At 35.7% G+C, this 60,948-nt stretch overlaps 3 protein-coding genes and 1 pseudogene across 4 annotated transcripts; 2 read left to right on the plus strand and 2 right to left on the minus strand.

Annotated features, from left to right (window-relative positions):
- Positions 1-1,841: 1,841 nt before the first annotated feature.
- Positions 1,842-6,366, plus strand: LOC120151003. 2 transcript variants are annotated; one of them, XM_039163564.1, is made up of 6 exons: positions 1,842-2,902; positions 2,936-3,732; positions 3,837-3,999; positions 4,634-4,797; positions 5,155-5,413; positions 5,921-6,366. In XM_039163564.1, the coding sequence occupies exons 1-6, from the start codon at positions 2,216-2,218 to the stop codon at positions 6,026-6,028; spliced, it is 2,178 nt and encodes a 725-aa protein (XP_039019495.1). In that variant the 5' UTR covers positions 1,842-2,215; the 3' UTR covers positions 6,029-6,366. The 2 variants fall into 2 exon arrangements, with proteins under 2 accessions (XP_039019495.1, XP_039019494.1); XM_039163563.1 differs by having other exon boundaries at positions 1,842-3,732.
- Positions 6,367-7,971: 1,605 nt separating this feature from the next.
- Positions 7,972-13,523, plus strand: LOC120150983 (annotated as a pseudogene).
- A 3,238-nt stretch (positions 13,524-16,761) lies between these two features.
- On the minus strand, positions 16,762-50,141 carry LOC120150899. Its single transcript, XM_039163501.1, has 16 exons — positions 50,059-50,141; positions 49,562-49,945; positions 49,287-49,331; positions 48,976-49,005; positions 48,775-48,864; positions 48,579-48,608; positions 48,378-48,446; positions 48,096-48,125; positions 47,920-47,988; positions 47,144-47,484; positions 27,606-27,762; positions 23,184-23,236; positions 22,778-22,851; positions 22,345-22,470; positions 17,099-17,124; positions 16,762-16,986 (listed from the first exon to the last, which is right to left on the minus strand). The coding sequence occupies exons 2-16, from the start codon at positions 49,622-49,624 to the stop codon at positions 16,762-16,764; spliced, it is 1,428 nt and encodes a 475-aa protein (XP_039019432.1). The 5' UTR covers positions 49,625-49,945; positions 50,059-50,141.
- Positions 50,142-51,626: 1,485 nt separating this feature from the next.
- Positions 51,627-55,779, minus strand: LOC120150819. The gene is made up of 9 exons (XM_039163436.1): positions 55,654-55,779; positions 54,967-55,316; positions 54,469-54,852; positions 54,331-54,375; positions 54,003-54,032; positions 53,637-53,729; positions 53,437-53,466; positions 53,236-53,304; positions 51,627-52,257 (listed from the first exon to the last, which is right to left on the minus strand). The coding sequence occupies exons 2-9, from the start codon at positions 55,303-55,305 to the stop codon at positions 51,790-51,792; spliced, it is 1,458 nt and encodes a 485-aa protein (XP_039019367.1). The 5' UTR covers positions 55,306-55,316; positions 55,654-55,779; the 3' UTR covers positions 51,627-51,789.
- Between the last annotated feature and the right edge of the window lie 5,169 nt (positions 55,780-60,948).

A 60,948-nucleotide genomic window follows, 5' to 3' on the forward strand; every position in this document is an offset into this window, starting at 1 on the left:
GGACTTTTCTTTGGGGATTTCTTCTTTTTCTTCTTCAGTGTTATATGAATTATAGAATGGATGTTCAACATGTTCATTTATAGTCGTAACTTCCTCCTCATTATCATCAACAACATCTTCCTCGGCAACGACTGTTTCATCATCAAAATTCGGGTATTGACCAATATCAAAATCATTACATGCAGGGTCTGTTTCTTCTTCTGAAAAATCATCAAAATCCGAGTATTGACCAAGATCAAAGTCCGGGTATTGACCAAGATCAAATTTCGAATACTGACTAGTACTCACAATTTTTTCTGTTGGCTCATCATCGTCTAACTGGTCAATACGAAAACCGGAATTTGGTACTGAAAGTTGATTGGGATTAGGGAAAGGTTGTGGGTTTTGAGATTGTGTTTGGTATTGGAAATGTGGTGAAACAATATTTGCTTGGTGATGAAATTGTGGTGGAACTATTAAATTTTGAGCACCATAAACTGGGGTTGAAAAACTTAGTTGATTACTACCCGCTACTGACCCAACTTCACTACTTCTAGGTTCAACAACATACAATATAACATCATCACTTGAAACACTAATGTAAGCAATGAATCGTTCAACATCTTCATTGTCGGTTAACAAATAAACTTTACCATTTCTCTGATAAGATAACCTAAATCCACTTAGGGGCTCTAAATTCAATTTATTTGCAACACGTAACATTAGAGTTTCATAAGTTAACTTTTTTAATGACAATTTTAGTTGAAGATTCATGGGTAAAGGCATATATTGTAAAACACCATGAACATTCTCCCATGACCCTCTAAAACACAAATCTATCCAAACATTATCAACATTAGATGATTTCATTATTGTAAATTAATTTACTAAACAAACGAGCTGCGAAACTAAAACCTGTTGTCGGATGGGGAAGGATGTCGTTGGATATAGGAACGGATGTCGCCGGAGAGAGTGATAGATGGAGATGGAATGAGTTGCGATTTAGGGATTTAGGTTATGAGTTGTTGCTGCTGCGTAGTTACATACCCAAAACATTTGTGTTGCGAATATAAAACCTGTTGCAAATTCAGAAATCGAGTTGCGAATTTGAAATTCAGTATTGCGATAGTCAGAATCTCGTTGCGATTTACAGATTCGCATTGCGATTTACGTAATCGCATTGCGATTTACGTATTCGCATTGCGATTTACGTAATCACATTACGATTTACGTATTCGCATTGCGAATTAGGAAAATCGCAACGCGAATTTGGGAAATCGCAATGCGATAGTCAGAATCGCGTTGCGAATCTGGAAACTAATTTGCGATACCGGAGATCGCGTTGCGAATTATCGATCGCATTGCGATTTAGTTTGTCATTTTGGCAAATCCAAAAAAAGTTGGTTAAAATCGTATATTATAAGGCATTTTTGGTCAGTGAGGTTATTTTCTCTTATATTAATTAAATCTTTTTACTAATTAGACTGTCTAAAAGAATTTAACTATATTATAGGGGTCAAAACAGGTATTAGACCTAAAATAAAAGAGTGAAAAATTTCACAATTAGACAGTCTAGAGCGTGTTCTTCACGTGTATGAGTTAGAGTGTAGGATAAATAATTTATTGCCTATTTAGGTAGTATTGAAAAGGTAAACAGAAGATGCTTGAGAAGAAACTTTGAAAGGAAGAATCAGTCTTTATCACTCTGCTGGCTCTGCTTTTCGTTTCTTTATAAATTTTGTAAAAATTAAAATTTCATTTTTTTACAATTATTTATTTATTATATATTTAATATTTTATTTATTCGTTAGGGTGTGTGAGCAAAATATAAATAGCGTTTGTTCTTCTCAAAGCCCAGCTTTAATGGCGTGTGAGAGCGTATGTATTTGTTTTTATATACAGTTTTTAAAGTAACCGTATTTGATGTGACGATCCCTTCAATCTTTGCATGCTTCACCAACTCTTCACTAAATGAAAACCCAAAATGAAATTCTTTTGATTTCAATGGAAATGTGATTTGAAAAAAAAAAGATTGTTCTTTGTGTTTGGTTCCCATCTTCACTCAAAGAAAACCAACCCTTTTTCTCTTTTCAAAATCCGAGCAAAACCCAGATGATAAACTTTGGTAAATGGTGATCTCTTGTGGGTATTTATTGTTGTTTATTTCTCTGATGTGGGTGTTTTGATTGTTTCTTCTTGGTAGTTGTGTTGTTCTTTTTGTTTTGTTGTTTGTGTGATGTTAGAAGCAAGCGCTGAGATTGGTCAGAAGAAGAACATGAAGGATGATGAGGAGCTTGGTAAGTTGTTAGATGAGATCCCTCATGCAACATCACACCACCACCACCATCATCATGTGCATCAACAGCATCATAACAGTCATGTGAACGGGCCATCATCATTCCGTGTTATGTGTTTTAGGCATGATGATGACATATCAGGCCATTATTATAAGCATAATACATGTACTTCCCCTGTAAGCGGTTTCTCTTTACAGTCAGATGGTTCTTCCTCTAGTCTGTTCTCTAACAATGGGCAGTCTTTATCTGACAATGGATCACAAACCCCACCTCCATTAGAAGACCTTAAACCACACTTGTCTAATGGACTGTTCCTTGATCCATCTGATAGGAGAAAAGCCAGTAGTAGCGACAGCTTGATTGGTGAAATGGGTCGTTTTAGAAACCTTAGTGAAATGTATATCAGTAATGATCAAGAGAATGTTGGTTCTAGTTTTAAAGATTTCTTCCATGAATCCCATGGGATTCTAGTGAATGATCATATCGATGTCGAGAATTATGGGGCTTGTGATAAACTGAGGAGGGGTTTCTCTGATGTTGCTGGAATTCAGTCATCCTCTGTTCCAGTGAGTGTTCCATTGAGTTTTCATGGTGAGATGAATATGTCATTTTCTGGATTGTCTCAGCACGAATATAGGATGAGTAATTTATTAGGGTCTCAAGATGGTTTAATTTCTCAGCTGGGAATGAATTGTTGGAATGGTGCAACAATGAGATCTCCTTGGCAGAAGAAGGAACCGATGTTTACTTATAACATGGGAGGAGTTTCTGTATCGAGTTTAAGCAGTTCTTTGAGTAAGCTTTCGGTGAATGATGCTTTAATCTACGGACAGTTGAATTGCCCGATTAGGAACGAAGGACGAGGTGAGTTGAATTTCCATGGTTCTCCAAGGTTGATTCAATCAACCCCTCAAAACGTGTTGCCCCTATCCAATGGAATGGCTAGATCACATTCAACTGTTAAAATGCCACATGGATGTCATACTGTTGAGGATAGTTACATTATTCAAGGAGAAGGTTTAAATTATGTGATAAATAAGGGGTCTGGTTATGCAAGGGCTCAAAACAAGGGTTCCCTGCAGGAGATTGGTGCGAGTAAGCGTCAAATTGGAGTAGCTTGTGGAATTGCTAAGAATGCCAAGTTATGTAGTCCATTCTCTTTGCCACCAAAGTATAACTCTTTGGCTGAAGCTCGTGGACACATTTACTTATTAGCGATAGATCAACATGGCTGCAGGTTCTTACAAAGGCTATTCGATGAGGGTACTCGACAGGATGTGCAAATGATATTTAAGGAGATCATTGATCATGTAGTTGAACTTATGATGAACCCTTTTGGGAATTACCTCATCCAGAAGTTATTGGAAGTGTGTAATGAAGAACAAAGAATGCAGATTCTGTTAATAGTTACTGAAAAACCGGGGCAGCTTGTCAAAATATCTCTGAACACTCATGGGTATGTATATTTATATATATATATGTCAAATGCATTGCATTTTATAACTTCATATCCATTGGTTCTAACATTGTCTTTTTTTTTTCTTTCTCCCTTCCTTTCAGCACTCGCGTAGTTCAAAAATTGATCGAGACTCTCAGCACCAGGCAACAAATTTCACTAGTTATATCAGCCCTTGAGCCTGGGTTTCTATCTCTCATCAAGGACCTGAATGGAAATCACGTTGTCCAGCGTTGCTTGCAATGTCTTAGCAGTGAAGATAACAATGTAAGCTTTGTGTTTTCGTTCTTGTTCTCTAGTGTTATATCTTGTATAGTTTGTGTGATAATGTTTTCATTTCAGAGGGTTTACATGAGTAAATGTAATTCATGGTAGAATTCCACCATATCGAGCTTCGTAATTGCAAGTTCTATGAGTTGTTCATGGTGGTGGGCATTTTAAAATCTTTTAGATTGCAAGTTCTCCTGTTATAATTGAAAATCTGTATGCAGCATTGGATGTTGCTTTCTAATGTTAACAATCTTGTTGTCTGAAGTTTGAACACGATCAGTCTTTGTTAATATCATAGTATGTTTTTCTTTTTTCCGGAAAGGGTTAGATGTCTTAAGTTCAAGTGACTAGAAAAACTAATAAAGCCCTATAGTGTAACCTCGGTGCTAGCAAAACAATGGAGTGTTATTAGGGTGAAATATTGTTTATATACTATGCATTGTCTGTTATATATTTCTTGCAGATAATGCAGATGGTGGCAAACCGCCTGATTTATTAGGGTGGCATATTGTTTAACTTGATGGTTTGTTTAAATATCAAATCAAGATAATGATGCACGCATGCTTGTTCCTGTGTCATTACTTTCCTCCGTAGATATCTGACTATTTCTTTTTTTCAATCATTTTGATAGTTTATTTTTGATGCTGCTGCAACGTATTGCGTCGATATTGCAACTCATCAACACGGTTGCTGTGTTCTACAACGCTGCATTAGCCATTCAACTGGGGAATATAAAAAAAAGTTGGTGGAAGAAATATCAGCCAACGGGCTTCTACTTGCACAAGATGCATATGGGTAAGTATTGATACGATATTATTCGATAATTATTTTAGATGCTTGTTTTTTACTATTAATACCAAGCACAACTTGATTAGCTATCGATTGGACTCTTCAGTGACAATGCTCCTTAGAGATAATTGTATGGAATTGTGAACTGAAACCATTATATTTCCAGAAATTGTTGAAATGAGTGCCGAGTTCTTGCTTTGATCTTTTGTGAGATACTTTATTGCCATGAGTCATGAGACTGGTTGGTTCCTTGTAAATGGGGACTGATGACTGCTGAAATGTAATTCATCATAGATGCTTTATCTGTTTGTCCCTTTTTTCCCGCAATCTTTTCACCGCTGCTTTTTGTTCTTCATTTGGCAGAAATTATGTTGTTCAGTTTATCTTGGAGTTAAAAATCCCGTCTGCCACGTCAACTTTGACTTCTCAATTTGAAGGGAACTATGTGCATCTCTCGTCACAGAAATTCAGTAGTCATGTGGTTGAAAAGTGTCTTGTCGTATTGAATGACGAAGGCTGTTCAAGAATCATTCGTGAATTGCTCTCTACAGCTCACTTCAAACGGCTGCTACAAGATCCACATGCAAACTATGTTGTGCAAACTGCTGTCCGCGTGTCTGAGGTATGAGAATCAATTACTTTTTCTATCATTTACGAATCCCCAATCCCTCATTCAACACCCTACTTCGTCTTTGCTGCTCGAGAACTGCATTTATTTTTCATCATAATCTTAAATTAATGCCTTTCATCTCGGATGCATGAGTTAACCAAGAGAAGTACACTTGTTTTCCGATATAGAGTATCATGTAGGTTTACTGCATATAGGTGATAGCAGTTTCATTTTTCCCTGAAGTCTACATGTCCAACACATATTCAGACATGGGTATGGAGCTTTGAGCTTCCAAACGCATGAAAATACATAGAAAGATTGAGCATATTTACGTTGGACGCATATCTATATCCGACACTCATCCCGAGTCTTAGTATCATGGATTGTTATGAACTGCAAATGATCTTACTTTAGGATCAAATAAAAATAGGGTTTATATTCATATTTCCGAAAATATATCCTTCTTGTTTGCTTATTTGGTCTCTTCATTGACGTCATGATTCATTTTCACCTTGCCAGGGACCACTGCACAACTCACTCGTCGATGCAATCGAGTCCTGTAAGGCCATATCGCGCAACAGCCCATATTCGAAGAGAATTTTCTCTCAGAAGCTTCTGAAAAAGTGAATGTACATTCTCTCCGTCTCTGAAAGCACTGTTGTTTTGTCTCTAAATTTCTTTTATCTATTATAACTCGATTTAACCATAAAAACGGCTCGTGCCGATACCCCGAGAAAGAGTTTTTTATCTTCTCAGAGTGTACATGGAAGTGCTCTTTCCATGCAGACTCCGAGGAGTATAAACTTAGGACATGTATTATTTTGTTGTCTTGTTGATCTATCTATGAATTGGATATTATATCATCTTTATTTGCTTTCACAACTCTCACTGCATGAAGTTGTGCAGTGTATAGAATGTTTAGGGTCCTTGATTCCTGCTGTACAGTACAATCTGAACACCATTTTAATAATACTCCTTAAACTATGATTTTTATATCATTTTGGTTGTTGAACTTTAAAAATTTACAAAGTGATCATTAATTTTATTGAGTTATTATAAAATGATCATCGGACATTACATGTGATATTTATTGGTAAATATCTTATTTGGTCTTTTAATTGTAATTAAAATATTTTTTAAAAATAAAGAGGATTAAAATTTTAGAATTTTCTAGAAACATATGAAAATTCATGTTATATATATTTTTTAAAAATTATAATTTTATGATTTTTTCAGAAAATAATAAAATGGTTTAAAAAGATAAATTCAAATAATATGCGTAGATAATGCTTCAAGTCTTCCTTAGTATTAATTTGTGAGAAGGATAAAAAATTTAGAATTTTCTAGAAACATATGAAAATTCATGTTATATATATTTTTATGATTTTTTTGAAAAATAATAAAATGGTTTAAAATGATTAATTCATATAATATGTGTAGATAATGCTTCATGTCTTCCTTAGTATTAATTTGTGAGAATGTAAAAAATAAGCTTATCGTTGGTACAAATGATCATCATGTTTCGTATATTTTAGAATTTTTAATTCTTGACATTTCAATTTTTGGTCAAAATATCATTTGTTGAATGAATAAAGTTAATTTATTAACGATCAACATATGTTATTAATGTGATATTTTTACATGTGTTTAATTGATTACATAACATGTAATACATCATCATTTTAGATTACGTGTCACATATTATGTAATCATTTTTAAGTGATGATGTAATACATACTACATTATCATTTTGAGTGATATGATATATATCACATCATTAAATTGAATGATGTGATATATATTATGTTATATCATCAATTGGGACGATGTAATATATATTATGTCATCATTTTAAGTAATGTACCATATAACATATAATTATTTTGGTAAATTGATATATATCACGTCATCAATTAAACACATATAAAAATATCATATCAACAACATGTTAAACTCTTGTTTTGTTTTTTTGATAAATTTCATATGAGTAGAAGATAATATCTATTCAAAGGTTCTTAACTATTTGATAATGGACACTCATACTCTTATATATACCATACTCGAATTTGAGACTTCAATAAATAATAATAATCCCTAATCTTAATACTCTTAGTTAAATATATTCAGAAAATTAATCCTTGTTTGATCATTTTAAAATTTATTTTTAAAATGCAATTTTTAACTACTCAACGTCACAATAAAGAAACGAAGAATTTTCGAACCACCAAGTAACGGCCAAACCACGTGAGCGCCACGTTTGAAAATTCCACGACCAATGTGGTCCCGGGACACGTGTCGACCTTCTGAAAGCCAAAACGGACGTGGACCAATAACGTCAAAGAAACTGATCGGACCTCATAACCCCACACCCATCCACGAATTCTGATATGTGATATCTACCCGTTTTACTACGGCCGTTTTTTTATCTCCTCGCCACGTGTCGTCCACTTAATCAACATCCCTTTTTAGTTTTTTTAACCTTTCGAAAATATAATTAAATAATAAAATATTTTTTAATTCCCATTCAGGAAAAAAAGGAGGAAAAAAATCGAGTGCTCTGTCTGTTATTCTCTATAACTTTGTCTGTGGATTTTGAAGCCTTCGTATTAGTGAAATTGTGCGCTTTATTGGAAGCAAATCAGTGTTTTCTTTTTCTTATTTGAATTGGAGTATTTGATTTTCTGGTGAAAATTTTCAATTTCAGGTGAGTTTTTCTTTTCCGTTTCATTTTTTGCCGATACTTTTTTTTCGGTTGATTTCCTTGGATTTTTTTTTTATTGTGTGTTTATATATAATTTTGTTTGGTTGCTGAGAAACTGCAGAACATGAAACGGAGTTTTAGATTTTTTTCTATATAAATTGAGATAAGAGAGAAACAAATGTCTGAAAGTCAATCTAAATCTGAAACAAATTCGCTCTTACAATATAATTGTTTTGTTGTTAATATATTTTTTTGAATTTACTGCTACGAAAGTTGTGGGTGCATTTGGTGCTTTGATGCTGAAAAGTAATTACTTTTTTGTTTGTTGTCGATTGAGAGCTTTTCGATTTTAAACTTGATTATTTTCCACAAATTTGGAAGTTAACTTTTGATGAATGATTCTTCTAATTTGTTGTGGTTATTATGTTTGTGTTTCAGTAAGCTAAAGCGGGCATAAATCATCTTCCATAAACATAACATCGGATCAAAATATTTGATTTGTGTTTACTGGTGGTTAAGGATCTTAGAGAAATGTCTGACTTGTGCATGTATGAGGTAAGTTTCTTAATATACCTTTTTAGTTTATTCATTTACTTTTGTTTTCTAGTAGAAAAGTGTTTTAATTCCAATAAAGTTTGTCTGATGCAATTGTTTCAGCTTATTGATTCAGCTTGAGATTTGATTTTACTTTCAGTTGTTCACTAGGTTTAACATTTCAACAGAACTTATTCGTTGTATAGTGTGATATACTGCCTCTTTTGTTATGATATTAGTGGAGGTATTTATTGAAAATTAGAGGGTGTAATGAATTTGTTATGAAAAGAAGAATCTTAAGTACTTCAGTTTGAAGCTTTTTAATTCCTGTATTTCCGGGTTTGCTGTGGCCTGTTTGACTTTGTTGATAATTAGGTTTGTAGGGTTTAGTTTGTTAATTATCTTTTGGGGTCTGACAAGGTCTAAGTCATACATAATGGTTGTTGAATTTTGCTCTTCTCATCAGAGATTGGAAAAGTCTGATTTGTTTAATGGATTTGACTCCCAAATTCATTTTTTTAGTTGAAATCGTTAATGATGGCTCCAATCCAAGATTGTTAGCAGGAGCTAGTATCTTTTTTTCTTTCAAATAAAAAATCGGAAGACTAATATCATTGCACTAAATAACTATTCCTTTGGTGGTCTTCTTCTTGGTGGGTTGTCCTAAATAAGATTTTATTCACTTTAAGGAATTGCTATGCTAACATAATAATTTTTTTGATATTGCCAATTTTTTGTGCTAGAAAGCGATTATCTAGTGCAATGGTAGAAGTCTTGTAGTTGAAATGTGCAAGAGCATGGGCTCACGAACAAGATGACTACTTATCAGAATTACTTGGGGTTTATGCTGATGCAATCATCATTGGATGGCTTTTCTTTTGAAGTATTGCTCTTCAGATTTGCCCTGGACCTCCTTAGTTGCCCTAATGCTTTTGGTTGCATTAATTTTAGGAATTGTGTTGTTCTAGCTAAGGGATGGAAAACTTATCATCCTTTTATTTTATATTTGAAGTACTTCAGTTTGAAGCTTTTTAGTTCCTGTATTTTCAGGTTTGCTGCAGCCTGTTTGACTTTGTTGATAATTAGGGTCCTAGCGTTCAATTTGTTCAATATCTTTTATGTCTGCAAGGTCTAAGTCATACTTAATGGTTGTTGAATTTCGCTCTTCTCATCAGACATTGGACAATCTAATCTGCATCAGAGGATTTCACTGCCAAATTCATTTTTTTATCTTTTAGTTTAAAACATTTTTGAAGGATTCAATCCAAGCTTGTTATCAGGAGACTAGTATATATTTTTTAAATATTTATAAGGAGACTAATATCATTGCGCCAAATAACTATTCCTTTGAGATATTCTTCTTGATGAGATGTTCTAATAAGATTTTATACACTTTGAGTTGTTATGCTAACTTGAAATTTTTTAATATTTCCAATTTTTGGTGCTAGAAAGTGATTATCTAGTGCAATGATAAAAATTTTGTAGTTGAAATGTGCAAGAGTATGGGCTTAAGAACTGATGGCTTTTCTTTTGAAGTGTTGCTCTTCAGATTTGCCTTGGACCTCCTTAGTTGCCTTCATTTTTTTGGTTGGATTTCTTTTTTTAAGAATTGTGTTGTTCTCGCTAAGGGATGGAAAATCTATCATCTGTCTAGTTTATTTAAAACTTCCATTATTACTAAACTTGTATAATTGTTGTTACAGCTCGAAGATAATGTTTGGGATGATTTTGGAGATACTGGTGATCATATAGTGCCGCGTACCGCTGATGAATACAGGGCTCAGTTGAAAATTCAAGGTGATAGTGAAAAAAAATCACGACTTGAAGTGATTGGAGTCACCAGTGCTGATTATACAAATAAATATGGTATTTTGGGGGAGAAGGAGAAATGCTTACATACTTTAACCAAGAACAGAATGTTAGAAAAGGATCCATGGTCCGACATTCGTCACATTCCTGATAGCATGTTTCCCACTTCAGGTGATAATGACCCACACAAAGAAGTAAGAACCATGGCATCTGATGAACCCAGGATGTCCGGCCATGGTCTTGAAACTGGAAAGATAGATTCAATTGGAAGCGACTTCTGTTCTGATGATCCTATCTTGGTTGACAAGTGTGCCACAGAAGACAATAATTATTACCGTTTTCCACTAAATCACATAACTGCAGCAGATGATGATCTCAGATTTTTTAATAATAACCACGAGAACAACAAAGCAAATGGTGATCTTTTATATTATGGCTTGGGAAATTTTGAGGATGTTGACAGGATGTTCAGGTAGTTCTTGAAATCCCTCCATTAATTATTCATGCTATTTTTATCATGTAGAATCTGACTAGTAGCTTCAGTAGGACCTCCCGTTTTGAGTACAACTTGAGTATCTACATTCATAGAACCAAAACCACCACATATATGGACACACACCCCATATGGATGCATGAATGCGTGTAAGTTTACAGAGTAGTATTAATTTGAGTAAGCATTTGTGTTGTGATTCAACATACATGTACATGCACCCCACAAGGAAAAGCAATACGTGGAGTAACTCAAACTTCCATAGTTTCTTGCAGAATTTGTGATTCAACATTTGAGTTGGGGAGTTTCGGTAATGAAGATTATTTGCCCTGGTTTTCACCTTCCGAACTGGCTGAAGGATCTCAAGATGCATTGAAGGCTGATGCTAAACTGAATAGTCTACAAGAGAAATGTTCAATTTCCAGGCCAGCAAGTGCAGGTCCATCAACATTTGACTCCAAAAAAAGTATATTTCTAAATGACTAAACAACTTCTGTTAATATGAGCGGTGATAATGCTGGTCTTACTCACATGTCTTCCTTACATGTAGCCAATAAAGAATCTGAAAGTAAGGATGACTCGACGCCCAGTGAGCAGGTTAGAAAAATCTTTCTTGTTTCGACATGATCTCTCTCTCTCTCTTAATTTCATATTTTATTTAGGAATATTTAGTTATTTGGTTTTCATCACCTAGAACTTATCATCCTTCAAAAGTCTTCTAGGCACTTTTATCTTTCCAACATGAACTTAATGCTACAATAAATTAAGGCCAAGATTAGCAATAAATTTAATGCTACAATAAATTTCACATTTCTTTCTTTCTTAATTTAATGCTACACAATATGTATTGTGGTACTTTGAAGGAGAATGCTGCCTTCTATTTCTATCAACATTGGTTACTTTGTTTTTATAGTGCTTGTTCATAATTGATTTAGATAATAATCAATATGATCCACTCTTAATCTGGTTCAGAATGGAAGATTCTTTTTTATAACCTCTTCTCAATGTATTGTTGCCATGTTGAATTTTCATTATGTTGTCTCTTCATTGCCGAATTACAGATCAGTCCACAAGAAAAGCATTCAAAGCAGCATAGAGCATCAGGAGAAAGAAAAGACCAATATCTGGAAAATGGTGGTTCGCTTACTCAGTATGGTAACATCAAGCAGTTTGCAGCCAATTCATCCTGTCAACTGTTTTCCTCGTCAGACCTACAACGGAACAAACAAAACATTGGACCTGATTCTGTGAATGACATACAGATAGATATTCCTCATATGCATCTCAGCTACAGAAATTCTTCTGATCAAGTTTCAATCTGTCCAACTCTGTCTGGTGCAAAATCTGAAATAATGGTCATCCTTCTTCGAAAAACGAATCATCTTATGCATCAAATCTGGTACGGTCTATGGAGTGTTCTCGTGGTCCTTCATTTGAAGCTCTTGCCATTATAACCATTGAGAAGAGGGGAAAGCCAACTACTACAAATGCCAAACTTGCAAAAACGGAAAGTAAGATGGCAATTTGTGAAATCGAAGAAGTTAGTGTCGGAAATCCGGCGGAAAGAGAATCTTCAAATGCAAGGGAAAGCTCTTGTGCAATTTCTCCTTTGGATGAAGTCTCACAAGAAGCAACTAGTTTTCGACAGCTTCAACAAGTCATGGAAAAGGTATAGTAGATGCAAAGGTTTTCTTATGTGCAAGTTGCACGTGTTTTTGTTACTTGATCTGTAAACATGGTATTGATCCAGTCAAAATATTTGAAATTTCAGTTGGATATCAGGACAAAACTGTGCATACGGGATAGCCTGTATCGTTTGGCTACGAGTGGCAAACAAAGGCACAATTGCTCAAAAATGAAAGGTGGCATCGGTGATGAAAAAGATGCAAGTGGTTCATTGGTGGCCGATGAAACAAACAAGTATGTTTTAGTTACTTGAATCGTGGATTTCCTGGAATTTCTCAATATCACTACTTAAACTAAACATAAGATAGTTAATGGTGGTGTATAGAATGGAGTTTTAGGGTCCAATTGTTAAGTCATCTTCGTTCTGAGTTAATCTAATCTTTCAGATAATTCATAATTCTAAATTTTGGTTTATCCAGGTGCACTGGGTTTATGGATATGGAAACTGACACAAACCCTATAGATAGATCCATCGCACACCTACTATTTCACAGGCCTTCAGATCCATCTCAAAGGCTGGTTATCGGTTCCGTGTCGTTGAAGTCCCATGGCATGGTAAGCATTCCTTTATCGCCCGCCGTTTTTCATTTTACGAACTCGAAGAAAGTTCATGTTTCGTAATGGATTGAAATGACAGATTCATGGCTCTGTTACAAATCCACCTCCAATGATATCTGAAAAACATGTTGGCAACTATGGAACCGATGCCGTCAGTTCAGATAACAAACCATTGACGAACTGTGACAGCAGGTGACCGGGAACTTATTAACATCATTGTAAAATTTAATCTATTTATATATGATCATGTACAATGGTGATCGCTGTGAGTCCGGCCTTGACATAAGATTCAACTATAGAATCCACCACATTTTTCTTAATGTTTTTAAAGAATTTTAATGATTTTTTGCAACGATTTAATGATTTTTAAAATTTTTAAAATGGTTGAATATAATTATAATTTTAAAAAATAAATTGTTTTTTTAAAGAATTTCTATATTTTTCTTATGGTTTCTTAATTTTTATAATATTTAAAATTTCTACTTATTTTTACATGTGACTCTCTCTCATTTATTCATGTTAATTTCTTTTTAATGAAAAATGATGAGTGGAATGAAAGTAAAGAGACCAAAAACATAAATGAGAATTTCATTATAGTATAAAAATCAAATAAATAGTAAATTTTTTATTTACAATTTTCCCCTCCTTAGTATATATTTTGTTGTAAAAAAATTACAATTCAAGAAATTCTACAATTCAAAACTGTGAAGCACGAGTGTAAAATAGTAAATAAAATCCTGAAAACATGTAGAATTTGATTAGCGACATCAATGATTGTAACCTCAATCCCAATGAACAAGCAAGTTGAATTACCCATTGAATCAATCCGCAGTTTAAATATTCAAACCAAACTTCTATTTAAACATGGTAAATAATAAATTCGAATTAATTTTACTCGATTATTTTATAGAAATTAAACGACATGAGTAATTAAAAAGACTATTGTTATCTCAAATTTGAACACAACATTTATAGGTTGATTTTGCTCTTTGAACACTCTGATTCCTGTCTCTTGTTGTTGGTAATGGCTTTTGGTGATCTTATTTATATTCACTATTTTAGGTTGTTAAAGAAGTAAAAATCGTTGAAAACTTTAAATTCACATTTATAACTTCTAATGACATACAAATGTCACTTTTTATAGAAAATAAAAGTAATATTTGTGGTCTATTTTTTTAATCAAAATAATATAAATATATTTAACTTCAACAACTCAATATAACCTCTTTTAACTTTTTATTAAATAGAAAATCTTTAATTTTGGCACTCCAACCCAAAGCTTTTGGCTTTATACTGGATGGTGATGATATTTGGAATCCGAAAATTAAAAATAAAACAAGCAAACCTCAATAATTAAAAGTGTAATAATCCAAATAACAAAAACAAATCCACAAACCTTCAAAGTTTGATGTTGTAAAAGATAAAATATAACAACAACAACCATTAAGAGGTGTTGTTTGAGAAAGCCAAGAAAACACACAGTTGTGCAAATCCGGGTACCCGGATTTTCGGGTACCCGATTTCCGGGTACCCGGAACTTCCGGGTCGACGATTTCTCGGCCCGTGTCTCGACCCTGATGTTACGGGTACCCGGTAATCGGGTACCCGGATTTTGCGGGTACCCGGTAATCGGGTACTCGATACCCGGTTTTTAATTTTTTATTTTCAAATTATTAATTTAAAAAAATATACACAAATTTAAATGTTCAAAACTTCGAATTACATACTCTAATATCCGAACATAAAATTTAAAAGTTCAAAATACAAAATATAATAATCCATAATATAAATAATTCATTATATTTTATATAATTATATATAAAAAAATAAAAAAAATAAAAACTAACCGGATACTCGGGTAACCGGGTACCCGGAAAAACTAGATTTTGTGACCCGGGCCCGACCCGGTAAATGTCGGGCCGGGTACCCGACCCGGTCGGGTAATTTTTTTTAAAGAATTATCCGATTTTTTTAGATCCGGGTCGGCGGGTCGGGTCAACCGGGTCGGGTAATTTTACACACCCCTAAAAAAAACCCCACATAAATCCAATGTAACTAAATCGAAAACCACAAGTCGTTTTCTAGTTCGCTAACTCTAATTTTCTGAACTGGGGTTCATTGTAGAATAACTGACGTAAGCATGCATATTTTTAACCAATAAGTTCTTAAAAAATGGCACTTTGAACTGCATACGATTTGCCAGGTTGAACTGTTGAGGTAATCGATTGACGGAATCGGCCAAGAGGGGGTGAATTGGTAATTAAAATTTTGTGGAAGCTTTTGCAGAAAATTGAAAGTATTTGCACAGCGATTTAGAGTGATTCGACTTTCTCAATCAAAGTCTACGTCCACTACCTTAACTATCTACACTAAGGATTTTCCAACAAATTCACTAATTTGTTCTTTCTTTTGAGGCCAAAGAGATAACCTTACAACACCCTCAAGAATTATACCCCAATTCTTGAGAACATTTTTTCTCAAAGAGAAGATTACAAATTTCACAAACTTACAAGAAAAACCTCACAAGGTAAGATGTTTGCACAATTCTAGAACAAAGAAAGAACACTCAAGAATAAATATAATTGAGCACAATAAGTGTTCTTGAAAGCAAAATGAATATTGAATGAAAAATAGGCTTGAAATGCTCAAACTTAAGGTTTGATGCTTTTTCTTTGATTCTCTCTTGATTCTAGTTGCTTTTTGTTTCTTGTTATTGATCAATGGCTTCTAAGCTTGTTTAAATACACCTTGAATCACTTCTGAACGTTGGGATCATTAATGAAGTTATTGGAGCCATTTAAGTGTGAAAACAATTAATATTTCTGCTTGGAGCGTGGGGGGAATCGGTACCCCCTCATGGGGAATCGGTTCCCTAAGTGTAAAATTCAAATATTTCGACCGTTAAACAGGGGGAATTGGTTCCTTCCGAGCATTCTGTTTTTCTCGAAGCCAAACCATTTAGGGGGAATCCGTACCCCCTTGGGGGGAAATCTGTTCCCTCTGAGCAATCTGAAATTTTTGGCTTTGAAATGGTTCGAAATATTTTGTAAAATTGTTTTGAAATTATTTTAAGATTAAAACTTAATTTTACATTTGAGTAAGGATTAAAAATGACATTTGAAAGATTTGGAGTAATATTTTGATATTCGAATAATTATATCGAATATACTTAGAAAATCTTTTTGGAAAATCTTAAAATTCATTTATCTTAATTTTGTAGATGCTCGTTTTGTCCGGGGCTCTCGTTCTAGTTGTTATTTTGTTTTTTTTTTTTTATATTCTCTAGTTTTTTTATCGAGTCTTGTATATCTATTAGTTTATTATTGGTATGTGTGTTTAATTGCGTATTGACCGTTTCTTTTATTTATATGAGTAGTTATGTTTGTGGTCCTGTAAAAAAAAAATATATATATATATATATATATGTATATGTATTATGGGTATATGAATTAATATGCATGATAAATGGACTTACTAAGTGTTTTATTGTTACAGGCCCGAATTGCCAACATATTACAACAATACCCAAACTAATGAAGAGCTCAACAACCCAATTGTAGAGACCCTAAGCCGTTAGGGTTTCTACAATCCCAGTTTCCAGCACCGCAACATGAAGGCCGTTGGATTTTTCATCGGGATCCAACGGCTCACAACGTCCCAAGCATCTCGAGCCAGCGCGTAGATGCTCTCAGAACTCCAAGACATTGCGCGAACCAACCGAGTGCTACCCACGTGAAGTCCCTCGGGGCTGTTCCCCACCACCCGTGCCCGGGCAGCTGAAGCCCGTGACCAGCTCGCACCCGTGACCTGCAAGCACACCAAGCAAGGAGCAGAACGAAAGGCACAGAAAACAGAAAGAAAAATCAACTAAATATAGCAGTGAAAATGAAATCGAGGGGGGGGGAGATGATCAACCAACAACGAAAGCACAAAAGAGGAGGGATCCTGAACCAATCAGTAGCAGAGAAGAATAGAAAATAGAAAGAAAACACAAATCAACAAAAAATGAATCATCGAGAGAACCAAAAAAGGAAATCGTTAACAGTGACCCCAAAAGCTTTGAGCAACAAACCCATAAACAATCGAAGAGCAAAAATCAACAAAAAGGGAAAAACAAAACCCTTACTTCCTTTTATTGAAAAGAGAATCCGTCACCGTCGCACAAAACCCGAGCCCTGCTGAGTCATCGAGGGTAAGATTTCCACCTCTAGCTATTATTGCTGCGTGAGAAATGGTTTATTGAGTATGGGTTTTAAGGGGTTAGTCTCAGGTTTCTGGGCTGAGGTTTTTGCATATAGGTTTGTAGTTTGGTTTTGGTCCCCATAGTTAATGTTGGCATCAGAGAACGGTGGAGGTGAGTGAGAGGCCAGTTACGTCGTGGGTTTGAGGGATTTGAAGGGTTCTATCAATGGGGTTTTTACTTGAAGAAATTAGACCTAGGTTTTTATGGGTAAGAGAAAGGCTTAGGGCTCGCTTGGTTCCTCATCGAAACCGTTAGGGTTGACGGAGGCCACGGTGGCCATTGGCGTTGGGGGTTTTTATTTAGGTTTAGGCTTGAGGCTGGGAAGGGAGAGAGTTTGGAGAGATAACGGCTGGGGGTGAGGGTTGTTTGGTTTAGGCAGAGTGAAATAATGAGTTAGGGTTCTAAAGTTTACCCTAAAATCCTTTATATTCATACGTCCAAACGACGTAGTTTTGAACGGCTCCAAAACGGCAGCGTCTTGATAGCGGGGGGGGGGGGAATCCATGTTTTGGGATGGTTGGGGGTAACCACGCGTAAGGTCCAGTAGGTTCGATCTGTCTCATTTTGGTCCCTAAATCAAGCTTTCTTGGGGTTTCAATTTTACCTCCTAACTTTCAGCGTGTTTCATTTTAGTCCAGTTACATGTTATGGTTGTTTTTGCGCAAATTTTACATTGGATGTGTAATTTGGGGAACTTGCATTATGATCATGTGTAGCACTTTTGTTATATTATATTTGGGGAACTTGTAATTTATGAAAAGTGCACGCTGTTTGTTTTTCTTTATATTTTAGTCCATTGTCTAATATTTTTATGCATGATTGTAGGTTTAATTTAGATTTACTTAAGTGTATGCATGCATATAGTATTTTGTTGTTAGTACGAATATATTTAGGTGTATTTTAAAAAAAAACAGTTGGCCTCATGTGAATAACTCAACTTGATTACATAATCGGATTAAGAGTAATACCCTCTTAATTTAAAACTGTCAAAATAGCTTTTCTTAACTCAAAGGGAAGTTTTTCTTGACGATTTTAAATTACAAGTGTATCCCGTCATTGTCACAAAAAAATGGATTCTTCACTTTAAAATTTGGGAATGAAAGAAAAAGAAATATTCAGCTATTTAAATTATTTGAGAAAAGATCTTTAGAACTCACCTAAAGATCTGGTCTCGATATTTTTAAATAATCGAATATCCTTTATCTTTCTAATGACTTGGTAATTTTAAATTAACATATTTTGTTTCTTTTCAATGTTACAAATTTCCATTTTTGTTGTTTAAAGGGATCATTAATCAAATTAAACTCGAACTTGTGAAATTCGTTGCAAAGACATTAATTAATCGACTAGGTACCGATTTAGGGCGTTGTGGGGGTGCTAATCCTTCCCCATACGTAACCGACTCCCGAACTTGGATTTTGGTAACGTAGACCGTAAATTTGTCATTTTAATTAAAATTATATTTTTTATTTAAAATGACAATGTTTTTTGGTGCCCAATCACACCCTAATCAAAGATTGGTAACGACTCCTCGAACCTTATATTTTTATCGTAAAGGAATTTTCAATTTTTTGAAACGAGAGGGTTTCTAAAATTGCATTGTTTTCAATTAAAATTCAATTGAAAAGAGAATAATTAAAAATGACGCGGTTTTCTAAATCTCGCCCCGCACCGGTAAAAATCGTTTCTACAGCTTGGCGACTCTCCACTGGGGACTTTTTTTAGAGAGTCAGGCCGATAGTCGATTAATTAATTGTATTTGCAAACGAAAGTTATAAGTTCGTTTTAATTTGGTTTTTGATCCCTTGTTTGTTTTAAATTTCTTGTTTGCATTTTAATTTGTAATTTGGTCAACAAGTAAATAGTTGTACTAACGTGTGATTTGCATGTTTCAGTTTTCTGAACGTTACTTTGGTTTGTGATGTTTCTTGGATTGAGGCAAAGGATTATGGGTTTCCCCTTACTGTCATTATAACCATTCGATATTTAGAGCCTTCTAACTGTGCTCTGTCCCGTTAGGTAGGGGTGAATGCTACGCTTACGTGAGAAAAATTACTTTTCTCCGCATGGGCTTTAGAAATAACCTCTGGGGTACATGCCTTATGTTTACGAGTGAAACATTGAGTTTCCTCGTATAGACATAGGGAAGTGTATCCTCTTGAATTGAACTTGATCCATTTTAATCCTATAATGGGTGAAGATCGAGGGTCTGGCAAGCCCAAGGGGGCACCAGCAAAGGATAATTCGAGGACCCTTTTAGAAATACCGAAACTCTACCCATCTTATGTTGAATCTCTGTCCGCAGACATAAAGGGGAAACTCGTTCTAACCTTTTTCTCGAATTTATTTTTGCAATAAGTATGAGAACTAGAAAAACATGCAGTTAGGTTTTATATTCCCGCACAAAGCATGTGAATTAGATACCATGCAGTTAGGATTTTATGTGAATGACAAAGAATGTGGGTATATATCATGTTGGGTAGGATCTACTAAAGCATGATTGGTAGCCATCATGTGAGGGTAGGTTTTATTTGATGTTTACGGTATCCACTATCTTGTTGTTTATCTTATGTGCACTAACCCGTTTTTGTTCTCTGTCAATTTTATTTTGATTTTATTGCATTTGCATCCTCATGTCATCGAGGGGTGTTAATTCGCAAGTGATTGACTAACAAGAAGACTGACCATATTGAGGCAAGAAATTCTCCACTATGTAGTCAAAACCAGAAGATCCAGAGATGTTCAAACGATCCACGAAGAAGGACGCCCGATGAATGAAGAGATCTGAAGCTGATTGAAGAATTCTTTAAAAGTGCAAAGGTGAAAAGTTGACTCAAGGGATCGATACAGTCATACCAAGGACGAGAAGACCATTCATAAAGACAAAAATGCCCTTCATAACGACATAAAGACCACTTCGTATTGAGGAAAGAATGAAGATTTCAAGATTCAATTTAAAGACATCCGACGTCATCAAAGGTAATAAAGTGCGCCAACAATTTTGGAGGTGCAACCAGATCCCATGAAGAGTATGACTCAAGGAAATGAAGAGATGAAGACTCACAGTTGTATTTTGACTACATGGTGCACTTACTGAATTCTTGTTATCTAAGTGAACGGTTGTTCTATAAGTGTCACTTTTGGGATTAACACCTCTTGCATTTGCATTTGCATTTTGCATTTTGCATTGCATGTAGTTATTTAAGCATTTTATATGCATTAACTATGGAGACACAGAAATAACTTATGAAAGATTTTTGTTCAGTAATAACAAGAGCATTCATTCATAATGTTCCTCATCGTCATGAACAAACAAATGTAAGCAATGGAGTAATCTAATGAGAAATCACAAGATATGTTGCAAGAACAGTTGGCTGATTTACAACAAGATACGAGGAATCAAGCATCGGGTTCTCTGCAAGGCGCATCGAATCAAATGACCCAGGTGCTGGCAACCAATGCTGTTTGTAGAGAGGAAATCACTGATAAAGGACACCAGTCTCATTAGAGTAGTGCATCAAATGTGATAATCTTCCCCATAGCATCTAACTCTAACTTAGGGAAGAGCCTCGTCAATTTTGAGCAATTTGAAGATGAATTCAAGTGGTTGGACGAATATGTTAAAGAGATGAAGGTTGTTAATGCCTCTCATAAGGAGTTAGAAGCTAGGGAACTCAGTTTGGTCCCCGATTTGGTCATCCCACATGAATTTAGGGTGCCTAATTTTGAGAAATATGATGGCACCAGTTTCCCCCTAATTCATCTGAAAATGTTTTGTAGAAAGATGGAAGGGTACTTAGATGATGATAATCTGCTGATTCATTTCTTCCATGATAGTCTTGCTGGCCCAGCTGTAGTTTGGTATAATCATTTGAACAGAGAGCATATCAAGACTTGGGTCAACTTAGCTGATGCTTTTCTGGGGCAATATCGATATGTTAAAGGCTTAGCCCCAAAACGTCATCACATTCAGAAGATGAGGATGAAAGCTACTGAGAGCTTTAAAGAATATGCCCTAAAATGGAGAGGAGTGACAGCACAAGTTTAGCCTCCTTTGCTGGAAGAAGAAATATCATGTATGTTTCATGATTCTCTCCCAGCCCCTTTCTTTGAATTAATGCTGGGAAATTCGACGAATGGCTTCAAAGATCTTATGGTGGCTGGAGAATCAATTGAAGATGCAATCAGCAAAGGAAACTTGAAAGTCACTTCCAAAAGCCCAAGAAATCAAGAGAGAAGAGATTATGAGGTGAATGAATGTCACGTCCAGAGCTCCTACAACCGTAAAAGAAAAGGGGCAGCAAGTTACTCGGGTCATCCAAAGAAAGTCCCAAGATCGAAAATACTTTGAAAATGTTCCAAACTTCTATCTCAGATCTGTATCCCCATTTGATTAAATATCAACACCTCACATCGAGGCCAGTGAAAATGCAACCAGACCCTTTGCTCATAGCTATGATCAGGATAGTGTTTGTGATTTTCACTTGGGGGCATTGGGGCATTCTATAGGGAATTATAGGCCGCTGTTGAAAGAAATAGAGAAGCTGGTTAAAAATGGGACATTGACACATGAAATGGTGGAACAATGGATGACGAGCTAGAGTGGAGCACCAAAGCACAATATATAGCACCTGATCGAATCAAACACCACTACATCAGAAGAACAATGGGGGTATCCTAATTATGATAAATTATTTTGTTCATCATGAAACTTTTTGTCATTTGCAACATCTTGTTTGAACATATTTTTTTCCTCTTTCTCATCTTTTGGAAAGGATTTTTTAAATGAACTTAAATCATTTTCCAAAGGTCGCGAGCAATGAATCAAGTTTTAATCTTGTAATTCTTTGAATATCAAATAAGTTAAAGGTTGTTTTGCTACTTCATTAATTATATGCTTTTGACAAGAGGCAAGATTAGACCTTCCATGTCCCATCCAAAGTCGAAAGAACCATTGTTGGGGTTTTTACCCGAAATAACACCAAGATCGAACATTGACATCACTGCCCCAGCCTCAATAAATCCTAAGAGCATGACGAGGACCTTTTCTGCGAGAAAGACAAGATGGAGTGTTTCAGATAAAAGACATGCAAGGACCACATAGAAAAGAAGAAATAAAAGGAATCATTGAAATAATTCTATCATGCATTAATTATATTGTTTTTCATACAAATAGGGTTAATCCTAAATATTCGTCCCACTGGGAATACCTCTTTTACAAAGACTTCCATGTATGAGATGATGAACGGCTTTGTTTCATTTATCCCTTCAAATATATGTATATATATACCCCTTTGTTGTCCCCTTTTGAGCTTATAGTATTTTCTTTCGGATTCAACCTAAACCAAGGATCACCTTCCACACTGGGGGGAAAAGGTGAATAACATCTCTCGATAAAGTATCCCACAGTCCAAAGGCGCTCACGAAGACTGAGAACCAGTGAACATCTCCAGAAGAGAAACAAAATGGTTGCCTCGTCAGATCAATAAAACGCCAAAATCAAGGATAAGAAGCCAAACTAAAACACATTACCTTCCCAAGTCAGCTTAAGCCTTTTTTCAGCATTAGTCTTTACACTTGTCAAATGTATATATTTTTTTAAGGATTAAAAGAAAATTTAACTTATTTAATAGTCATTGAACTCTTGTTTTACAATTTGTTTCAATTGTGAGTCCGAGGGAAATGACAAGTTTTTTGAGATTTATTCATAAATTTTTCACATTCCCTAAAAATAAGAGAAAAGGGAAAAACATTTTCAAACAGGACAGTTTCAAACGTGAAAAGTCCTTGCAGCTGGTGAGGCTCATTATGCCTCTATCGGAAGAAAGAGAATAAACAGTGTTAGAACATGAAGTATTCCCTGAGCTTGAAGCAGATGGTCCAATAAATCAGAATTAATGAAGGAAGGAATTGTAATATTCCCTTGTGACGCTGTCAGTAACCCATCAAGAAGAGGACGACCTCATTGTTCAGAAGGGGCACATTTTACAGCTTGTATAAAAATGCAAGACATTGTGTTAGAATGGTTGATAACTTCTTAAGTAGCATGAAGAAAAGCCCTCAAACTATTTGACAACATTACTATGTAGTGACACCAGAATGAGAGCATTCAAGTTAGGATATGTTGGGGCACGACTGAACCCGCATCATGTTGAGATGACAAGATTCAGACCAAGGAGGCATGAAGAATGAGCCTTACAATTTGAGGTGATGGGGTATTTTGAAGGCTCTACCAGTATAAGATAATGTCGGGGCATGACTGAACCCACATCATGTTGAGATGACAAGACTCAGACCAAGAAGGCATTGAGAGTGAGCCTTACAACTTGGGGTGTTGGGGAATTTTGAAGGTCCGTACCAGTATAAGATGATGTTGCAGCACTAGTGAAGGCCTATTTCTGCTAGAGGTGTTAATGTGGGGCATCTTTGGAAGCCTATTAAGACCCGTGGAATGATCATTGAATTGAACAAATAATTCCAAAGTGATAGAAATGTATGAAGAGTGAAAATGGTGAAACAATAACAGTGGGGTTTACTGTATATGATCATTTTGTTCATCATCAGTTGCATTACTCTTATAATTTCCACTGAGTTTTGGGTATCCTGGTAATACCATGCAAAAACTCTGAAGATTATGAAAAGGGCTTCTCTGGTTGAAAGATATGAGCAGAAGCCACATGAAGAGATGAATATGTTGTCAAATGATTTATGAATCAGTAAATATGATGCTGAGTCGATATTGCGATCATGTGTTGTTTTCATTACCCAAGATGAAGGTTGTCTTACGCGACTCCAAGGTTAAAATGAGACATGATTTGGTGACATGAAGAATTGGGGTAGATCCTCCTTGGATGTACTGCAAGAGTTAAATCAGAATAGATGCATCTCTCCCTTTGATCTTTGTGGAGTTTGGCGTAGTCGTATACATAGTATCCAAAAATTGGGCAACACAGTCATATTTCTGACCATAGCAAGAAGTTGAGAGAGAAAATGTTTCCTCCAAAATGAAGACAGAAGACAAAGACGACAAGAAGATAGAAGAAGATCAAGGGCTCGTCAAAGATACAATTTTAAAATTAGATGTTGTATGGGTATCCAGAGCAAACCCTGGAAAGGATGATCTAATGGAAGAAGATCGAGCTCACTACTTTAAAGCCAAGTGAATATATATTCAACATTTATGCATTCATGAAAACATCATTTGCATAAAAGAAAATGCATTACACTGGTATATTGAATTGAATTCGTGTTTCTTGCATAACAACATGATTTTGACAAATCTTCCAGCGAAAAGAGAAGAGATAGAATGTTAAAATCTTTATGATTGAAAGGAAGATTTCAAACCTCAAGCATAAGGAGTTGTATTTAAAGAGACATACCCTGAAGAACAGAGAGGTCTAATCCACAGAAGAAGCATTGCTTTGAAGTGAAGACCATCAGATGTAGAAGAAAAACAAGGATTTTCGTGTCTGAAGAAAGTAATTAATCGATTAAAGTGACTTGCACACAGTAGATTGGGGCAAAGTCAATCTTAAGCCATTTCCAAAGAGTAGTGAAACAACTCGATCTTCACCACAGAGTAGTAAATCAAATCAATCTAAAGCCTTCACCAAAGAGTAGTGAAGCAATCCATTTTAAGCCTTCTTAGAAGAGTGTTGGAGCATACCATCAGATCATTAGAAGTGGAAGAAAATCGAAGATTCTCGGATACGAAGAAGCTGATCAAGTGATTAAAGGAGACACGTACGAGGAGTCATTAACCAATTCAAGGCCCTAGGAAAGGAGATGTTCAAATGACATCCAAGTCAAGGAAGATTCTCGCATTTAGTTGTGGCGAGACAAGCTCTCACCAGATAAATGAATTTAAAAAGATTATCTTAAATTCTAAATTTTGAGTATAATGTTTTTCAAATCTTCAAGCATACACTAATGAGTTGTATCGTTTGATTTTTTAGGTTTGACCTTTGAAGCAAACCAACTTAAGCCTTCACGAAAGAATAGTGAAGCAAGTGAAGATGTTCGAGTTCTATATTCCCTAGAGAAAGAGGGAGCGAACCCATTTGAAGAAGATATATGAGTTCCATACTCCATAAGGAAAGAATGAGGGAACCCGTTTAAAGAGATGTTCGAGTTCTATACTCCCTAGAGAAAGAGAATGTGAACCCGTTTGAAGATGTTCGAGTTCCATACTCCTTAAAGAAAGAGGTAGCGAAACCGTTTGAAGATGTTCGAGTTCTATACTCCCTAGAGAAAGAGGGAGCAAACCCGTTTGAAGAAGATATTCGAGTTCCATACTCCCTAAAGAAAGAGTGAGCGAACCCATTTGAAGAAGATATCCGAGTTCCATACACCTTAAGGAAAGAAAGAGCGAACCCGTTTGAAGAGATGTTCGAGTTCCATGCTCCATAAATAAAGAGATAGCGAACCCGTAAGAAGAAGATGTTCAAGTTCTATACTCCCTAGAGAAAGAGGGGGCGAACCCGTTGGAAGATGTTCGAGTTCCATACTCCCTAAAGAAAGAGGGAACGAACCCATTTGCAAAGGATTATTCAAGTTCTATACTTCTTGAAGAAAGAGGGAGCGAACCCGTTTGAAGAAGATATTCGAGTTCCATACTCCCTAAAGAAAGAGGGAGCGAACCCGTTTGAAGAAGATATCCAAGTTCCATACTCCTTAAGGAAAGAAGGAGCGAACCCATTTGAAGAGATGTTCGAGTTCTATACTCCTAGAGAAAGAGGGAGCGAACCGTTTGAAGATGTTCGAGTTCCATACTCCCTAAGAAAGAGGGAGCGAACCCGTTTGAAGATGTTCGAGTTCTATACTCCCTAGAGAAAGAGGGAGCGAACCCATTTAAAGAAGATATTCGAGTTCCATACTCCCTAGAGAAAGAGTAAGTGAACCCGTTTGAAGAAGATATTCAAGTTCCATACTCCCTAAAGAAAGAGGGAACGAACCCGTTGGAAGATGTTCGAGTTCCATACTCCATAGATAAAGAGGGAGCGAACCCGTAAGAAGAAGATGTTCAAGTTTTATACTCCCTAGAGAAAGAGCGGGCGAACCCATTGGAAGATGTTCGAGTTCCATACTCCCTAAAGAAAGAGGGAACGAACCCATTTACAGAGGATTATTCAAGTTCTATACTTCCTGAAGAAAGAGGGAGCGAACCCGTTTGAAGAATATGTCCGAGTTATATACTCCCTAGAGAAAGAGGGAACGAACTCGTTTGAAGAAGATGTTCGAGTCTTATACTCTCTGAAGAAATAAGGAGCAAACACGATTGTTAAGATTGTTTGAGTCTCATACTCTCTGAAGAAATAGGGAGCAAACACAATTGTTGAAAATTGTTCGAGTCTCATACTCTCTGAAGAAATAGGGAGCATACACGATTGTTATTATTGTTCGAGTCTCATACTCTCTGAAAAAATAGGGAGCAGACACGATTGTTGAAGATTGTTCGAGTCTCATACTCTCTGAAGAAATAGGGAGCAGCCACGATTGTTGAAGATTGTTCGAGTCTCATACTCTCTGAAGAAATAGAGAGCATAAACGATTATTGAAGATTATTCGAGTTCTATACTACCTGAAAGAAATAGGGAGTGAACCCGTTTGTAGAAGATTCTTTTCAAATCTCACTCACCATGAAGTTTCAGTAAAACGAATCAATTTTTGGAATTTTTCATAGTCGGACAAATTTGACCATCTATTGATCTTTGCTCCATTCTCGTTACACGATAATGAGCAAAGAGGGGCAGCTGTAGATGCTCATTTTTTCCGGGGCTCTCGTTTAGTTGTTATTTTGTTTTATTTTATTTTTTTATATTCTCTAGTTTTTTTATCGAGTCTTGTATATCTATTAGTTTATTATTGGTATGTGTGTTTAATTACGTATTGACCGTTTCTTTTATTTATATGAGTAGTTATGTTTGTGGTCCTGTAAATATATATATATATATGTATGTATGTATGTATTATGGGTATATGAATTAATATGCATGATAAATGGAGTTACTAAGTGTTTTATTGTTATAGGCCCGAATTGCCAACATATTACAACAATACCCAAACTAATGAAGAGCTCAACAACCCAATTGTAGAGACCCTAAGTCATTAGGGTTTCCTATCCCAACTTCCAGCGCCGTAACATGAAGGCCGTTGGATCTGTCATCAGGATCCAACGGCTCACAACGTCCCAAGCATCCCGAGCCAGCGCATAGATGCTCTCAGAACTCCAAGACAGTGCGCGAACCAACCGAGTGCTACCCACGTGAAGTCCCTCGGGGCTGTTCCCCACTACCCGTGCCCGGGCAGCTGAAGCCCTATGACCAGCTCGCACCCGTGACCTGCAAGCACACCAAGCAAGGAGCAGAACGAAAGGCACAGAAAACAGAAAGAAAAATCAACTAGATATAACAGTGAAAATGAAATCGAGGGGGGAGATGATCAACCAACAACGAAAGCACAAAAGAGGAGTGATCCTGAACCGATCAGCAGCAGAGAAGAACAGAAAATAGAAAGAAAACACAAATTAACCAAAAAAACGAATCATCGAGAGAACCAAAAAAGGAAATCGTTAACAGCGACCCCAAAAGCTTTGAGCAACAAACCCATAAACAATCGAAGAGCAAAAATCAACAAAAAGGGAAAAACAGAACCCTTACTTCCTTGTATTAAAAAGAGAAACCATCACCGTCGCATAAAACCCGAGCCCTACTGAGTCGTCGAGGGTAAGATTTCCACCTCTAGGCTACTATTGCTGCGTGAGAGAGGGTTTATGGAGTCTGGGTTTTAAAGGGTTAGTCTCGGGTTTCTAGGTTAAGGGTTTTGCATGTAGGTTTGTAGTTTAGTTTTTGTCCCCATAGTCCATACTGGCATCGAAAAACGGTGGAGGTGAGTGAGAGGCCAGTTACGTCGTGTGTTTGAGGGATTTGAAGGGTTCTGTCAATGGGGTTTTTACTTGAAGAAATTAGACCTAGGTTTTTATGGGTAAAAGAAAGGCTTAGGGTTTGCTTGGTTCCTTATCAAAATCGTTGGGGTTGACGATGCCACGGTGGCCATTGGTGTTGGGGGTTTTTGTTTAAGTTTAGGCTTGAGGTTGGGAATGGAGAGAGTTTGAAGAGAAAATGGTTAGGGGTGAGGGTTTTCTGGTTTAGGCAGAGTGAAATAATGAGTTAGGGTTCCAAAGTTTACCTTAAAATCCTTTATATTCATACGTCCAAACGACGTAGTTTTGAACGGCTCCAAAACGGCAGCGTCTTGATAGCTAGGGGGAATCCGTGTTTTGGGATGGTTGGGGGTAACCACGCGTAAGGTCCAATAGGTTCGATCTGTCTCATTTTGGTCCCTAAATCGAGCTTTCTTGGGGTTTCAATTTTACCTCCTAACTTTCAGCGTGTTTCATTTTAGTCCAGTTACATGTTATGGTTGTTTTTGCGCAAATTTTACATTGGATGTGTAATTTAGGGAACTTGCATTATGATCCTGTGTAGCACTTTTGTTATATTATATTTGGAGTATCTGGAAATGAAATTTATGAAAAGTGCACGCTGCTTATTTTTCTTTATATTTTAGTCCATTGTCTAATATTTTTATGCATGATTGTAGGTTTAATTTAGATTTACTTAAGTGTATGCATGTATATAGTATTTTGAGCGTGTTGTTAGTACGAATATATTTAGGTGTATTTTAAAAAAAAAGCATGTTGGCCTCATGTGCATAACTTAACTTGATTACATAATCGGATTAAGGGTAATACCCTCTTAATTTAAAATTGTCAGAATAACTTTTCTTAACTCATAGGGAAGTTTTTCTTGACGGTTTTAAATTACAAGTGTATCCCGTCATTGTCACAAAAAAATGGATTCTTTACTTTAAAATTTGGGAATGAAAGAAATAGAAATATTCGGCTATTTAAATTATTTGAGAAAAGATCGTTAGAACTCACCTAAAGATCTGGTCTCGATATTTTTAAATAATCGAATATCCTTTATCTTTCTAATGACTTGGTAATTTTAAATTAACATATTTTTTTGCTTTTCAATATTACAAATTTCCATTTTTATTGTTTAAAGGGATCATTAATCAAATTAAACTCGAACTTGTGAAATTTGTTACAGAGACATTAATTAATCGACTAGGTACCGATTTAGGGCGTTGTGGGGGTGCTAATCCTTCCCCACACGTAATCGACTCCCGAACTTGGATTTTGGTAACGTAGACCGTAAATTTGTCGTTTTAATTAAAATTAAATTTTTATTTAAAATGACAACGTTTTTGGGTGCCCAGTCACACCCTAATCAAAGATTGGCGGCGACTCCTCGAACCTTATATTTTTATCGTAAAGGAATTTCTAATTTTTCGAAACGAGAGGGTTTCTAAAATTGTATTGTTTTTAATTAAAATTCAATTGAAAAGAGAATAATTAAAAATGACGCGGTTTTCTAAATCTCGCCCCGCACCGGTAAAAATCGTTTCAACAAATTTGTTATATCGAAATATCAAAATGTTTTAAACAATCTCCCCCTTTTTGATATAACAAAACATTTTAGTAATTTTAAGATTTTGAAATCAAGTTTTGAAATTACTCCCCCTTACTCTAACACTTCTCCCCTTTAAAACACTTTAACATTTCTCCCCCTTTTTGTTAAATCAAAAAGACACTTAAAAGATTTTAAACAAGGTTTTGAAATCATTAAGCTAATTGATTATAAATATATATAGCTTAAGCTGCTAAGATCACAATCAAGAGAAACGTTAGCCATTAGTTCCATAATTCAATATTCATAAATAATGTAAAATGACAAAAATTGGTCATAATGCAACTAATATGTAAATGATGCAAAAATAAACATTAAGCTCAAAATGAAAGTAAAAATCAATCCAAATATATAAGCATGTAAGTTCAAATATCCAATTATCCAACAAATTCAAACACCCAAAATAAAACAATCAATGAACATCAAAATGTTTCATAATTAAAAGTTATGAGTTCGGGACAATAAACCCATTGACCCAAAGACCGAGTTTGATAAACAAATTACTAAAGAGACAACCATAAACCAAGGTTTCTATATTCTTGGAAGGAACAATGTTTATGGAAACTCACTAAAGATGATATGTGGCAGATTAATCTTCTTTTTATGTTGGATACAATATATCCACCATATATCTATGTTCCTAAGGGAAGAGTACCTACCTCTGGATGGTCTAAACCACCAAGAGATCAAATAATGAAGGAAACTATCATGATGAGTTATTAGGGTACTCTCACTATCCTTAGACTTATAGGGTGAATCCACAGTCTCTTTTTCATTAAACCTAAGTTATCTAGTCCAAAATGGGTAGAGATTGTGCCGGAGTCAATAAAAATGAATTGTCCTAAAAGATATGATCGAATTCCTATAGTTTCAGATCGACGCTCGTGTTGAACATATACCACATTGGAATAGAAAAATATGGATTAATTGATGATAAACCAAAGGTTTGAGTTTAAAGAGTTTATCAAACTTTTAGGATTTAAGATTAGGAAGATATTGGAAGTCCATATCTTCTATAGCTTGGATCGAAGGGATACGCTCTTCCCAGATTTTGTATGACTCAAAACAAGTATGGTACATATGGTATAGATCTTGTCCACAACCAGGTACGTTGAAACAAGAGTTCATAATAGTCATATTTGGGTTATTTGGATTGGGTGGAGGAATAAGAGGTCGATTTTGACTTGAGCTACTAGACAATATCCTAGGTCGTTTAGGATTTGACATGGTTTAAGAATCAGAATAAATATGTAACCTACAAATTTAAACATATGTATGCAATATAATCAAACCCAAAACTCAAATGAGTCCTCAATATTTCAAGGTTCTCTAAACCAAATCCTGAAGGGCAATGTTTTGAAAAACTATTTGGAAAATAATGTTTGAAGATCATAATACGTATATTTTTTATGAAAACATAATTGAATCAAAAACATCAATTAAAACAACAATTTTTGATTTTTTTATTTTGAAATTTAAAAATAGTTATGAAAAATTGAGTGTTTTTGACGAAACTGGTTGTAAAATTATCATATAACCAATGCCCGATGTAATGTTCATCTTAGAACTAATCAAAACTAGTCCTAAGTTCAAAAATCAATGAAATAGAGGATTTTGAAATATTACTTTGAAAATTTGGATTTTATGAGAATGTGATGTTGTTTGCAAGGATTAGAAGTTGAAGAACGATATAATTCCGACTTGTATTTGATGATTTTGGAAAAAATAGAGATTTAGAGAGAAAGAGAGGATGAACGACGTTTAAGAAAGAAGAGAGATTTTGAGAGAATGGGTTTTCTGGTCGTGATATATCCAGAACCCGTGGGGGTATCGATTCCCTAAGGGGAATCGGTTCCCCTTCAAAGGGGGAATCGATTCCCTTTCAAGGGGGTATCGATTCTCTCTGTCCTATAATTCAAAAATCTGTATTTTAAACACTCAAAATACTAAATTAATCTTCTCTAGTGGTATTGGTAACTCATATATCAAAAATTAATTATGTTCAATCAATCAAATTAATCTTTAAACTACATTTGAACATAAAGTTAATTTTTCATCAAGAATCATAAACTCCACCTAACTAATAGCAATGAATGTAATCAGAAATTACTATTATAAGCATTTTTCATTTATTCTTTAAAGTGCTAAAATTATTTTAAACACTTAGTGAAGATAGGTCATTTAAACCTAATTCTCTCCTAAGTGTCCAAAAACGTTCCTTGTCTAAAGGTTTTGTAAAGATATCCGCTAATTGATGCAAAGTATTAACAAATTCTAGAACTACATCTTCCTTAATGACATGGTCTCTAATGAAGTGATGTCTTATTTCAATGTGCTTAGTTCTAGAGTGTTGGGTGGGATTTTTAGTGAGACAAATAGCACTAGTATTATCACACTTGATAGGAATGATATCTACTTCAATTCCATAATAAAAAAGTTTTTGTTTCATCCATAAAACTTGTGCACATCAACTATCAGCTGAAATGTATTCGACTTCAGTGGTAGATAATGCAACACAATTTTGTTTCTTTGAAAACCAAGAAATCAGCATATTTCCAAGGAATTGGCAAGTACCAGAGGTGTTTTTCCTATCTAATTTGCATCCTCCATAATCTGCATCAGAAAAGGCATGCAAGCTAAAGCTAGAGTCTCTGGGATACCAAAGTCCTAAACTAGGAGTGTCCTTAAGGTATCTAAAGATTCTCTTAACAGCTAGTAAATGTGATTCCTTAGGGCATGATTGAAATCTAGGACATAAGCAAACACTAAACATAAATTCCGATCTACTTGCAGTTAGATAAAGTAAAGATCCAATCATTGACTTATATAATTTAACATCTACACATTTACCTCATTCATCTAAGTCAAGCTTTGTTGAAGAGCTCATTGGAGTGTCATGAGGCTTGTCATTTTCCAGTCCAAATTTCTTGAGCATATCTTTGACGTACTTAGCTTGATTGATTAAGATGCCATTTTTTCTTTGCTTGATTTCAAATTCGCTTTGCATTAGCTTAGAAAATTCTTGGCAAAGAACATCATTAGTAGAACTAAATATCATCAAAAACTAACATGTATAGACTCTTCTACAACTAAAGTTCTTTTATTAAATACTCGATAAACTTTAGAATTTAAGGAATAACCCAGAAAAATTCCTTAATCACTTTTAGCATCAAATTTGCCAAGATTTTCTTTACCATTGTTTAAAACAAAACATTTACATCCAAAAGGATGAAAATAGCTAATGTTAGGCTTTTTATTTTTGAAAATTTCATATGGAGTTTTCTTTAAAATTGGCCTAATCATTACTCAATTTACAATATAACAAGCGGTATTTGTGGCTTCTGCCCAAAAATATTTTTGCAAATTATTTTCACAAAGCATGGTTCTAGCCATTTCTTCTAAAGTTCGATTTTTCCTCTCAACAACTCCATTTTGTTGAGGGGTTCTAGGTGCTGAAATATTATGGTTAATACCATTAGAATTACAAAACTCATTAAATCCAAGATTTTCAAATTCAGTGTCATGATCACTTCTAACACTAGTGATAGAGTAACCTTTTTCGTTTTGGATTACTTTTGAAAATGTGATGAAATTTTCTAATGCTTCATCTTTAGTATTTAAGAATAGAACCCAAGTATATCTAGAATAGTAATCTACCAAGACAAATGCATATTGTTTTCCACCCAAGCTAGTAGTCCTAGTTGGCCCAAAAAGATCTATATGAATCAATTGTAATACTCTACTAGTTGACACATCATTAATGGATTTAAAAGAAACTCACTTTTGTTTTCCTTTAGCACAAATATCACAGATTTTATCATTATCAAATTTTAGTTTAGGCAGCCCTCGAACCAATTCTCCTTGAACTAACTGTTGCAAAACACTCATGCTAGCATGTCCTAGTCTCCTATGCCATAACCAACTATCATGCTCATCTTTTGCAACTAGGCATAAATTAGTTATTAATAGAATCTAAATGCACCATGTAAATGTTTCCTATTCTATGACCAATAAGCATAATCCGATTAGATGCAATGTCAATAACTTTACAACCATTAGTTTCAAAAATGACATTGAATCCTTTATCACAAAATTGACTAATACTCAAAAGATTATGCTTTAATCCATTCACATATAAAACATTTTTAATTTGTATGGAAGAGGTATTACCTATTGTAACTATACCTTCAATGTGACCTTTTGAATTATCACCAAAAGTCACTTCTCCTCTATTTTTGGCGTTAAGCTCTATGAACCGTTTTTTATCCTCGGTCATGTGTCTCGAGCATCCACTATCAAGGTACCATGAATTTGAATTTGTTTCCCGTGCCTTGTAGCAATGCTCTTTTCCCTACAAACATAGATTAATTTTTGATTTTGGTACCCAAATTCTTTTGGGTCCATATTCATTAGTTTCCAAAATCCTAGTCCCCTTAGGTATCCATTTATGAATGACATCCTTATCTTTAGTAGTAATGAATTCTTTAGGAACCCTAACAATTTTACCATTCAAGATTCGTTGAGGACTTCTATGATTGTAGCTTCAAAAACTTTTCTTAACAAAGTTGGATTTTGAATTCTCACCTTTTTCAAAACTTTTTGTTCCAACCTTATTAAAAGAAGTTTTAAGATCATCAATCTTCTTTTGATGATCATCATGAACTTTTGAAAGTAAGTTATGCAAATCAGTATTTTTCTTTTCAAAATCATTAATTTTGATTTGCAATTTTTTGATCTTACTTTCAAGCTCATTGTTGGTCTTGGATATAAGATTATTTTCGTTTTTCAATTTTGAAATATCATTTTTGTATTTTGAAAATAGAGTCTTATAATCCGAAGCCAACCCATTATAATCCTCTAATAACCCATCATAAGATAATTCATCCAAATCAAATGAGTTAGAGGTTACCTTAGAATCTTCCCCGATAGCCATCAAGCACAAGTTTGCAACTTCTTGTTGCTCTTCATCGGAACCTTCTTCATCGCTCCATGTAGCTACATGAGCCTTGTGCTTCTTTTTGGATTGACCCTTTTTCTTCAATTGTGGGCAATCATATTTGACATGCCCCGGCTTTTTGCATTCATAGCAAATGATCGGGTCTTTCTCCTTCGATTCAGTTTTGAAGCCTTCATGACGTTTGGAATTTCTTCCTCGGTTGGGCATCATCAGTGTTACGTGTTGTGAGTACTATAAAATATACGCAAATAATGTGCAAGTATACACAATCGCTCAAGTAATATAATGATGAGTGAGTATCGTCTCCACAGGGATTGGGTGAAATCACAAAAGTCTAACCAAAGCAATGCAATATTCTATCTAAGTATAGTTAGTCTTGATATATACAAATGTCACAGCAATGGATATGTGTATGCTGGTGGATGCGGATTGATGGTGTGATGGTGTAGCCAATGGAAATGCAGTGGCAATGATGGATGTTTAATATTGAGTATGGTGAAATGTCAAGGCAATGAAAAATGGTAAAAACAGTAAATAAAAAGATAAATAAAATAAGAAGAAAATAATCCTCACGTGACAAGGTTCAATGAAATGAATGGTAAGGATTGGTCTAAGGTTGCTAAACTTATTTCTCAAGTATATTTAAGCTATCTTGTCTTTACTTACTCGACAGGGCTTTCCTAAGGTGTTCAAAAGAACCTAACAGAATAGGATGCCAAGGCATCTGCTCTCACTCAACGATGTTGGACAGCCTACCCTATTGATCAAGACACCCTTTTTAGTCGTTGAAATCCTATCCTAGTCTCTTCCGAGATCTAAGGGATTAAGTTATAATATTCCTAGGCCGGTTCAAAGCCCCTTGAAAATATCATAACCCATTGCTTATGAGGATCTTATCTTGCGTTTCTTCCGAATACTTACAAGTATTTTTAGCTTAGGATTCTTCTGAATACCTAACCTTCATCTAAGAGATGGACATTTCCATGCCTCTTACAAGCCTAGATGGTGAAGCATTCATAAGCAAAGCAAATAAAGAACCAAAATAAACTTAAATATACCATTAAAAATAAAGTTTAAACAACCGTTCAACCAACCACCACCAAATAAGTTAGTTCATGGTGGGGTTCGAAATATCCAAACACAAAGTCATGAAAATATTCGTTCCAACAACCCACAAAATAATATAAAAATAGCAGCAAAAAGGGAAGTGAGAAGAAGCCTTCGACGCGCCACCGGAGGTCTCCTCTCGGCCACCACGAACCACCTAGCTCGCTAGCTCCTATCGGCGCCTAGCTTGCCACTCCTTGGAGCTTTATCAATAGAGGAATATCCCAAGGAAGAAGAAAGGAAAAGAAAATAAAAATGTGATTTTTTTCTCTCTATGTGTGTGCTCTCTCTGTCCGTTTGTCTCTCTCTCCCATGAGGTGTCATATATAATAAAAAATATCTAGGGGTAATGATGAGTTTGTTGGGTGCAAAATACCCCTCATACCCCTAGAATCACATGTTGTGCATGAACCTTATCCTCCAAGTGGCGGTGGTCCTTTGGCAGCTCTGGCAGGCGGTTACAGCAGTCCTTCACGTGCAGAGACAGCTGTCCAGTGCCAGCTGTCCTGATGTAGAAATATCTTTTTGTCTTTTTCTGCGCTAGAAATGCCAAGGCATTTCAATCTGCTTTAGCAACGTGTGATTCGCGACATTACTTCCCAAAGAATCCTTTTTCTTGCTATTCCCTGCACACCATAGACAAACTGCACCTTTCCCTCAAACAACACCATTAAGAAATAAAATAGCACAACCACCATAAATGCAACTATATGCAACTACATGATCCTAAAATGACTAAAATGAGCTTTTAAACAAACAATAACTTAAGTGAAAAAGGCTTTAAAAGTAGCCTTTTTAGGAAGTTAACACACCCCCAAACTTAAGTTATTGCTTGTCCTCAAGCAATGGATAGCAGTTACATAAGCATACTGTCATGGCAAAGTTCGATAGTAAGACAGTAGGAAAAATTGAATTTCAACCCTCAGAACGATAGGCTTCAATATGCTAGACTTATCAAGAATTCAAGTACTTTTCCCTAGGTCAAAATCCTTTGTGGTAGTGTGTGTGCGTGATTGTGTCCAATCTATACTTACGAATTTAGACAATTTCTAATCAAGTCCCCTAGTTTTTGTCAAGGCATTTACTTATCATTAAGCGCATTTTTACTCCCTTTTCTTTGATTTTTTTAAACTTAACTGTTACGAAGGGAGTCAGCTCATCACACCTACTCTCCCACTCTAGATGAAAGGGAGCATACCTTCCATCCCCGAGCTAGTTAAGTAGAGTCATCCCGTGACTTCTTTCATTCACTCATATGCACAAGGCTTCCATTTATTAAAGAAAGTTACAGGAAATGCCACGGCAAAGATGAGTGTCCCTCTACAGCTATGCTTAAGCATTTATTCACAGTTTCATTTCTAAGGGAGTTTGTTTTTTTATTTTTTTTTAAACACCATATTATATTTCAATGCCAAGACTAACTAAAGTTCCTTCATAAAAATTTCCTAAATTTTCTAAGTATAGAGAACATACAAATCGTGTAAATATTTTTCACAAAGCGTCAAGCCCTAGAGTGAGTTCTATCATTCTCAATAGTCATTTACATTCAGATTCTAGCCTAACAAAATTATCATCATCGGGTATCCTCAAAACATTTCATCTAACTGTCCTACCATTTACTGATGCCATGGCATAATACTATGCTAATGCTATCATGCATATGACCTACCAAGAACAATACCTCCCCCAAACTTAAGGAAGCATTGTCCTCAATGCTTTAAAGAGAACTAAACTAACTATAAACTATATGTTATGCAATGAAATGCAACTAAATGAAAATGGATACAAGAGAGGTACCTCAATGTTTACGTGGTGGTGGTGCTTTGGAGGTGCTAGCAGCTCCTCGTCTGGTGCGCTTTCGGATAGGTGCTGGGCTGGACTCGGAAGAAGTGGAGTAATAGTGCGTAATACGTCCAGCCGTGGTCTTGGTGCGGCGACCACTACGTTGTGCATGAGAAGGATTGGGTGCTGGGACGAGGCTGGGTGTTTCTTCGACAGGGACAGTGGGCGGATATTCAGGAGTCTCGGACCGGTGTGTATCAGGAGTAGGGTCAGCAGCAGGAAGATCGGGTGCATCGTGCTTAGGCTCTGGAGATGCCTCGGCATTGAATGCCGGCATAATTTCGTCTGGGAAACTAGGGAAATTCCGTTGACCGTGGGGAATAATTTCTTGAAACAACGATTCCACCATAGCATCTCTATGCTTCACGTATCCAAAGAAATTACGGATGTCACCATGTAAAGCATGCAGTTGAGCTTGAGTCTGCGTCACAGCTTCCTCGAGAGCAAGTAACCTTGCCTCGGCATTCGATTCTGTAGTACCTGCAGATTGCTCATGAACAAGATCTTTAGACTTGAGATTTTCAATTCCCAACAATAGTGGAAGTTCTAGCCCTAATGATGCCCGATAATCCAGGTAAAATTTCATCAAAAGCATTTTGCTCAACCTTTTTCTTACGACATAAAGCGGTAATTAAATTAGGAAACACCAAAGCACTTGCCTTTTTATCCAAACAGTCATGAACTTGCTGACAATAATACGACCCTCATCGATCGGACGGGATACCATTATAGAATGTAAAAGCAATAAGCGTGAAAGTGATATCGTAGTGTTGTGGGAGGTGGGCATGAGTTTATGCTTGAGGAAGTGATTCCATAATTTGGCACGCGGCTGAAGACGTTCCCGGTTGACCGAGTATCGGCTCATCTGGCGACCATTCCACTCAGTGTTTTCGAAACAAAGGTCCTCCAAGACCCCATCGTATGTGTTGATATCGGCTTCCTCTTCGAACGTGGCATGGTTATTCACAACATCCTGCAAATGAAAATAACGATTAATAGCAGTGGATGTAAAACGGATTTGCTTACCTCAAACGAAGATGGAGTGTTGATTGGGCTTGGAAATATTCGTATAGAACTCCTTAACTAATGAGGCGTTCACCGAACCAGGATGACGGTCAAACTTCTGCCACTTGAGTGGCGTCACGATGTCAATAACATCGGGTCCAAAACCACCATCGGTTTCCTCGGTAAAAATAAATCCTAACTCAAAAAAGAGTTTTTGGTTCTTGAAGTTTTGAAACCGAGCCTTGGCCTCATCGTTCTTAAACTGTTGCCAAGCGATCGTGTCAGTTGGAGCCGGTCTTGAGCGCACCATTTTCAGTGTTTTTGATGTAAGAAAAATGAAAAAGAAGAAGCTTTTGAAAGTTTTAAAAACTTGGATGTATTTCGGCTATGGAGAAATAACAAAGAAAGAAGATGAATGAAAGAAAAAGAAAAGGTAAAAGTTAAAATAAAAGAGAAAAATTAATAATAAAAGATAAAAGAAAAAGTTAAAAATTAAGAGAGAAATTAGTGGGTGGGGGTTGTGCGTGTATGGGGAAGGAAAAACTACCAAAAAGCAATGATGATGATGGGACAACAACTGTGGAAAGAGAAAAGTAAATGTCAGAAATTAAATTAAATAAAAAGAAACAAATCAAAAGAATATCTCTCCAAGTAATGCTTTGTCCTTTCCTCCCTTTGGTAACCGCTCCTTGTTGGTAATTACAATCGAGGCAGCAACAATCCTTACTCAAACACTTATAATGCTGGATGGCGTCAGCATCCTAATTTTTCATGGGGAAATCAAAGAGCCCACAATGCTAATCAACCTACTAGGCAGCAGAATCACAATGAGCCTCAAAGTTACCAAAATGCTATGCCATGGCATAATGCTAACAAAGGAGCTTCATCTTCAGCGAGCATAAGTTCCTTATAAGCTACAATTCAAGAATTCATATCTACTACGAAGACAATGCTGCAAGACCATTATACTTCAATTAAGAATCAAGGAGCTTTACTTCATAGTCAAGGCGCCTTACTTCAAAGCCATAGCTCGTCTCTGAGAGCTTTGGAAGGTCAAGTTGGTCAGATTGCTACGGCATTGCAAGAGCGTCAGCAAGACGTTTGCCAAGTGATACTGAAGTCACTAAAGGGCCTGGAAAAGAGCACTGCAATGTGTTAACTCTTAGGAGTGGAACACAAATCAATCGACAAGTCAAGGATAGTGGGCCACAACAAGATGATTCTAATCCCACTACTGAAGCTGAATTACAAGATGATAGAGTTTCTGAGAATGACAAAGAGGAGGATTCTGCCAAGGTACCAGATTCTGATGCCAAGGTACCAGATTCTGATGCCAAGGCAAAAGAAAATTCTATTCCTACAGCTAAGGAAGCTAGAACTCCCCCACCCTTCCCGCAAAGATTGAAGAAGAACAATGATGAAGTTCAGTTCAAGAAGTTCGTAGACATTCTTGATCAGCTCCATATCAATATACCTCTCTTGGAAGCTGTTGAACAGATGCTGATGTATGCCAAATTTCTGAAGGACATCTGTACCAAGAAGAGGAAAGTAGAGACTGTTGCCACGGCAACAGAATTTTGTTCTTCATTGAGTAAGTTGCCGCCAAAGAGAAATGATCCGGGCAGCTTCATTATTCCTTGTTCAATTGGAGCTAATTTTGTTGGAAAGGCTTTATGTGATCTTGGATCAAGTGTCAACTTAAAGCCGAAATCGATATTCTTGAAGCTTGGCATAGGAGATGCAAGACCCACCTCAGTTATTTTACAACTTACCGATAAATCCCATGTTAAACCTGAAGGGAGAGTCGATGATGTCATAGTAAGGGTGGACAAATTTGTGTTTCCAGTCGACTTCTTAATTCTGGACTGCGAAGTTGATGCCAAGGCACCAATCATTCTAGGAAGACCTTTCCTAGCCACTGGACGTATCTTGATAGACTGTGAAAAAGGTGAACTCACCATGAGAGTGGCTGATCAGTGTGTGACTGTCAATGTTTTTAGAACGCTCAAATATGTTGATGACACTGAAGAATGCCAAGGTATTTCTAAATTGAACTCAGTGATTGAAGAAGAGACTGAACATCTTTGCCAGAACAACTTCATTCAGCTAGCAGAAAATGAATATTGGGTGGATGATGAAAGCTTAGTGGAGTCCGAAGACTTTCCAATTTTGGAGGAGCAATCTAGCTTAGTACAAGTTAGATCAGGTATGAATTTTGAACCTCTGAATTTTGATGAATTCATTTCTCTTAAGCCTTCATTATTGCATGCACCCAATCTAGAGCTTAAGACTTTGCCAGGGCATCTTAAATATGTTTACTTAGGTAGCGATGAGACTTTACCGGTGATTATTTCCGCTAACCTTACTGCTAACCAAGAGCAAAGTTTGTTAAGTGTTTTGATGCAGCATAAGAAAGCAATTGGTTGGACTATGGCCGATTTGAAAGGCATTAGTCCCACGATATGCATGCACAAGATTCTGCTAGAAGATTGCCATGGCAATTTAATTGAACCACAAAGAAGACTCAACCCTGTTATGAAGCAAGTGGTGATGAAAGAAATTCTGAAATGGCTTGATGCTGGAGTGATCTACCCTATCTCCAATAGCTCATGGGTGAGCCCTGTCCAATGTGTTCCAAAGAAAGGAGGCACGACGGTGGTTACAAATGAGGATAATGAGCTATTACCCACTTGCACTGTGACCGGATGGAGGATATGCATGGACTATCGAAAACTCAACAAAGCTACAAAGAAGGACCATTTTCCTCTACCTTTCATCGACCAAATGTTGGATCGATTGGCCGCAAAACATTCTATTGCTTTTTGGATGGGTACTCGGGGTACAATCCAATTGCCATCGTACCAGAGGACCAGGAGAAGACTATATTTACTTGTCCCTATGGCACTTTTGCCTTTAGGAGGATGCTTTTTGGACTCTGTAATGCCCCGGCAACGTTTCAGCGTTGTATGTAAGCTATATTTTCAGATATGGTTGAGGATTTTCTGGAGATCTTCATGGATGACTTTTTTGTTTGTGGGGATGATTTTGAACGATGCCTCGACAATTTAGCAAAAGTTCTCAAGAGATGCGAGGAGGCTGAGTTGGTCTTAAACTGGGAAAAATATCACTTCATGGTGACTGAAGGTATTGTATTAGGCCACAAAATTTCACACAAGGGTATTGAGGTAGACAAGGCAAAAATTGAAGTGATTGAAAAGTTGCCACCACCAACTTCGGTCAAGGGAATAAGAAGTTTTCTTGGACATGCTGGATTTTATAGAAGATTTATCAAAGACTTCTCCAAGATTTCTAAGCCCTTGTGCACATTGCTTCAACAAAACCAACCCTTTGTGTTTGACGAATTATGCCTCGACGCATTTACTGAGCTGAAACGACAACTGATCTCGGCACCCATTGTAGTCCCTCCCGACTGGACATCACCATTTGAGCTGATGTGTGATGCAAGCGATTATGCCGTAGGATCTGTTTTGGGGCAACGCTGAGGTAAAATCTTTCATGTTATTTATTACTCTAGCCGCACTTTAAATGAAACACGATTGAACTACACCACCACTGAGAAAGAATTACTTGCCGTGGTATTTACTTTTGATAAATTTAGACCTTACCTAATAGGCACTAAAGTTATTGTTCACACTTATCATTCGGCTATAAAATACTTAGTGAACAAAAAGATGCCAAGCCTAGACTTATTAGGTGGATCTTACTTTTGCAAGAATTTGACTTAGAGGTGGTAGATAGAAAAGGAACTGAAAATCAAGTTGTTGATCACTTATCTAGGCTAGAGAACAATTTTGAATGCCATGACACTGTAGATATCCAAGAGGAATTTCCTGATGAGAAAATTTTATATGCCGCGGCAATCCCGTGGTACGCTGACCTTGTTAATTTTCTTGTTAGTGGAATTGTGCCTTTTGATTTGAATAGTCAGGCTAAAAAGAAGTTCAAGCACGATGCAAGGCACTATTTTTGGGATAACAGACATGCCAGACTAGTTGTTTTCACTTCCTTCACATCAGTGGAACATTGTAAGTTCTTCAACATATTAGTAATAGCGGAGAGTTGAGCGGACACCAAATCTTTGGCTTCTAACTGAATGCTCCAGGTGCTCTCCTCCCACTCCCAAGTCTTAAGGAAGGAAATTGATAATCATTGTTAGCAATTCTGTCCAAGATAGCAAACGCCTCCGTAGGTGATTTATCTAGCAATGTCCCATTTGCCGAGGCATCAGTAACATCCTCGTGGGTGCATTGAATCCATTATAGAACATGACTACTTGAGTTCAATCATGAAAACCATGATTTGAACACTTTCGAAGCAAACTCTTGTAACGATCCCAACACTCATACATGGATTCGTCGTCGCCCTGACGAAAAGATGATATTTCATTCCTTAGCTGCGTATTCATGTTTGGTGGGTTGTACCTCAATAAGAAGCTCTTGCAAAGATCGGCCCATGATTCCATCGAACCGGCTGATACACCACTCAACCAAGCCCTTGCTCGGTCACGCAATGAATACGGAAAAAGCTTTAATTTCAGAAAATCCTCATGCACTCCTTCTTGGCGGAAAGAATCACAAACTTCCAGAAAATTGCGAATGTGCTGCCTGGCATCTTCAGTTGGCATACCCCCAAACTGCCCAATGGAATTCAACATATTGAACATGACTGGTTTCAGCTCGAAATGTGCAACTTGAATTTCGGGTGCCACAATCCCAGGATTCAGATCATCCAGCATCGGATTTAAATGATCTCGAATAACAAGAGGCCTGATAGCAGGTTCAACATTGTTTAATGCCGCGGCATTCTGATTTCCGTCATCTTGACCAATGCCTTGGTTTCCAATCTGATACATATTTCCTTGAGCACGTCTTCTTCTTCTAAAGAGTCTTTCAATCTCAGGTTCTATCGGTTCCAAAGGCTCTTCAGAATTTCTTCTAGGCATACACTAAATAAACCTGAAAAATAAAACAAAAATATCAAGTAAACTATACAAAAATAAAAATACAAAACAAAATAAAATGCTCTGGCAAAACTAAATAACTTCAGGCTGCCAATCCCCGGCAACGGCGCCAAAAACTTGTTGCGTGTTGTGAGTACTATAAAATATACACAAATAATGTGCAAGTATACACAATCGCTCAAGTAATATAATGATGAGTGAGTATCGTCTCCACAGGGATTGGGTGAAATCACAAAAGTCTAACCAAAGCAATGCAATATTCTATCTAAGTATAGTTAGTCTTGATATATACAAATATCACGGCAATGGATATGTGTATGCTGGTGGATGCGGATTGATGGTGTGATGGTGTAGCCAATGGAAATGCAGTGGTAATGATGATGTTTAATATTGAGTATGGTGAAATGTCAAGGCAATAAAAATGGTAAAAACAGTAAATAAAAAGATAAATAAAATAAGAAGAAAATAATCCTCACGTGACAAGGTTCCAATGAAATGAATGGTAAGGATTGGTCTAAGGTTGCTAAACTTATTTCTCAAGTATATTTAAGCTATCTTGTCTTTACTTACTCGACAGGGCTTTCCTAAGGTGTTCAAAAGAACCTAACAGAATAGGATGCCAAGGCATCTGCTCTCACTCAATGATGTTGGACAGCCTACCCTATTGATCAAGACACCCTTTTTAGTCGTTGAAATCCTATCATAGTCTCTTCCGAGATCTAAGGGATTAAGTTATAATATTCCTAGGCCGGTTCAAAGCCCCTTGAAAATATCATAACCCATTGCTTATGAGGATCTTATCTTGCGTTTATTCCGAATACTTACAAGTATTTTTAGCTTAGAATTCTTATGAATACCTAACCTTCATCTAAGAGATGGACATTTCCATGCCTCTTACAAGCCTAGATAGTGAAGCATTCATAAGCAAAGCAAATAAAGAACCAAAATAAACTTAAATATACCATTAAAAATAAATTTTAAACAACCGTTCAACCAACCACCACCAAATAAGTTAGTTCATGGTGGGGTTCGAAATATCCAAACACAAAGTCATGAAAATATTCGTTCCAAAAACCCACAAAATAATATAAAAATAGCAGCAAAAAGGGAAGTGAGAAGAACCTTCGACGTGCCACCGGAGGTCTCCTCTCGGCCACCACAAACCACCTAGCTCGCTAGCTCTTATCGACGCCTAGCTTGCCACTCCTTGGAGCTTTATCAAAGAAGGAATATCCCAAGGAAGAAGAAATGAAAAGAAAATAAAAATGTGATTTTTTTCTCTCTCTGTCCGTTTGTCTCTCTCTCCCATGAGGTGTCATATATAATAAAAAATATCTAGGGGTAATGATGAGTTTGTTGGGTGCAAAATACCCCTCATACCCCTAGAATCACATGTTGTGCATGAACCTTATCCTTCAAGTGGCGGTGGTCCTTTGGCAGCTCTGGCATGTGGTTACAGCAGTCCTTCACGTGCAGAGACAGCTGTCCAGTGCCAGCTGTCTTGATGCAGAAATATCTTTTTATCTTTTTCTGCGCCAGAAATGCCAAGGCATTTCAATCTGCTTTAGCAACGTGTGATGCCGCGGCATTACTTCCCAAAGAATCCTTTTTCTTGCTATTCCCTGCACACCATAGATAAACTGCACCTTTCCCTCAAACAGCACCATTAAGAAATAAAATAGCACAACCACCACAAATGCAACTATATGCAACTACATGATCCTAAAATGACTAAAATGAGCTTTTAAACAAACAATAACTTAAGTGAAAAAGACTTTAAAATTAGCCCTTTTAGGAAGTTAACAATCAGCTTTCTGAATCGTTTGGAAAATAATGTCATTTCCTCGTCATCATCATCGTCATTCGAATCACTCTCATCTTTTTGTGGATTTGAGAGCAACTCCAATGTTTTTCTTTTTCTCTTTCTCCTTTGGTGTCTCGTCAATCTTATAGAGATTCACTTCATCTTCAAGCATCATTTCATGAGTGAGAAGGGAACCGATTAGTTCTTCAAGAGTTAAGGACGTTAGGTCCTTAGACTCGATGATTGCGTCTTCTTTGATTTCCACGATTTTGGAAGGGAGTAGACTAACTTCCTCACAAGCTTTTAATTTGAAATGATCTCTCCATATGATTTGAGACCGGAGTCAAAGTTTGAAGTAGAGGCCATTGATGACTTTGATTATCGATGTAACTCTTCCCGAATCGACTCAAGAGGCGATTAAACCTTCAAATGAGTTAGGCTCTGATGCCAATTGTTGAGTTAATCGATTGACGAAATCGGCCAAGAGGGAGTGAATTGGCAATTAAAATTTTGTGGAAGCTTTTGCATAAAATTGAAAGTATTTACACAACGATTTAAATGATTCGACTTTCTCAATCAAAGTCTACGTCCACTACCTTAGCTATCCACACTAAGGATTTTCCAACAAATTCACTAATTTGTTCTTTCTTTTGAGGCCAAAGAGATAACCTTACAACACCATCAAGAATTATACCCCAATTCTTGAGAACGCTCTTTCTCAAAGAGAAGATTACAAATTTCGCAAACTTACAAGAAAAACCTCACTAAGGTAAGATGTTTGCACAATTCTAAAACAAAGAAAGAACACTCAAGAATAAATATAATTGAACACAATAAGTGTTCTTGAAAGCAAAATGAATATTGAATGAAAAATAGCTTGAAATGCTCAAACTTGAGGTTTAATATTTTCTCTTTGATTCTCTCTTGATTTTAGTGGTTTGTTGTTTCTTGTTATTGATCAATGGCTTCTAAGCTTGTTTAAATACACCTTGAATCACTTCTGAACGTTGAGGATCATTAATGAAGTTATTGGAGCTGTTTAAGTGTGAAAACAATTAATATTTCTGCTTGAGCGTGGGGGGAATCGGTACCCCTTATGGGAAATCGGTTCCCTAAGTGTAAAATTTAAATATTTCGACCATTAAATATGAGAGAATCAGTTCCCTCCGAACATTCTGTTTTTCTCGGAGCCAAACCATTCATGGGAGAATCAGTACCACTTGGGGGAGAATCGGTTCCCTCTGAGCAATCTGAAATTTTTGACTTTGAAATGATTCAAAATATTTTGTAAAATTGTTTTAAAATTATTTGAAGATTAAAACTTAATTTTACACTTGAGTAAGGATTAAAAATGACATTTGAAAGATTTGGAGTAATATTTTGATATTCGAATAATTATATCGAATATACTTAGAAAATCTTTTTGGAAAATCTTAAAATTCATTTATCTTAATTTGTTATATCGAAATATCAAAATGTTTTAAACACCCACTTCCGTAATATAGGCATATTGAGTTCTTTATCAGACAGTTCTTGCATCTCTTTCACAGCAGCAGAGACAAGCACTAGAAGCTGTTGATAAAAATCGTTAGCAGGTGTACATTCCCCACGATCTTGTTCGATTTTCATAGCAATAGGTTTCAGGCGATCCGGAATATTATCTTCAGCACTGTTTATTTCATCTTGTAAGCCATGGAAGTCTGAAACTTTTACGTCGCATTTGTTCTCATCAATAAGTTCCCTTTTTAAATCTTCCACTCTCCTTTGCAAACTTCCACCAGGCTTGTTAGTTGCATTTGCTTCCTCCGAAAACAATGAATCAGGAAGAGAAAACTAAAACAACACCAATATAAGAACTCAGGGTAAGCATTAATAAATCCACTCACAAGAATAAATTTATTTTATGAATTTTAAAAGCCTTGATAAAAAATTAAACTACTCGAAATCCCTCGTCTACACACACTCTTATATTTGAAAATGTAATAATCAAATGATCACGATTACTAACACTGAGACTCTAAACAAACAAATGGTCAAGATGGAGAGCAGTCGAGGACAAATAAAAAAACTTTTGACTTGAGCACTGAGACATAATAATAAGTTATTTTATATAAGAAGAATGTCAATAATCTGAAAATAAGTCAAGATGTTGTAAGTGTTTAAATACAAATTCAAAATGTATTAGATATAGGAAAATTTTAAAAATAATTAAAAAAATCAATTGAGTTAAAAGGTAACACATTACATCCATACAAGAAATTTACGTACCATAGCTGAAAATTCTTCAGAATCATTTCCTGATTCTTCAGAAAAAGGCCTTGGAAAAGCAGCAGAAAACTTGAACAATGATAGAAAAAGAGTCAAAAACTCAGAGTAACATTATACATTATATATGTAGACACATACATGCATTCAGAACTAGTGCAAGGCCGCAAATGTCATACCTTTTCTCTTGGGGCCTCCTTGTTGACCACCTGAAATTTAAGGGAAACAAACAAATGATCGAGATGGATAACAATCAACAAGCAAGAGTCTAAACTTATGATTTGAGCTTCGAGACATGAGAGCAAGTTAGTATGTTTAAAAACATGTCAGTGATCTGAAGGAAAAAAAAGGCTCAATTTCACATCCTAAATTTATTAGATATTGGGATACTTTTAAAATAATTAAATAAGTCAATTGAGTTAAAAGATAACATACATATCCATGACAATAAATTTACATACCCCAGCAACCAAGCATTCTTCAGCAAGGTTTCCTGGTATATTGTAGATTGCATTTTCTTCCAAACCAAGCTTCGGAAAAGCAGTAGAAAGTTTAAACAACAACAACGAAAAAAGTGTCAATAACTCGGAGTAAGCATTATACATTATATATGTAGACACATACATGCACCAAGAACTTGTGCAAAGCATAAAATGTAATACCTTTTCTCTTGTGGTCTCCTTGTTGACCACCTGAAATTTAAGAGAAACAAACAAATGATTAAGACGGATAACAATCAACAAGCACGGGTCTACCTTATGACTTAGCATTGAGACATGATAGTTGGTTAGTATGTTTAAAATCATGTCAGTGATCTGAAAAAATGCTCAAATTCATATCTCAAATAAATTTTCATACCTCTGTAGCTGAGGTTTCTTCAATGATATTGTCTTTTGACAACTTGTTAGTTACATCATCTTCCAAAACGAATGGAAAAGCAGTAGAAAGCTAAAAGAACACCAATGATAGAAGGGTTACGAACTTGGAGAAAGACTTATACATTATATATGTAGACACCTACATGGACTCACAACTTGTTCAAGACAGCAAATGTCATACCTTTTCTCTTAGAGTCTCCTTGCTAATCCCCTGAAATTTAAGAGAAACAAAAAATTAGTTGGGTGGAGACTAGTCAACAAGTACAACTTGAGCATTCAGACATGAGAATAGGTTGTTTTGTATAAAAGAAATGTCCCGTCTGAAAATAAAATCAAGAAGTTGTAAATGCCCAAATATATTAGATATGGTTTATATCTACATTAAGCAGTGCATAGGTTTTTGAGAGAAGCGGTTTTGATGCCATAACAGAGAAACTGAGATTTTATAAAATCATTGTCCTATTTATAATCCGTTACAAGGATTTTGCGTACCTCACCACAGATGATTTCTCCAAGCTCACTTGATTGTGCTGAGTCCTGAAAAAACCCAAGTTAGGAATAGAGGTTTAGACATTAAACTGATAATTAGACTTTTCCTTCTTCCAAGGAGGAAGCCATTGTAAGTAGGGGATAGAAGAAAGAAAAGTCAATGTTAGATTCAAATACATGTCTGAATATATATATATATATCAAATGAATTAAATCCTTCAATTAGTAATTAGATTTAGAACTAAAGAAATGCAATCAAACCAATTAACTAAAGGTACCTTAGCTTGTTTTTTATCCGATTCTTTTATCTTTTGTTCTATTGCTTCAAATCTCCAGAACATCTTAACAAATAATGTGGCCTGTTTACTCACGTTCTGTTTCTTTCCTATATTCTCCAATATGTTGTCCAGGTCAGACGCAGTAGGCAACTGCCCATTGTTCAGTTACTTCAGTATGTTGTCCAGGTTAGAAGCAGTAGTCCACTGCCCCGTTTTCAGTTCCTCGTCTATATACTTCTGTATGTTGATCAGGTCAGACCGAGCAGACCACTTCGTTGAGATTTTGTCAATGTTTTCGACTAGTGATGAAAAGTGTTTTCTCGCATCATATTTGATCACTAGTTTCATAACCTGTAGACAATTTAACATATCTGCAGATTTGTCCTGCATTTACCAAATTCATACAAATTAAACAATAGTTATGAACCAAAGCATGGATACTAATAGCGAAAGTATGAATCGAAATGAAGTACTAGTGACAAAGTTATTAGATTTACGTTCTTCATCCGTCGAAGTAGCCTATCTTTCAGAATCTTGAGTACCTGCGGAGGGGATCTCTTCTCAATGATATGTAGTACTCTAACAGGCTTTTCTTTTCCCGTTGGTTCCACTGGTTGGGAAGCTTCAGCTGATTTGCTAACATTGGGAGACTGTTGTTTCCTTGGCCGAATCGGGGTCAATTTTTTCATCTTAGTATTGGCCCGGTCTTGAACTATACCACAAGCTTGCTGTTGGCTGTTCAACTCCATAGCAGAATCTGATTGTTGGAAAGCTTCGGATGGTTCCCCGACATCATTGGTTCGACACCCTTTCTTCCTGCATTTTCCTTTTCCTTTTGGAGCTTTCCGTTTCCTTTGTCCGGTCATTCCTTGCAAATTGTTCTCCAATTCGAGTGCAAAAGTACGACCCTCACCGTCAAGGGATGACGGGAGTGATTCAACAGTAGTGCCCTCATCTATCGTCATCTTGCAGGAATCTGGCAATGTTTTATACCCGACAAATTTTTCTCAAACAAATCACAAAATAAACCAACAAACCAGTACCAAAACACAAACACAATTTACTCGAGAAATTAAAGCAGCATATACTATACTTTGAATAAGGAAACCCAGATCAGATCATTTAATGGATGGACATTACATCAAGGATAAGAGCTTGCAATTGACCAAACATCAATCATCTTTCTTTCAAACAATCACACAATAAACCGACGAACCAACCAGTACCAAAAATCCAATCACAAAAAAAAATTCCTTGAGAAATTAAAGCAGCATATACTATGCTTTAAATAAGGAAACTCAGATCAGATCAGATCATTTAATGGGTGAAAAATTACATCAATATAAGAAACAAGAGGCAAATCAAGGATAAGAACTTGCAATTTACCAAACATCAATCATCTTTCTTTCAAACAAAACACACAATAAACCAGTACCAAAAGTTCAAACACGAAAACACAATTTCCTCGAGAAATTAGAGCAACATATATTATCAGTAAGACAGTAACTATTACTCACCGGTCGGATGTTGTGTCTGCAGAAGTTTAAGTTTTGCAATTCTAAAAAAAAAACCGAAAAATTTTAAAAGCAAATAAAGAATACCTATATAAGGTGTGTATTTACAAGTTTAAGTTTTCACAAGTAAACATTTGAAGGAAAGAATAAGATGAAACCAACGAGTGTTTATAAGTAAAATAAAGATTTGATGTTGATTTTGCTCTTTGATCATTTCGATTATTGTCTTTTGTAGTTGTTGATTAATTTAGAGATCTTATTTATATTTTCTATTTTGGGTTTAAAGAATAAAAAAAATTGTTGAAAACATTAAATTCATATATCAAATGACACTATTTGTAGAATACAAAAATAATATTTCTGGTCTGGGAAATTTTTTATTTCAAAATAATTTTTTTAAACTTCAACAAGTCAATATATCCTCTTGACTTTTTATTAAATAGAAAATCTTCAATTTTAGCCACTCCAACCCAAAGCGTCTGGCTTTATAAGGGATGGTACTGATATTTAGAATCCGAAAATTAAAAACAACCGAACCTCCATAATTAAAAAAGTGCAATAATCCACAAACCTTCAAAGTTTGATGTTGTAAAAGATAAAATATAACAACAACAACAACCATTAAGAGGTGTTGTTTCAGAAAGCCAAGAAAACCCCACATAAATCCAATGTAACTAAATCGAAAATCACAAGTCGTTTTCTAGTTCGCTAACACTAATTTTCTGAACTGGGGTTCATTGTAGAATAACTGAGGTAAGCACGCATATTTTTGTCTAATGAGTTTTCAAAATATGGCACTTGGAACTGCATACGATTAGCCAGGTTGGAGGTAGCTGCCCACTTACGTAATATAGGCATACTGAGTTTATTATCGGGCAGTTCTTGCATCTCTTTGACAGCAGCAGAGACAAGCACTAGAAGCCGTTGATAAAGTTTGTTAGCAGGAGTACCTTCCTTACGATCTTGTTCGATTTTCATAGCAATAGGTTTCAGCCGATCCGGAAAATTATCTTCAGCACTGTTTATTTCATCTTGTAAGCCATGGAAGTCAGAAACTTCCACGTCGCATTTGTTCTCATCAATAAGTTCCCTTTTTAAATCTTCCACACTCTTATGCAAAATTCCACCATGCTTGTTAGTTGCATTTGCTTCCTCCGAAAACAATGAATCATGATGAAAAAACTAAAACAACACCAATACAAGAACTCAGAGTAAGCATTAATAAATGCACTCAAGAGAGTACATTTATTCTATAAATTTAGAAAGCATTGACAAAAATGGAACTCCTCGAAATCCCTCGTCCAAAAACACTCTTATATTTCAAAATGTAATAATCAAATGATCAAGATTACTAACACTAGGACCCCTAAACAAACAAATGGTCAAGATGGAGCAGTCAGGGACAAATCCATAACTTATGACTTAGCATTTAGACACGAATGTCAGTAATATGAAAACAAATGGTCAAAACTTTTGACTTGAGCATCGAGACATGAGAGCAGATTAGTATGTTTAAAAGCATGCCAGTGATCTGAATAAAAACTCAAATTCACATCCCAAATTTATTAGATATTGGGATCCTTTAAAAATAAGGGTAAAGTACACAAATGGTCCCTAACTATAGAATACTACTTTGTTGAGTCCATCAACTATTAAAAATTATAATATGATCCTTTAACTATAAGACATTGCTTTGTTGAGTCTCTCGACAATCAAAAGTTACAAAATAGTTACCCAATTATTCATATATTTCAAACTCATCCTTTTTTCATTAAAAAATTGACAGCAATTAGAGTTGAACGTGTACCCCCTAACTATGATATGATACAATCTGATTCTAGAATCTCAAACAACTATCATATCCCAATAACCATGTTAACGTCCAGGTCAGACGACCATCAATTTTCTAACAGAAAATGACTAGTTTGAAACATATAAATAGTCGGGTGAACATTTTGTAACTTTTAATAGTCGAGGGACTCAACAAAGCAATACCCTATAGTCGAAGGATTATTTTATAACTTTTAATAGTCAAATGACTCAATAAAGTAGTACCCTATAGTTAAGGGACCATTTGTGTACTTTATCCCAAAAAATAATTAAATAAGTCAACTAAGTTGAAAGGTAACACATTATATCCAAGACAATAAATTTACATACCCCAGCAGCCGAGTATTCTTCAGCAACGTTTCCTGGTATATTGTAGATTGGATTTCCTTCCAAAACAAGCTTCGGAAAAGCAGTAGAAAGTATAAACAACGACAATGAAAAAAGAGTCAAAAACTTGGAGTAAGCATTATACATTATATATGTAGACACATACATGCAGCAAGAACTTGTGCAAGGCATAAAATGTCATACCTTTTCTTTTGTGGTCTCCTTGTTGACCACCTGAAATTTAAGAGAAACAAACAAATGATCAAGACGGATAACAATCAACAAGCACGGGTCTAAAACTAATGACTTGAGCATTGAGACATGAGTAAGTTAGTATGTTTAAAAGCATGTCAAAAAGCCTGAAAAAAAATGCTGAAATTCACATCTCAAATAAATTTTCTTACCTTTGTAGCTAAAATATCTTCAATGATATTGTCTTTTGATAACTTATTAGTTGCATTCTCTTCCAAAAACAACGATGTACAGACAGTAGAAATCTAAAACAACAACAATGAAAGAAGGGTCAAGAACTCAAAGTCTTATATATTATATATGTATACACCTACATGCAAGTCGGTCCTGGGCTAGGGCAGGAGGGGCGCCTGTCCAGAGCCCATGAATTTAAAAAAACTTGTTAGTATAACATTAAAATTACATATTTATTAAATTTCCTTTGTATTAGGGACCAATTTCTTTAATTTCGCCTCGAATAAAAGGACGGGTCCTGCCTACATGCACTCAAAACTTGTTCAAGGAAGCAAATGTCATACCTTATCGCTTAGGGTCTCCTCGCTAACCCCCTGAAATTTAGGAGAAACAAACAAATTATCTGGATGGAGACTAGTCAACAAGTACAACTTGAGCATTGAGACACGATAATAGGTTGTTTTGTATAAAAGTAATGTCCAGTATGAAAATTAGGTCAAGAAGTAGTAAATGCTCAAATATTTATATCTAAGGTAAGTATTGCATAGGTTTTTGAGAGAAGCAATTTTAATGTCATGACAGAGAAGCTGGGATTTTATGAAGTGACTGTCCTGTTTATAATCGTTCTATTAGAAGGGAATAAATTATTTCCATTACAAGAATTTTGCATACCTCAACACAGAAGATATTTTCAAGCTCACGTAATTTTGTTGAATCCTGAAAAAACCAAGTTTAAAAGTTAGGGATAGAGGTTTAGCATTAAATTGATAATTAGGGGATAGAAGAAAGAAAGAAACTAACTAATGGTACCTTAGCTCGGATCTTATCTGATTCTTTAATCTTTTGTTCTATTGCTTCAAATCTATGGAACATCTTAACAAATAATGTGGCTTGCTTACTCATGTTGTGTTTCTTGCCCATATTCTTCAGTATGTTGTCCAGGTCAGATGCAGTATGCCACTGCCCATTGTTTAGTTCATTCAGTATGATGTCCAGGTCAGAAGCAGCAGACCAGTGCCTCGTTTTTTGTTCCTCGTTTATATCCTTCTGTATGTTGATCAGGTCAGCCCGAGCAGGCCACTTAGTTGAGATTTTGTCAAGCTTTTCGGCTATTGTTGAAAAGAAAGATTTAACCTCATATTTGATCACCATTTTCAAAACCTGTATACAATTTGACATGTCTGCAGATTCATCCTGCATTTAACAGATTCATACAAATTAAACAATAGTTATGAATCAAAGCATGGAAACTAATAGAAAAAGTAAAAAATTGAAATGGAGTTCTAGGGACAAAGTTGCTGGATATACATTCTTCATCCGTCGAAGAAGTCTATCTTTCAGAATTTTGAGTACTTGCGGAGGAGATCTCTTCTCAATGATAAGTAGTACTCTTACAGGCTTTTCTTTTCCCGTTGGTTCTGGTTGATGGAAAGCTTCAGATGGTTTGTCGACATCATCGGTTCGACACCCTTTCTTCCTCCATTTTCCTTTTCCTTTTCCTTTCGGAGATTTCCGTTTCCTTTGCCCGGTCTTCCCACTTTCCTCGTCTGCAACATTGTTCTCAAATTCCAGTACTGCAAAAGAACGGCCCTCACTGTCGGGGGACGACGGGCGTGATTCAACAGTAGTGCCCTCATCCATCGTCATCTTGCAGGAATCTGGCATATTTCCCACCAACAAATTTTCTCAAACAAATAACACAATAAACCAACAAACCAGTACCAAAAATCCAAACACAAAAACACAATTTCCTTGATAAATTAAAGCAGAGCATATACTATACTTTGAATAAGGAAACTCAGATCAGTTCATTTAATGGATACATAAATATAAGAAACAAGAGGCAAATCAAGGATAAGAGCTTGCAATTGACCAAACATCGATCATCTTTCTTTCAAACAAATCACACAATAAACAATCACCAAAAATTCTAACACGAAAACAAATTTTCTCGAGAAATTAGAGCGACATATATTGTCAGTAACTATTACTCACCGATCGGATGTTCTGTCGGCAGAAGCAAAGAGATGGCGACCACAGAAGAAAAGCGAAAGAGAACATTTTAGGTTTTGAAGAGTAACTATTAAGAAGCTTTCTGCAGAGTTTCCAGAAGGAAGACCTTCATTTGACCATGCTCGAGTTCCTCTCCTCCATTTTTTGTATTTAAAGCATTATGAGTAAACTATTCATATGACCACTTAACTATTTTTCTTTTTTTTTGATCAGTTATTTTAAAATTTTGTCAAAAATACCACTTAACTATTTAATTGTGTCAATCAATAATTAATCATTTAAATAGTTAAGTGATCTGATTGATAAAATTTTAAAATCAATAGTTAAAATGAAAAAGGCAATAATTAAGTGGTCATATATATAATTTATCCAAACATCATTTTTACAATTTATCCATTTGTCTTACAAATTCCAGTCTTACAAATGATTAATCATATTTATTTAATAGATTATTGTCAGATGGGAAAAAGTTTTCCGTTCAAATAGTGATAATTACTACATTTGTGGTGTATTAAGAAATTATCACTTTAATTATTATTTGAAACAAATATTAATCTTTTTTTTACCTCGTGATATGAAATTATTATTATTCTTTGATGTCATAAGTTCGTGTATCATAAATATTAAAAATATAAATATTTAACATCATATGATTAAGAGTTATCTTTGAATCTTCATCAGCATCTCAGAGAGAACGATCCCGCACCAAACCATTACTCTAACGGTAAAGTGTGTCTTTAGCATGGACGGATAGAAGATGTGGTATCCGGTATTCTACATTATCGACCTGTCCTAAAACCATAACATCTATAGGCTGAGATGAAATGGCAATATATATATTCTCTCTACTTGCAATACATCTCTTATTAGGCTCGAGCCTATTATGAATTTGTAGCGGGAAAGAAAGAATGTTTAAATATCATTGCCCCTAAATTATACTATTTATAATAAGTTACCCTTTAAAGTAATTTTCAAGATCTTTTACTTCCTAAAATTTAAATCGTTATCTCATTTGTCTCAATTTGTTAATTCCGTTTAAAAAAAGATTAATTACATATTTAATCACTCAACTATTTTACAGTTATATTTCGGTCACCAAATTTGATTTGATTTATATTTTAAATTTATAACATATAAAAATTCATTTATATTAAAATTAAATAGTTACCCATCACCAGTAAAGAATTTCAACACACAAATGAGCTGTCGAAGCTTGTTGTTTCACTGCAGAGAAATGAGAAAAAAAGTTGCAGCCTGTAGATTCGTAACTAATAGGATCAACAATATCGATTCAGTGGCTTAGAGCAGAACGCGACGCCCGTGAGAGGTAAGCCATATTATCCAAAAGGTTTCATTTTTCAGTTACCTGGTCCTGGTTCATGTTTGTATAGTAGCTAGCTTTACTTTAGTTCCTTTGTCACACTCTAATTTGGGGCTAAATTTTTAAAAATTATAAAGTATGGAATTTAAGTGGTATTTTGAAAGAAATTGAGGATTAAATTATAAAATTGCAAAGTTGGCAGACCATTTTAGAAAGTGTAGGAATTCGGCGACCAAACCCATAATTTACCCATTTTTTAGATGAGAATTATAAATCCCTTCCCCGTATATTTTCCCAGAAAGTTTTCCATTTCCTCTCCCCCAGTCAATTATTTTGAGCTCCAATTTCTCCACCGTTCGGCTACCGTTATACGATCTGAAACCACCATCATGTTTGTTGTCGACCGATGAAAAAAAACCCTCAAACTTCTCGTCGTGAATCGGCGTCGTTCGCCGTAAATCTTAACCAGAAGTATTGTCGGTTTTAACTCGATCGTTATTGGTTTTCCGTCGATTCAGGTCGATCCGGCCACCCGTTTTCGACACCTACCGCATCATCGTGTTCCTTGCATCGTTCCGAGTCCGTCGGTGTCCTTCTTGTCTCCGTCGTTGCTGACGCGTGAAGGGGTGAGGAAGTCAAAGTTTTCGATGTTTCGGAATCGAACTCTCCGCCGTTAAAAATTGTGAACCTAGCTTGGTAAATGTCTCAAAATGCCTTAAAATAATTTTAGAAATTTTTTTGAAATTTTTCGGACACCGTACGAGGCCACACGCGCCACCCCTAAGAGTGGGGAAAGTCTGGACAACTTGAAATGACCCGACCCGCCTGCCCGACCCACTGACCCGACTGAGTCAACATGCGCTGAGTCAACTCACTTGGTTAACTCGTTGACTTTAACCGAGTCAACTCGTTGAACGTTGACCATTGACTTTGACAAAAAAGTTAAAATTTTCGAAAAGTCATATTTTATGTTGTTCGATGTTCTGAGTCCGATTCAGAAGTCCGTTTCACTAAATTCGAACCCGATAAGCTGTTTTTCACTGATTTATCACCAAATTCGATCCGTTTTTCATAATTAAGCTCCGTTTTTAATGAAATTTCTGTTTATATGTATCCGATGAATTATTGGAAGTTGATTTCAAGATCGAGGGTGTTCGAATGAAGTTTAAATGGTCGATCAGTATGGCACAAAATTGAGGTTATACATTACTACCTCTTTATGATTTATGGAACATGTTGATAATGGATAAATGCATGGATGTATATGATTGGTCTATTATGCCTGTTTGATTATGGATGGACTCGAACCGAATACAGTTATGAGAATGCTTCGATTAGGTAAAATTATGAAAATACCCTTATGTTGTAAAAAGACAAGAATTGACCCTGGAAGTTAAATAAGAAGTTTGTAAAGATATATTGATCTGATGAAACTACTGATGCGTACAGAAAATACTAGTTTTGCTTAGGAAATATGGATAACCGATTTCTAAACCCAAGATGACTTGTACAAGATACTAGAAAATTGATAAGGAATAATTTAAAGTTTAGAGATTATCCGGAAAAGCGATTAACCCTAGAATCTCTAAATTATAATTATCTTTGTTAAGAGTTTTAATACCGAAATTATATGGTTAAGAAATTACGAAATTACCTTTGAGAGGGAAAAGTAGCCCGAATTGACCCTGAATGGAAAAGTACTCAAGAAGTCATTCCTAAATCGATGAATTACTAGTTTCATCGTTAAGTTCACACGTTTATACAGAAAATTCCTGATAATCCATAAATCTCCGAGTTATGAGTAAATACCTGAAGAATAATTTATCGAGGGTGCTCTTTTGTCAGAATTGTTTGAAAAGACTGGAATAAATGATAAGTTTGAATTAAATAATAAGATCAGACAGAAGGAAAGGATTGAAATACCTTGGATTTTTAAAATGACCAAAATACCCCTATAATGGAATTGACCCAAGAATATCACCAAGCCCAGAAATAATTGGATATCCTCAAGCTTTGAAATGACTAAAATAACATTGAGCACCAAATTAACCAAAATACCCTTATGGCCTAGACTAAGCAAATGTATTGGATTAATTAAGGAATCTAAATAAATGTGGGTGTTGTATTACCCTTAAAATTTATGGAAATCAACTTAAGTGAGTCGATCAACCCCAATGATATATCAATACCTGAACGACATATATATCACTTGAATGCGTGTTCGTTTTCTCAAGTTTGGCTCGATGATAATTTTGGAAGTACTCAGCTCAGCTCAAATCTAGATCACATTTGGTACTAAGAAGTGGATATTCGTTAGACAAATCAGCCACGAATACCAAATTGAACTAAACGGAAGTAAAATATGTATCTGAAATTTAGAAACGTCTGAATTACTCTGGAAAACTCTGGAGTAACCGAGATAGACTTGACTACTAAATGAATTAAGTAACCTTAATTACTGATAATTTACTAAGTGATTGGATGAGTCTGGGAACACCAATGAACTTGCATGATGTACGGTTCCTATGGGTTATGAACTAAGAATCAAATACGTCGACAATTCTTGATATTGTTGCAATGTGGAAAGGAAATAAAGATTATTGGGGTAACTATTCGATTCCTTAAGATATATTCAGCGATGATTCTGAAGATGATATATGGACAAGAATTTTTGTATTAAGAGTAAATACCCTAGAAGGATAATGAATTGACTAGTCGACAAGCATTAGTTATGGGAGTTGTTCAGCTTGAGTTGTTTGATAATCTTATCAATCGATATGGATTGTAAATGTCCCGAATCTTCGTTCATCTCTTATCAACTCAAATCACTCCGGTCATATATGAGCATGCAAGTAACTCAGATGCAAAGGATATTGAATACTCCATTGGTTCAATTGGGCAGAAATCCTATGAATTCAATGTATACTCATGAATACCCATGATTGTTTGGGTAATGGAATCACTCTCAGTAAATCTAGAATTATTCTGTATAAAGGTTCCTGAACACTTTCCTGATGCACATGAATCATAGTAGGATTATAAAGTATTAACCTTAAATGTCTAATTAAATCGGTTAGTAATTAATTCACTTCAATAGGACCTCATTCCTGGAATCCGATCAAATTGTACAAGTTTCATGTTATCCATATTGATAAGTACAAAATGCCTCTGAAAAATACTTGGATCCTCTAGTGTATTCCATATGTACTACATGACGCTTTTATATGTTTTGAAATGAGTTTTAACGCAAGTATTGATTTACTGGTTTATGAACCATGGCAACATGGTATGCGATCTACGATTATGGTTTTTATAAAAAATTATGAGTTGTTTCTGATTTATGAAATCATGGGAACTACTGGTTTATGAATCATGGTTTTAAGTTTCACTGGTTATACTCGAACTGTTTTATTGGGATATTATATGGGTAGACTGGAGGTACAAATTTGATCAAGCTGAAAATTTCTTACGGACCTAAGGTGATCCTTGGGTAGGCTCTTAGGCCCCAAGACACTCCCTTGGGTTAATCATTTGACTACTTATGGTCAGTTATACGGTTTATTTCAATATCACGGTTATAATATATTACTGGATCATGATCTAGGTATTACGATTTACGGCTAAAATTGATTTCTACTGGATTTTTATATGGGTAGGATTCTAGAGTATGGAGGCATAACTCTGATCCAGCTGGTAAGTCCTTACGGACCTAAGGATACCCTTGGGTAGGCCCATAGGCCCCAAGGCATATCCTTAGGTTGGTTACCTTTGTTGTGTGCTTAGGGTAACCTTACGGACCTAAGGATATCCTTGGGTAGGCCCATAGGCCCCAAGGAATATCCTTAGGTTGTCTCCCTTTTGTTGTGTGCTTAGGGTAAGCCCTACGGACGCAGTTCTAGGGAACTGCATAATGGAGTTTGGTTGGGGGTTCTGCTATGGTTTTAAAAGATTTATAT

This window comes from Hibiscus syriacus, unplaced genomic scaffold, assembly GCF_006381635.1.
Source record: "Hibiscus syriacus cultivar Baekdansim isolate YM2019G1 unplaced genomic scaffold, ASM638163v2 tig00111027_pilon, whole genome shotgun sequence".
Lineage (NCBI taxonomy): Eukaryota > Viridiplantae > Streptophyta > Magnoliopsida > Malvales > Malvaceae > Hibiscus > Hibiscus syriacus.

Bases quoted from the DNA above. Each gene is read 5' to 3' on its own strand.
- LOC120151003 (XM_039163563.1), top strand. From the start codon at position 2,216: ATGTTAGAAGCAAGCGCTGAGATTGGTCAGAAGAAGAACATGAAGGAT. The intron at 4,000-4,633 runs GTAAGCTTTGTG...TCATTTTGATAG, and splicing joins TTAGCAGTGAAGATAACAAT to TTTATTTTTGATGCTGCTGC. The intron at 4,798-5,154 runs GTAAGTATTGAT...TTCATTTGGCAG, and splicing joins CTTGCACAAGATGCATATGG to AAATTATGTTGTTCAGTTTA.
- LOC120150899 (XM_039163501.1), bottom strand. From the start codon at position 49,624: ATGTTCTGGAGATTTGAAGCAATAGAACAAAAGATAAAAGAATCGGAT. The intron at 48,447-48,578 runs GTATTACATTTT...GCTTTTCCGAAG, and splicing joins AGGAGACCACAAGAGAAAAG to CTTGGTTTGGAAGAAAATGC. The intron at 23,237-27,605 runs GTGAGCCGTTGG...TTCTTCCGATAG, and splicing joins CTCGGGATGCTTGGGACGTT to AGGCATAATGAGCCTCACCA.
- LOC120150819 (XM_039163436.1), bottom strand. From the start codon at position 55,305: ATGACGATGGATGAGGGCACTACTGTTGAATCACGCCCGTCGTCCCCC. The intron at 53,730-54,002 runs GTATGACATTTG...TTGTTGTTTTAG, and splicing joins AGGAGACCCTAAGCGATAAG to ATTTCTACTGTCTGTACATC. The intron at 53,467-53,636 runs GTAAGAAAATTT...CTTAAATTTCAG, and splicing joins AAGATATTTTAGCTACAAAG to GTGGTCAACAAGGAGACCAC.